This window comes from Apteryx mantelli, chromosome 3 (genome assembly GCF_036417845.1).
Source record: "Apteryx mantelli isolate bAptMan1 chromosome 3, bAptMan1.hap1, whole genome shotgun sequence".
Taxonomy (NCBI): Eukaryota; Metazoa; Chordata; class Aves; order Apterygiformes; family Apterygidae; genus Apteryx; species Apteryx mantelli.
Genome location: NC_089980.1, coordinates 31,260,641 through 31,332,729, shown reverse-complemented (window position 1 = coordinate 31,332,729; position 72,089 = coordinate 31,260,641). Strand labels below are relative to the sequence as shown.

Here is a 72,089-nt window from a genome sequence, read left to right as displayed (position 1 = left end):
TACAGAGGCTTTGTTTTGTTGTACATACACAGCAAACATCTTCCTAGTCTGGGTCTAGTTTAATACACATGCCTGGAAGAAAATAATTAGGTTGTTAAGTGTGAGTCAACTGTCACTTACGTTATGAATAGTGCATGTCTGTGTGATGAAGAAATGCTGACTACATATGAGTTCAGTCTCTTAACTAAATTTTCTGCCAAAATTGCTAGAAGTTATTTAATATGTGCGAACAACATAAACTGTAAACAAACCTAAAGAGGGAAGTTTATTCCCTGAAATACACTCTTTTAGATTCCAGAGATTATTAAATCAGCAAGCTAGCTCTACCATTAGCCTCTCTTGAACAAGAGCAGTCTATTGGTGTCTAAGTATATGTTACTACTAAATAATGTGGAATAATGCCTATTAGAACCTTGGTGGTAAATGATAAACGATTTTGCAGGGTTCCAGGTAACAGTGCAAAGGTAAGGTAGAGGGCATGGTGCTGTTCTTCACCTCCCATCAAGAAACAGCAATCACTTTTAAGAAGGTTTATTTTGTAAACATTGTGCGAGATTTTTAACAAAATGGAGAGAGAAATTAAAATCATAAAGGTGGTACTGAACAAGATGGAATGTATTTTCATTCACAAAACTCTTTATAAACTCCCATAAATCATGTTAATTTATCTTTAGGAATCCAAAATGCACTGTATGTGCCATAATACTTAGTCACTATGACAATGTACAAACTGGGAAACAGGTCATTGTTTAGTAAGAACCTTCCTGAAACCACACCCACACTTCTCTTCCAAATTTTCATCCCAGTTGACATTTCACTGCAAAGTAATTCCTTTTGTTCTCTTTCCTCTTCATGATCTCCCTCCTCCCCTTCATCTTTCTAAAGAGAACCTAAAGAAAATTTCATCTGCAATTACAAGTCTACTTTATGATAATTCCGTTGATGAAGTACTAGCAAGGACCTTTGCAAGCACTTAATCTTGGTTGCCAAGAACATTGTTCTGAGCATCTCAAAACACAGCTCACCACCAGGAGGAGGTAAAAAAAATCCGATTGTAATTAACATACTATCATTATTTTGGTCACATGAATATCCTGTTGCAATGCAGCTTGCTTTATGCCTATCAACCCATTAACTGTCATTACTGTAGCTCCAAGTATATCACTAAAACTCACACAACCCTCTCTTTATATCTCTATAACAGAGAAAATCTGTTATTTTTATGTGCCATAATTTTTGTGCTATATTATGTGCTATATTTTAATGGCACATACAGAAAGAAACTCCCAAAGTCTGGTGTGCTTACAGTCATAAAGGGAAATGTGGCTACTGATGCTTCTGGGATGATTAGAACTGGAAAAACTTTAGTTTGCAAAAATGTCCTTATGAGGGATGTTATACTTTTAAAATATGAGCTTGTTTTCTTTCCTATTCTTACAACTTACAGCCAAAATTCTGGGACGGCAGCATCATGTGAAGCATACTTAGGAATAGCATCCTAGTATACATAATATGTTTGAATCCTGTGAATAGCCAATAAGGTAAAACACACCATCCTTCCAGGCAAAGAAGCTATTTGTGATCCCTATTTGCCACCCCAAATTTCAAGTGAAAAAATAAAGTATGCTCCATATCAAAATGCAGTGACATGCCATAAATATGGATAACACTTCACCATAATCTTTGAAGATCCTGCATGAAACCAGAAATAATTGTAAAAAAGATGTAATCAATAATGTTACCTTTTGATGCCGTTTTGAAATGTCAGATATTTCCAATACAAGCAAAATGGAAAAACATAATTGCATCTAGTGGTGTTAAAGGTAATCATTTTTTTGAACACCATAATCCACATGGCTGAACACTCAGCATTTTCAACATGCCTTCTCTGTTGAAACATTCATGAAATACTTCACAAATATACAATGTAATCATTTATTATCAACATCCGGATATGTTTATGACAGCATTTGCACTGAGGTAATATCTGAAAGTCCCCATCAAAGTCAGACCGCCCACAAGGCAATATTCAAAGAACAGGGAAAAAAATGTTGTCAAGCTAACACAAGATACCATAGAAGCATAAAGAGAATGGTACAGGAAAGATGAGAGCAGTAGTATAAGAACCTGCATTTATGGATTCACTGAATTGTGGGCATTCTATTTTATCCTCTGCTGCTGGATCTTTTCAGTATAAAGCAGTGACATCTTTATTCCGTACTGTTAGTTTTTTGTCACTGTGGCAAAATAAGGCATACAGATGATGCAAAAATTCTGTGGAAGCTTGTATTATGAATCAAAATGATAGAGTACACTTTGAGACAGTCTAAAGAACAATACGAGATTGCCTGACAATCATTTAAGAAACTATTCTTGTGTTTAAATCACTGATTCACTCTTGCATAAATTATTTATTCCATAGAATTATGCCTTCTAAAACCTATTAGAGTGCATACGTATTAAAGTCTTCCAAACATTTACAAAGGATCCATTTGTTCTTTAGTTTCTCCTGTACTCTCTAGCTTTCTTTTATGTGAGTATCATGATTCATTATGTTCCTAAGACAAGACAATTGCCTTTGCACTGTCTTAATAAGACTAATGGATATTTCATGCTTGAAATGTTTTTTTATGTAATTGAAAAGAACTGATGGGGACTGTATTGTTCGGAGCTCATGTAAAATTTCTCCTTGAGGTCACTCCCCAGTTCAGGTCTAGTCCAGGCAGATTCTGACTGATATTTTAAAGCGTAATGCCAACAGAGGGCCTGACATATGATCTTTAAAGGACTGATAATGGCAGTACTCATCACAAATGCAGTGTTTGCTACAAGGGTTCCTGTTACTTCAGGCCATCTATTTATATATATCAGACTCAACTGGCTCAGACCAAGGACACAGGGTGTATCAACACTGCAAGATTTGCTCTCTGACGTGTTCCCCTGCATGGAGTGGGAATGCCTGGAGCTGTTTGAAAAAGTCAGTCAGTCAGCAGTCAGTCAGCCATCCCACTCAGGGCAACATGGTATGATTTTACAGTATCAGAGAGCAAAGCGAATAAATTTTTGCTAATTCTTCCTGTCTATTCAGTACTCTTTAGACTGCACTCTTAGAGTCCTGTGTCTAGTTTTGCCCCCTCCTCCATACAAGAAATACATTGACAAACTGGAGTGAGTCCAATGGAGAGCCATCAAGATGGTTAGACTGGAGCACATGACGTACAAGGAGAAACTGAGCTTGTCACGTTTGTTCAGACTGGAGAAAAGGAGGTTAAGGGGGGATTTAACTGCTGTCTTCCACCCCCTGAAGAAAGAGTGATCATAGAGAAGACAGAGCCAGACTCTTCTCAAGGTGCTCAGCAGAAGGGCAAGAGGCAACAGTCATAGCTTATAGGAAGGAAAATTCTGGCTGGACATTACAAAAAAAAAATTCACAGTGAAGGTAGTGCAGCACTGAAAGAGGTTGCCCAGAAAGGCAGTGGTATTTTCATCCTTGGAGTAATTCAAAATTCAACTGGACAAGGTTCTGAGCAGTCTAATATAATTTTGAATTTAGTCCTCTTTTCAGCAGGACTAGAAGACTGCCAAAGGTTCCTTCCAGCCTACATTATTCTATGGGCCTGTGATAAAACTATTGAAGTTGTAGGTCAACTCCTCCACTGGTGCAAAAGTACACACTTTCACTGTTTTGAGAGGAGTCAGGTCACATTCCACTAGCAGAGGTTTTAGTCTGTAGGGCCTGATTTTTCACAGGGAGTAAACATCAGCGGTTTCCACTGAAGTCCATAACATATGTCAGTTTTTATTATTTCAAGGGAAATAAAGATAGGTCACTAAAGATTGAGGCACCAGATTTTGAAACCTCCTTTGTGGAAGCTGCTGAGCATTGAGGACACTGAGAGACACATCTATTTCATTTAGATAGCCTAAAACTGTTACTATGACTCCATAGAAAATCAAGCCCTCATTCATTGTTTCACACAGGCGTGTCTCCTTTGTTAGTTACACAGGGCAGATTTCTTTTGCTATTCCACAGTGCTATATGTGGTGCTGTGTTTATTTTCCAGGTCAAGTAGTTTCATACACTGGAAATTGAACTTTGAAGAAATAATATAGGAAAAAAAAAAAAAAAAGAAGATAATCTTAAATCTACCAAGTTTAAAGGGAAGAGAAAAAAAATTCAGTTCACATGATTAACTGTCATAAGCACAGTACATACCATCAGAGGTGCCAAAGCCCAACTTGAAAGGTTTTAAATGTTTCAAGCTGTGTAAGCATGCGTTTCTTCAAACAGGCAGAACTGATTATGATGATCACAGGCAAAACCTTAGTTAAACAGAGGATGTGCAATTTTTGTAAATCATTATACAGCGATTACTAACTATTGAAATAAATGGCTTGAATGTTTATTAGTACTGGGCTTTTTTTCCTCTGTATCCGTGTAAAGAATAAGGAATGTTGCAGGTGATGAAGACAAATTTTGTTATCTACAAAGGATAGGCAATGAGTTCTGAGAAAATCAAACCTGATTCTAACCCAATCAAGTGCTCTTTAGATTTCAAAGTTTGCTAAACTTAGGGATACTTTTCATTTCTGAATAACTTTTTTCTAACAGCTGAGTTCAAAACACCACAAAAAAATGCTATATTTGAGATATTTCTTACTCATTTACTATTTGAAATGTATACATTCTGGTAGTACCAAGAGGCTGAAATGAACATCTGCTCCCCATTGTGTCAGGAGCTGTACACACTACTGTACACTCTACAAATTAGATGAATGGATGGAAAAAAAAACACTGAAAAGAAGCACAGGAAATGTTGAAAGTAAGGACAGCATTATGAAGTCCATATTATATTTATAGTCCCTGTTCCTAACTCTAAACAAAACTTTAATCAGCTGAACTGGTTTGTTTTTTTGTTGTTATTGTTAAAATCAACTTATTTAAACTGTTACAGGTCATTGTTTAGATGCTCCTAAATCTTATTTAACTTGTGCAACAGACTGAATTAACAGTAAGAAGATATGAACTAAGCTAAGTATTTAAACAGGGTTGTGTAATGCATCAGTTTTGTCAACCTGAAACATAAGTTAAGCTGGTATCACTAAAGATGTTAATGTGCATATTATTCTAGTATTATTTTAGCTGTGTTGTACTTGTTAAACAGTTAACTGCTCCCAGCCCTCTTCCAAAACATCATCTTCACCATTCATCAGCAGATCAGGCCGGCTGAAAACCTCTGGAGGTGAATGAGGAAAACATCCAGGGTGAAAACTCTTTAGGCATCACAAATGTATGTAGAAGATGATGGGTCATTAACATCTTCAGTTTAGATGAAGGATACACTTCTGAAGGGGCTCCTCCCATCACACAGCCAACTTCATTAGTAGCTCACAGGAATAGAAAGGTCTGCCTGGGCAGACCAGATTGCAGCCTAGGACTTAAACATGTGCTACGTTGTGCATGTCAGAGCCAGAAAATTTAGGAACAACATTGTGAACTCCAACCTGTCAATATGACAAATGATCAACATTCCTTATTTTCCACAGAAAGACAAGAAAATTTTCAAAATGTCCAATTTCAATGTCCAGTCATTTACTCTCCCAAATGGAGATACTTGAAAGGGGCCTGATTTTCAATAAATGGTGAGCACCTCCCCTTGGAACACCATCTTCTTTTTTAAATGTTGCAACTGTTCTTCTTCCAGAATACAAAGTAGCATTCAGGTTGTGATTCACAAAAGTGTCACTTTTTAGGGCAGACCATGCTTAAGTCCCACTGAAATAAGAAGGTGTTCAAACATAATCCTCACTCAGATGTGCTTAATAATTTCCTGGCTTGGGTTCCTAACCAGTCAGATTCAGAGCACCTGGAATAAGCTGAAATTATTTGCTCCATTTTTTTGGAGTAAGAGTACTTTAGATTTGTTCAGGGTGACAAAAAATTCTGACTCCTATGCCTGGCTCTTACTCATAGTTTCTCTTTCCTTCCATTTTATGATTTATTATGTAAAACAAGATCTGTACCCAGCAATAAAAGAGTTAGGTTTTGTTTTTTTTCCTTTAAACTGAGCATCTCATAATGAACTGCTGCACCAGTTTTCCAGCATCTCTCTTCCTTTCTAAATACAGAGACATACACTTCCCTCTATGTCTACTTAGCTATATATTTCTCATGCATGCATAAATATTTGTAGTCTTCATGAATATGTATCAGTTTCTGCCTGCGTTACTCAGAAGGGTAATATATTCAACCTATAGTATATTGAGGTTATCATTCTACAATATCTTTAAATTTGTAATGGAAAAAAAGGAAAAAAAAAAAAACAGATCCAGAGGGAAATCTAAGAGGTTGATTAATACCAGAAAAGGAATAAATAAGACTGGAAACAGAGTGGATGCCTGAAAATCTTACTTGTTTCTACCTAGGGTCACTAATTTAATTTTCTCCTACCGTCCATGTGGTTTTTGTTTTTTAATTTCCAGGAATTCCTGACTGTTTATTCTACAGCAAACCAATGGGATTTTGAGGCCATGGTATGTTGTGGGAAATGTCTCAGTAGTATGTGTTCTTTGTTAAAAGTTGCTGAGGAGCTGTGTTGGTGTAATTGAATAAACACTAACTATCCCACTTTCAAAAGGGAGTATAATCTGCGCATCAATTAAAGCCAAATGTCTGCCTAATGGTTAAGACACTGCTGTGTGTCATCCTCCCAATATTCGGCAAAGAAATGTTCCATAAGTGCCTTGAAATCAAACTGTCAGCGTTAAAAAAAGTCTTCAGAGAGATGTGTGAAGGCAGATGGCTTGTTTGTGTATGATTTTAATAAGAGCAATGTTTTTCTAATAAAATCGTGTGTGATTCATCTAACACGTAAAGCACAACAAAGAAAAACAAGGAGCAGGCTAAACACACACACACATACCAGGTTCTGATTATGTACACTGCTCTGAAGCCGTCCCCATGCCTGACTAGTGCTGCGCTCCCTCCCTCCAACGCTCATGCCTGTGCCGCCTGAATGAGGGTGGGGAGGCTGCACAGAGCCCAGGAGAGAGTAAAGATGTTTGTTATCCTACTTCGTTTTCTTTCTGACACATCCCTCCCCACTTCTAACAAAACCTTGACATTAAATATAGATGCAATCATGAAAGAAGTAAGAGAGGTGCTGCCACTGGCACAGGATAGATGTCTGTCCCTGATCTCCTTCCAACCTCACTTGTCCTTCCTTGCCTCCTCCCATCACTAATGTTCTTCCCAGAACTTCACAGATGTTTTCTTATCATGCTACCGAGTGGTTATTTTTCAAGTGGCTTCTCAGAGCAGATGTTTTACAGGCAAGTGCTCTTTAGTCTTCTGTTGACATTATTTTTCTTTCAAAAAGCACATTGCTGTGCTACTTTAAAAAAGGGAAAAATAAACCCCAGAACTTCAAATAAACAAACAAATCATTGGGTTTTTTTAAATACCTACTGATAATATTATAAAAGCTCCCTGATGAGCTTGAATGCGGTAGTCATTATTGCATACTTCACAGAGCAGGTCTTTCAAAATGCCTCTTGCTCCAAAAGCTCCAGCCCCTACCTTGTTGCAGGACAACTCCATTAATACTTAAAGCTGCACAACAAATAAAATGTTGTGGTGAGCATACACACACCCTTTAGACACACACTTCTTCATTACCATGTTTTGATATTTGCTTTATCAAAAAACCACCCCCAAATAAAACATGCATCATTTGGTTGTATGCCAGCAAGTGAATTAATTCAGTTAGTGAATCTTGCCTCTGCTCCCTCCACAGAGTTTATACATTGGGGCATGGTCTTTGCTGAAGGTGACGTTTGTTCTTTTACTTAGACCTATTATCTTCTATTCCATTTTTAATCCAGTGTTTCATTTGAGTTACTCATGCAGGTATATGCAGTAGCTGCAGTTGTGTTCAGGTTTTCACTTGGCGTTTGGAGGTGCTGCACTTACACCCCGCTGGTTCTTATGTCAACACTTCAAAATTAATGAGAAAGAACTCATTGGAGGCTGGATTTCAAAAAGAAATGTGCAGTAAAGTAGTCATGTGGAAATAAAACTGGGTTGGAGGCACTATCTGGTGGAGAAAATAAACAAATGTAATATGAGTTTGGGAGTTTCAACCAGTGACCAGGTTTCTCAGCTGGTCTAAACTGGAATTGCTCCATGAATTAAAACGTGATTTCATGGGAGCTGTGCCAGTTAAAACCAGCTGAAGAGCTAGGCCACAGCCTTTGGCTTTGAGACACTCTGCACAACCCAGAATATGCCCTTGCTGTGGATGGCCTTCAAGAATGAGTAAAAGAATAGAAAATCTTTACCCAAGTCACCTCATGCCTCTGCTCCAGTTGGTCTTCCTATACAATTAGTTTAATAACCAATATTTAGAGTGTCCGATTCATCCTCATCCTCTTTCACACCAGTCAAATCATTGGATCTGAACCAGTAGAAAACCAGAGCCACATAGGGCTGAATTAGGCCCAAGGATTTTGAAAGGGTTGATTACCTAATGTTTTTTCAGTTCTTGTTAGTATAAAACACCAAGTGCTATTACTACTTGGAGAGACTTCTTAAGCTTCCAGAAACATAGAATTTGGGGTTGGGGGAAAGCTATAGCTTCATAATGATGGGTAATTAGGGAATAATTTTTCAGGACAGCCTGTCCACTGGGTAGCCTTCTGTAACTTTCTCAGACTTCTGCTTCAAAATGCAGTTTCAGTGCTGGACTCAACAGTTTAGGAAAAAGGGATCCAGCATTTTCTGTTTATAGTCTGTCTCCCCTCAGCTTAATATCACTGCTTTCTCACTGTCCTACATACCACCAAAACATCTGGGGTGGTGGCCTGTGCCAGAACTCTCACCAAGATGTCCAACTGGTCAGATGGCCTGAAGGATAGGACATATGCCTCACATCATACGTCTCTCCACCCCACTAATGGCTTTGTTACACCAGGAAAAACTGAGCCCAATGGCTTAAAAAAAAACACCAAAAAACACAAGAATGGAACAGAAGGATATCAGCAGTTTGGAAGCCGAGGTGAAGAGAGAGAGAGGAAAAAAGTAAATACAGCAAATAAGTGTGTGTGTGTGTTTATGTGTGTGTGCTTACACACAGATATTAAAATATATAAGGTATATATATATATAAAATTTATAAAATGGCTAAACAATTTCAAGAGTGAGCACAGAATATTACCAGAAAGAATAAGAGAAATGAAGTAGCTGACTTTGAAAGAAGTGGAAACTACTTTCGAATGGATTTCTACTAACTGTGGGAAAGCTACTAGGGTAAAAATGGGAAATGTTTAAGCAACTGTTGGAAAGAGTGCAATTGAAATTCTTCCCACTTCAATCTAAACAGGGAAAAGTGCAACATAGGCCATTGTGGTTAGGTAAGGAATGAAATGCAAAGAGTTTTACAAGCAGAGAGCTGAAAGCTTTTAAAAAAGATAAACAAATCTAGTGCAGAGGATTTGGAGGCACTGTATGTAAAAATAAGCAGAAGTAAGTTAAAGGATCAAATTAAAGGAGCAAATGGAATTACTGAATGCTAAACTACATAAATATTTCAACTGACAACAATGGGCTCTTTAGATATATTCACATTAAAGAAAAAGGAAAATATAATAGTGGTCTCCTAAAAACGCACAAAAAATGAGAAACAGGGACAAAGGAAATGGTCTAATAATAATATAGAGAAGGAAGGGAAAAAACAAGGATTATATTACCGTTCTTGATTTAGAGCCTGGTCCTACAAGGAATTGAAATGTGTCTCTACTGTTTAGTGACAGATCTTCATCTGTACCAGGTGGAGGCAAAGACAGAAACAGAAGGACTAAGTGTGCCACTTCGACCTTTTCTCCCATTTCAGACTATGGGACTAGTTCAGGCTGCTGTGCACTTTAGAGGAGGCACGAAGCTCCTGTAAACTTCACCTGGCTGCAGTGATCCTGAGGGCATCCCTCTGAATCAGTGGTAGTCAGCTGTTTTCCAATCACTTACTAAATATAACCCTAAGTTGATGCTTGAGAGCAGGGCTGCTATAAAGCCATTATGACAACTTTTTTTCACCTTTTACTTTAGAGAAATCCCAAGGCAGCTCAGCAACACTTACATTAACTTCCTACCCATTTTGTTTAAACCTTGTGTCCCTGAAAGGAAAAATGGATATTTTAAGATAGTATTAAATCTCAGTATAACATAAAAAACTGAGAGACTGACATGAATGAGTCAGATAGTCAGTGACCTAGAATTTTTGGACCTGGAAGACTTATGTGCTTTGCATTGCTCACTTCTGTCATATGGACCTACAAACACAGGTTCTTAGGACTTGCAGAAAAGGATTTACAGAGGGAGTGGGCTAGGAAAGCTATATCCCCCTTTGCTTTACTGTATGTTCATGTTGTTTGATGCAGAGAGGCCTCTGCATTGCACTGCTGTGGATATACTAGCACTGTTCTTTTGAGCTTGCTCTCCCCATCTGGCTCCACACCTGTTATATGTTAAGCTTATTTTCAATGAAGAAGAAAAACATTTAAGATGACCTAATAGATGTGTAGAAAATAATGAAGGAAGTGATAATGATGCACATGCTAAAACATCCTCCTATCCAAGAGGCTCAACAACCATGAAATGTGGCAGAAGCATTCTAAATATAAACATGAATAAAATACAGTAAGAACCTTTTCCACTAAGAAAAATAAGCACCTGGAAAATTTGGTCACACTGGGCAATAAAGAAAATTGCAAGAGTGATTTAAGTATTTTCATACAGCAAATATATACATAAAAAGCTGGAAAGCAGGAACGAGATATATGTAACAACAAAACAGAAAGAAGACACTTGGATGTGTCCAAGTGCAGGCTGCATATGGAATAAAAGTAATTGTAAAAGAGTGGCAAAGTAATTGTAAAAGAGTGGCTGTTTATTGTTATTAGAGTTATCACAAATTTGTGATAATTATGAAAGTCTATGAAGCCAAAGCCATATACCTACAGTGTAATTATAAGTACATACTTGCTTGCAAGGTTCACAAGAACAAATCTTGATTTCTTATTTAGAGCTATCACTGTTCAAGATGTTAGCAGTGACATAATAGGTATGACCACTCATGAAGGATGTTAACCTTTCAGAGTTAAGTCCATTGTTATTAACTCTACTTTTTGACTTGAAAAACACTCCTGGCCTTTCAAACCAATTTGCTCTATTTAAAGTTAGGCCTGAACCTGAACCCCAAATCTAAAACCTTAAAGGTGTGGGACTGTCCCTAAATTTAATACTTGGCTCCTTCTCTGCACCAGATCTTCATTAGCTTTATTGGTGCCACATTAATTTATGCCTGCTGAGTATCTGTTCCTATATGTTTATTTCCTAAAGACTGAGCTGAAAAAATACATACACCCTACACCCATGTACATTTTGACACAGGCTTTGAAAGTAGTGTTAAATCTACCACATTGTTAAAAATACAGAAGTAGAATTCGGTTTCTTCTTCAAGGGCTCTACTTTCTCTCAATCCTGCTAATTTTTGCCCTGAGGCATCATGCTCACATGTTCACATGCTACCCAAACACAATGGATGACAACCCTCCGTTGAAATATAAGACTGCTATCAGCCCAAGTTTCTCTTTTCAGTCCTCACAAGATGTTGTTCTTGCCTGCCTGCATCTTGGTGCAAGAAGCAGCGTGGTTTAGCTATTGCTTTGCTTGGATGATTGTTGATTATCGACCCCTGTGGATGTGGGGCTTTGAGGCATTTAGTCCTGAGTGTGTTGAAGGTCCCACCTCACCTCCCAGAGCCAATCCACCAGAGGACAGGGAGTGCTCTCACTCCCCATTGTCCTCTGCTGCTTTGGGAACCAGCCACCTAGAAGCTGTATCTCATTACCAGCCCCTGGACAGTGTTGAACCATGTTAGCATACAATGATTAATTCAATGAATTTGGCATGCAGGAAAGAAATGTATCAAAATTGCATTATTCCAGGGAAAACACCTGGATACCCTTAGGAAATAAATATAACAACACTATTATTGAGAAAAAGAATTGCTAGGAATTTTAAAAGGGGGGAATAATTTGAAGTCATAGCTTTTATATATCAGAACCAGCTTGGTAAAACAGATCCTTTTGAAGTGTTATCAAATGTTCTGACACATGGATGACACGCAAAGTGCACGTTTCCTGTTCTGCTAAAATATTAGGGCAGGACTTTGTTCATTGAACCAATAGGTTTTGTTTTAAAATTAAAAGCTTTGATAAGTATTTCTTTCTATGCTGCCACAGAATAAAACCATATCAGAAAGAACTATGTCTCATAAAATAGATCAAATCTACAATTTTAATTCACAATAAATAATGTCTATCTCCTCCTTCTTCCCCCAGCTATTCGACAAAAGAAGCAGTTGAAGAATTGGGGCCTCACTCAGTTTTCCTGCTTCTCCTTTAATAAAATATAGTACTATTGGTAGCTTCAGTACAGTCCATAAACCCCATCCTTGTATACCAAAAGATTAAAAGGTACTGGTCAAATTCACAATTCAAGCTGCCTAAACCAATAATTCTTCTACATCATTACCACAAAGGCTCTAATACTAAACCACTTCAGCTGATCCAAAAGTCTCACAGTGGCCTGGATTCTTGGAGCCTTTGTAAAACTGAAGTTCAGAATTGCAAATGGTCTTTTCCACTCTGCAAAGAACCAGCAAAAAGCTTTGCCTTAACAGTCTCATTTAGCATTTCAAATAAACAGGCCTTATAGAATGGTAGTGACCAGGACAGAATGGGGCAGAAAAGAATTTCACCCCAGAATCAATATAGGATTTTGTTTGCTCTTTTAATTAAAAAGAATAAAACTCTGCATTCCTAAGCATTGGCACCAGACACAGAACAATTTCATGTACTTTGAGGTTCTAACCATATATCTCTCAACTCTATTTGAGGACAATACAATGTAAACTCAGCACTTTGAGCTAATCAGATTGGGGGGAAGTGTTTCCAGTACTTTTCTGAGGAAATCTCTCGTCATCTATTCTATTCATAAATATGTAAGATTCCTTTTAAATCTATAATTTCTGCAGTCAGCAGAGCTAAGACCATATATGATCTCCCAGAACAAAAGAAAATAAATGTGAGAATGTGGCAAAGGTATTTATTTTTCATTTCCACTGTCATGAAGTCCTATCTTCCTAGCCTCACTGCTTAAAATACCAGTTTAAAAGAGATACAACAGGATAATTCATAAGCTTTCTGCAACTTTGCCATAGCTTGCAAAATCTTCAATGTAGAATATCAGAACTCAAAACTAATTTTGTCCATTATAGAAAAGGACTATGACAGAAATCTCCTGCCTGATCCTATATTGAACTTTTGCTTAACTTAAACAGAACTTCGATAGTAGCCATTTTTGCTTCCAAAGCATCTCTACTTAATAAATAAGCTGATGTGAAAAAACTTCACCGCAAGTTCCTCTTGATCCTTTTCTTAAAAAAGAGACATATTTTTCTTCCTGACCTCTTTGCTAGCAAAGACAGATAGACTGTGTGCAGAGTTTATTACAAGATCGATCAACATAATTGAGCTATAATTTTCTCAGCTATTTCTGTCATGATTTTTAAAGGCAGAGATGATTATGTTTCTTTTTCACCCATCTGGGAAAATGTGTTCTCATGTAATTTGAACGCTTCAGCAAGGATGTGAGACCATCTTTTTGTATGTAGCTAATAGCTCTGCCATTAGGCCATCCTGAGACTTCATTTTTCTTATTAATAATTGTCAACACTATCTCTTTTTCAGAAACAACCAACCACACCTAAGACTTCCCTTCCTCTGTGCTTGGCACACCACCAGCCACTTTTAAACCTGAAATATGGCTTATGGTTATGAAGCTCCTTAAAGATTCACTTGCTCCTTATGAAAAACTTCATGGATAAGCCTGTTTCTATAGTACATATTTTTAGGAATGATTATTGAACATTTGCATGAAAACAAATCTTATTTTTTTAGGCCACCTCAAAATTAAACTCCAAGTCCCATATCTTTGCTGGAGTGACCATACACAAAGTCTTCTTCTCATTTATGTCAATTTTCCAATGCTGTAATTTCAGTGAATTGCTCTTAATTGCACCTAACATTTCAGAAGAACAAGATCCTGACTGTCTGCTTTGTTACTTTTCATTCTGTCCTTTTTTTCCCTCTGCTCTACTCTATTTTGGAAACCGTGATACTGGTTACCATAAGAAGCATCCTTGTTCTGAAATACAGTTCCTTTGATCCAATATTAGATAATTTTCTGGATCTGTGATGATGATTCTCTGTGCTACTGTGATCACTTATATTTTAATCTATTTTAACCACAAGTTTTCTTCCCAGGAGTTTGTAACAGTCACCTCCAGTCCCTAACACTTGAAAAGATTAAGATTTCAAGACAAAGTTTTGGGCTCTTCTTAATATTGTTAAAACCAAGACACCAAAAAGGTTAACAATATATGCATGAGTGCATATTATTGTGTATATAGTGTGTATTAGTGGTTTGAACCCTGACTTTGTTATTTTTCTGTAACTGGCAGGGATAAAACATTCCTACTGGATATAAAATCAGTGATTTCCAAGTGTTTGTGACACAAGCATATCTAAGCTTCAGGCAGGGATAATTCACATTAAACGTTATTTGCATTGAATATATATACAGTACATTTGATGTGCCTTGTACACCAAATCCAGTTATTTTATAAACATCATCAAATATAGCTGCTTGCTATGCATTTGACTTAGAAAAATAATAATAAAATTATACTGCTTGAACTTACTTTGACTAAAGATTCTTTTTCTACTACCAAAATAAAGCATTTGAACTAAATCGCTTCAAGAAAATAGTTACAAAACTTAAAAATAAAATCAAATTAAAAAGTAAGCTTTGAAAATTTGGATCATAACAGTGTTTTTTAGTTAGTTAGCAGGATTTTTTTCAGGCCTGTCAAAGTCTCTTTTAAAATGAACTGTAAATTATTCACTATTTGGAAAGTTCAAAGCACTCAACATTTTACCCAAGAGTTTGTCTGATCTGATTGGCAGCAAAATAAATATGATGGGTGGTCTGTTTAAGGCACCTGTCCAAGTCCAATCACATTACATTTTTATAGTATCAACATTTGAAAACACTATAGTTGTTGCATCAACAAAAGTGCATGGGAATATCTCCAAAGCAGATGGCAACTAGCACATCACAGAAACATGCAGATTCATGAGCCAATTTCTATAGCTAAACAGCATCTACCACTGAGCAAAGGAAAGAATAATTAGCATATTCAAACTTTCAGAACTTCCCAACATCACATGGTTTACGCTAGGGACTGTGAAAAGTAATTGCTCTCATATAACCCTGGTTTTCATTTCTACATGATCAATTTATAGGAGGGTTTATTCAGCTAAGTAATTCACTTTGAATCTGAAAGAATAAACAATTTATTTGAAAATATTGGCTAAATTTAGTGTAACAGAAAGCATACAAATCCAGGCAAAGATCTTCTTAACCCAAACACTTAGGTATTTTGTTCTCTGATTTTTTTTACAATGATGTGGATCTAATGTCATTAACTTATCAAGTTTTATTGTAATTCACAGATTTCTAATAAAAGCCACATTTCAAGACAACAGTGAGCAATTTGCACCTAAATAATATATAATTCTTCATGCAGGATTTGTTCACAGAGAGCATACCTAGGTCTTTTTGCAACTGTTTCTGAGAGCACTGATTACATTTTACTAATGTAACTTTTGCGTTGCACGTTGTCTGAAAACCTAATTCTTTAATTCTGTACATAATTCTCTCTGTGTTAACTGACCCGGAATGGAGTCACCCCTTTATCCACAGGTGGCCTGATTTTGCAGTTTTCACATGAGTGAGACTTTATTTAGACATGTAATGGAAAAACTGCTCTACAAGTAGCCTCAGAGCAGATCCAACACCCCGGTGGTAACCTTTCTACAGTGACGTGTTCACGTTCTTCATAGTCTGATTCCACAGCTCCTCCACTGCGGGAAACAAAACAAGTCCTTGTTATTCCTGGGTTGATGGCGCTGATTCTAAAGATGTAGGTGCATTTCAGATAGGGCAGAACTGGGAAATAACAACTTTGTTGTCACACAGCCATCAGATGCCAGCTGCGAGAGTTTAGAGATCCAGACTGCATTTGAATTAGGCTGCTGAAAGACACCATTTTCAGTGATCTGCTAATAATGGTATGGCCATGACCTGGAACAACAACACCACCACAAAACCAGGGTAGAAACTTAGGGTATGATTAATCTCACCTAACTTTAGACATCAAGACTTCAGACGGGTATAACTGAGCTAATCTCATAGACACCCTCTACAGTCCATAGAGAAGAATCACTGACTGTATTGACTGTACAGAAGGCCAGTGTTACTGACTCAGAAATAGATATCTACAACCATAAAGTTCAATTAAACAAATCAGTAAAGAACAACCACAGATTTTATTATCCTTAACACTTAGAAAAAAACAGTACCTCCAGAACTTATTATTGCAAAATACAGAACTACTCTTATGGCATATAATCCTTTTAAGAAAAATAAATAAAACATAACAAATATATACACGATACTCACTCTGCATATTGGCTTTATATATAGACATGAATTTTTATGTAGAAAGAAATGCATGGTATGTCCTCACACCATATCTCATCTGTGATGAAAAAGATACACCACAGTGTTTTATTTTAAGACATCACAAGTCTTATCTTAAAAGCTTGGAGTATGGTATTGCACCATTCAACTCAGGTCAATATTAAAATACATACATATATATACACATGTATTGAACACTCTTGGTTGGAAGAATTTTCTCTACTAACATTAAAATAATTTTAAATAAAACACATTCCATTTAAAGAAATGGTGTTTCCATTAGCCCACTGTCTAAAAGCAGTATTATATATCTTTAGAACACCTTGAGATTACCAGCATTCCAAAGGTCATGGTAGCTGATCTTGTGAAATAATCACAAAATTGCCTGGAAATGTGAATGAGACACTCATTCTCCCAAAAGAAATGCTGTAAATTTAGACTGATATAAACTTGTCAGAATTATGCTTCTATAAGTTTCGCACCAGGGTGTGGTCTTCACGACTGAGCAGCTGAGCTAGTAAGTGTTGAAAAATGAAAAATACTGCTTTATGGCATCATGTAAATTGGCACTCAAAAAATGCTTACATCTACGCCCCCAATTTTGAGAAATAAATGCCAAAATGTGGAAGCCATGAGAATATAGTCCCAGTGGTACGAAAGCAGGAACAAAGCAACAAAAAGGCCTATGAGGGAATTACAGGTTTCCTCCTGTGTTGATACAAATTTGTACATCTTACCTGCTCAGGCTCTGAATGGGCAAATTTAACAAAACACTGTCAGCAAACAATGAAAATGTGAACACAACACTTTCCACTTACAGACTAAAAATGTGATTTCTGTCATTACAGTGTTCTGTAATGTGATTATAGAGTAGTGAGTCCAAAAGACTTGCCTTGGTTTCACCTGTGTTTGGGTAAACTAGAGGGAGTTATTCCAGATTGATAGTAATGTAGCCGAAACCAGACTTTAGCATAAGAAAGCAAATTTTGATTTTGTTGTGACTTTATAAAGTCTTGCCAATATATTTATATGAGCAAAGCCCTCTTTTGGACATCCAGTTTATACTGGCAAAAGAACTCCACATTGACATGAGATACTTTGACTGGATAGATTGTATTTCTATGGAGAAACTGAGACAGCTTGTTAGCATAGCTATATTATCTGAGACTGATATGTTTAACAATCCCAGCTCAAATACACATACTTGCAGAACTGGGCAGCACAGATCTGGGCATACTCATTTATTAACTTCAGTAACCTCACTAAACTGCTCCTGTTATTCTCCAGAATTCCTAATTCACAAATCAGAACTAAAAAACAGTAGGTCAAAATTGTAAGAATTTAAAAATAAGAAATTGGTGGTGGGGGGGGCTACTGTATTTTTGGATTTTAAGGTTCATGTTTTCAAAGTTTTTTCCTCAGTTCAAGAGTGCTTATGTCCTTATAAAGTAATGAGAGACAGAGATTCTTACTTAGTAACATATATGCTAGAACACAAGTTCTCAAGAAAAACACCAAAGCAAACAACAAAATTACAAGGCATAACAAACTTGCCAGATACACAGTTTAAACTAAAAGGAAGATCCTTCATTCTGCAACATGAACTTTTGCTGAAGATTCAAGTAATATTGTGGTTCCAGTACCAACATCCTCCCATAGGTGAAGCACTACTGGAGCCAGACCCTCACACGGCACTTCACCCTTCCTCAAGAGGTACTGAGCCCACATTTCCTGACTCCAGGGTGGGTTCACCACCCAGGATCAGTATTTTTGAACTACTGCCTGATATATAAAGCAGCTCTGCTAGCAACTGTCAAGTCAGCACAAAACCAGTCATACAGTTGGCAGCCATAGCTCCAATCACGAACATCTTAAATAAAAGGCAGACAACACCAATCCACATATCAATAGAAAACAGCTTCAATATTTGCTGAGAGTACTGCTAATGTGCTTTTGGTAAGCCCTGAGCATGTCAGATTCCTTAGGGAATTTTGGTTGAGGAACATCCCTTCAGGCTTGAGCAGGCTATACGCCGAACAACATGGGCCAAGGAGTTTGCCTGGGAGATAACTGCAGATGCAGCAGCTGAATGGAGGTCCAAATGACTCAGAAGCAGCAAACCAGCTGCAGAGAACAAGCGGGAGAAACACTCAGGCACCAGTAATGTAGCCAAGCCTGGATTACTTTTGGCTGGGTGTTGGCTCGCTGCAGACTCAGATTTCTAAAGAAGGGAACTGCCTCCTGGTGTCCCTGGGACCCTGCCCTCATTTGTTTTCAAACAAATGGGATGGCATCCAGTAAGTATCTGGCTTCCACTCGCACAATTATCTCACAAGACCCTACATAGTGACTATCACTTGGGCCAAAAAGAACAGGATTTGTGTGTTTATTATTTGTTTACTTTGGTGTGGTAACCAGAAATATTGGGTAAAGATCCCACTGTGACAAACAGTATTCAGATGCAGAACACAATTTGCTTTCCTCTTTGAGGACTGATTTTCCTAACCAAACTGCACGCTAAATTGTATCTGTGATGCACGATCTGAGGGATGTAGCCTAGTCATGGAATTGGCTTTCTAGTAAGGAGCAGAAGTAGGCACCAGAATATACTTCTCACAGGACACAAAGACCAGCTTTTCAAAATCTACGTATTTCAAACACTATTAGCTAAAAACTCAAACGTTTTAATAAAAAGTATCAGTGCAAATACATTTTTTCGTTTGGCTTGGTTAGCTCATGAATAGTGTGATACATGGGCCACTAGACTGTGCCCTTGATTAGCCACCACTACAGCACTTCCTACCTGCACTGCTGCAGTTCGGCAGAGAACTGTCTAGAAGGACTTTCTAAAATAAACTTGGCCTAGATGGAAACTGAAAAAGGAAACCAGAAATGAAAATGTCCCATGTAAATTGTGTGTCAAAGCAGTGCCATTGACTTCCTATGAATGAAACCACCTGTGAACCTCTTCTGAGGACAGTTGCCTATGGAATGTAGGAAAGAGTCAAAGAAATTCAGTGTTTAATTTTAATGCCTTCTATAATGAAGAAAGCGAGTATAAAGTATATGGTAACTATTATTCAAGCAATAAAGACTAGATATTAATGATGTGATCTTCTGATAACGGTGATGATGATGTCATGATACTGAGGAAGAAATAAAGAGGGTGTGTGGAAAGATCCAAACACTTGCTTTTTTTGTTTCCATACCAAAACACCTGCTTCTATCAAAACCACCTAAATGTAAATACAATCAATTAGAAATTAGATATGGTTCTTTATAATAACCTATGAAGCATCTGTGCACTTACTCACCTATTAAAAAGAAACTTTTAAATGAACAAAAATAACTAAAAACTGTATTTTTCAATGTGGGGTGCAAGGGCCTTAGTTCTGCATATCAGTGTTTCTGTTATATATGTACATAAACCTGGACATAAAAATTTCCCTGCCACATACTGTTTTGAGCTAAAGTTATTTTAAAGTGCAAAGCCATTTTAAGTGACAAAAATATCAGAACAGTTGCAAGCAAATTAAACTTTTCTGCTTTCTTCTGAATGGAGAGAAAACAGAGTCAGAATAGAGAGCAGTACGAGCAACAACTTATGCAAGGAACAAAACGGGGCTCACAGTTCATATTTACTTTCCTCAGAAAACTTAGACGTGGCCACACATTTACATTTCAATATTTATTTTGCATTTAAGTCAAAACTTAATCCATTTTTTTCATTAAGCCCAGTAAATTTTTTTTTAAAAAAGAAGCAATTGCAACAGAATATGTGATTTTAATGGTGTGGGAAAACATTTTATTGACACTGTGAAATATAATAAATTCCTTTTGGAGATGTTACATGTTACCAGTGAAAGACTTGTAAAAAACCATAAGCATCAAAATTTAAGCATATGTTAGTTTAACAAAATTTGCAAGCTATTTTCACATTGCCTATAATTTCCTAGAGTTATTAACATTCTGTTAACTCATTCAGGACAGTCTTTTCAACCAGTAAGGCGAGGTTTCTGCAGCAGATGTGATTTTTGTGAGTTTCATGGGTTACTTTCGTCTTAATATAACAGGCGTCATAGGTCTGGCACAGGGGAATAGTTACTAGTTCTTACTCCTAGCAGGCTCCCTCCTTCGCCTCCCTCTTAGGGTAGAAGGCAAAACTGTCAAGGGAGGGGGCTCTATTTTATTTCTAACAAGAGAAAACTCACAGAAATGAAAGAATCATCTCATGGACATTTCTGAGCACTCGATTCAGTCCTGTTACAGTTAGAGGTTTTTCTTATTATCATCATTAAAAGAAAAAAAAAATGAAAAGATTTTCTCTGGTATAAATAACAAATTAAAGTGAATTTCTTGTCAGTGGAACTATAACTCAGCTCTTTTCCATTTATTTTTGTTCACTACAGAGCCCCTGTTCTCTCATGAGTTTCTATGCAGTTGGTTCTTTTGTTTTTAATTTTTGAAAAAAATTGGCCTTCCCCCTGAAGCCCTGTAGTCCTTTCCATTCAGTGAAAGATAAAGATAACACTTTGCTTGTTTTCTAATGGAAAGGAAAGAATAAATCTTATGCCTTGGCTGTTTCTCTTTAAAAACAACAACACACAAAATCCCCCAAACAAAGAGTACTATTTTTGCATCGTCTGATTGTTTTGCTCCGGCATCAAGCTTTATTTGTTGGCACAAATAAATTTTGTACCTCCATGCTTGAAATTCAGAGAGGCAGGGAATGGCAAACCATGGCCTGATGGTGGCTTGTTGCCATAACTGTGTAGAAGAGTTTGTCCAAAACCGCACAGCAGTGTTGAACCGTTGTTCAGTCATCCTTCACATAAAATAGTTCTCACAAAATTAAAGTGCTCGTAAAAGACAGCAAGATAAATTAAATTATTACAAATAAGTATGATTAAATGAGTGACTGTCCTATAATCAGGATTAAACTGTCCAGCTAAACTGATTTTTAAAAAAGAGCCTTGATGTCTCACATGCCACAATCATTTCTCTAGACTGAAAGTCAAACAAAAAGTAAGGTGCTTCTCAGGTACTATGTACTGGCAATACTGACTTGTGCATGCACTACTTTGCTGAGATTTTGTGTTCTTCAACTGGGCAACTGGAATCATAAAAAGTTTAGAATGTATCCTTCATTTCTCCCCACCATGCAATTTTCTCATTTTCCATGACTATCAGACTTTTTTTTCTTGCATTTTCTTGATGGATCAGCTGCAGAATGCTTCTAGGTATATCATAAAGACAGCTGCATACCTTTTGAAGAGGTAACATAACATGCTGTTTTGTCATTCTAAGTTTAGCTGGTGCCCTAAGATTTGATAGCCTAAATATATAGGAAAATAGTAGTCAGGACAGTAATTTAAACAGAAATACAAGCACAGCATGCTCTTCATATTACACACATGCTGATGTTTCATCTACTTAACACACAAGCCATTCTTAAGGTAATAACATGATACCTCAACAGGCTAAAGTTTCATTACATTTTTAAGGACTAACAGGTGTGTCCCTATGGCTTGCCAAAATAGTTCATGACAAACTGCAAAACTAATCTGTAAACTTGTTATTCACCTCCTGGATCACACCGCACCTGGCTAGCAAAATGGCAATAATGGAGTTTATGCTTGGTCATCCTTATTCAAATGTTGCAGACCTCAAACCACCAGGGCAGGTGATTAATCTATACATCATGAGACAGAAGTCTTATGACCTTGATGAACGTGTTTATGTCACACAAAAATGAAAAAGAAAACTCCTACTCCTTATCCCTCTATAGCAGTTCAGTAAAAACTACCACAAATATCAAAACAGTTGCACTCAGAAATGGATTAAGGTCAGACAAACTTTCAAATGTCTATTGGACATTTTTTAGTTTGCTCTATCTAGGCCTTTCACTTTCTGAAATGCCTTAAAGGTGCCATCAAAGAGTCCTTTACCACCTGCCTCCCCTTAGTTCATTTGCCAACTGGGCCTTTATTCTTGAAAATATGCACCTGGCGATACTGCAGCCTAATTGCATTTCCAAACCTACACAGCTACATGAAAGGGAAAATTCCCTTTTACTGTTTGCTCCTTAGTTTGCCTACCACATGGCATTTCTAAATATAGGGTCTAAAGATGTACAGCATTTTCTATAAATAGATCATACTAACAGAGGTATGGAATTAAAAGTGAAAACTTCTGACCAGTTGTAACTAGGAAAACCTGGCAAGAGTTTCACTCATTCTAGCAAAAAAAGGCAGATTTATAGAAATTTAATTCTAAATCTAAGATATAATACTGTTTGATAGGTTAAAGAAATAACAAAGAAGATGCAAAACAGTGGTAATAAACCAGTAACAGCTCTTCTGGGGAGGGAGGAGGAGAGATTTTTCTTTCTTTCTTGCTCATCTTTGTTCCAAATCAACAGCAGAGGTGACTGTATTCGTCTTTGTGACCTGTTACATAATAGGGAACTTATTATTTAGTATGAGTTTGGGAAATGTCCCAAAGAGTTGGTATTCAGGAGAGTGACAGTAGCAAAGCACGATTTGGATTTATTTTTAAGGAAGCGTGAAAGATGCAGTGGTGCTTCTTGGGGTTTAGGGAGCCTCCTCCCACTTCTCGGCTGTCAGAAGTGGCTTCTAGTGGTCTAGGAAGGATAAATAGCTGCTCTTCACCATCAAAGCACTTCACAAAACAAAATAGCGTGGCATGCTCTCTCCTCAGAAAGATGGTGAGCTACTGTTTGGATAGCAAATGCTGCTCGGGCAGCTGAGCGCCTCCTCCTGCGCCCGTGCAGAGCCCCCATGGGAGACGTGGTGAAGGTTTTGCCTCCTCGTGGGCTTGTGCACAACCCGGCAGAACTGGGAGCTCTTGTTGCTGCTGCGGTGAGGCCAAAGCAAACTAAAATGGGAAAAATCTCTAACAAAAATATCTTTTTTTTCAACATGAAGCCCTTAGCCTTCTCAGGTCCAGCTATAATCACAGAGCCATACGACAGCTATTACTGTAAAGTCTAGATGTTGCTGAAAAGTGAGAAAAGTTGATTTCAGATATTAAACCCTGCACCTGCCATTGTGGCGTTAGCCCATACTTTACTCCTTTTAAAATACGGGTTATGAGGAGTCTCTGTTCTCTCCTGAAACATGTATGTGTATGTATTGCGTTTATTTTTCCTCACGCAACTCTAGTGGCACGCGCGGGTCGCAGCATGCGCCTGCCCTAAACTCCAGCTTCCCGGGAAGTCACAAAACCCCTTTTTTCCATGCAGGGGCCCGCACGCCCTCGGCCCCTTTCTTTCCAGGTTGCGGGCCGAGGCCGGAGCGGGCCCCTCGTCGCGGAGCAGCGCTCCGCCCGGGGGGGAAGCGGGGCCGGGCCCGGCTTCCAGCGCGGCGGAGCGGAGCGAGGCCTCCTCTTCCCGGCCCCGCGGCGGCGCCGGAGCGAGGCCTCCCCTTCCCGGCCCCGCGGCGGCGGCAGGGCGCTGGAGCGCGGCGAGCGGCGGGGCCGCCTCTGCTCTGCGCCGCGCCGGCGCCGTGGGCCGCGGCGGGGCGGAGCGGAGGAGAGCGGCGGGCATGGCGGCGCCCGCGGCTCTGCAGAGGAGCGTGGTGGCCCCCGCGGGCCGCCACACCGCCTCCGTCGTCTTTCTGCACGGCTCAGGTGCGCGCTGCCGCGCTTCCTTCCCTGCTGCCGCGGGAGCGGGGGGCGGGCCGGGGCGGAGGTGTCGGGAAGGGGCTTGGCCGCCGCCGCCTCCCCCCCGGGGCTGCTGCCCTCCCGACAGCGGGGCGGAGGTGACGAGGGCCGCCTCGCCTCGGCACGGTGGCGGGGCGCTGGGGTGACCCCCCCGGCGGCGGCCGGCGCAGCTCCCTCAGGCCGCCGCGATCCGGTCCAGACTGGTCCGAACCGGCCGAGGCGCGGCGCGCTGCACCGGGACCCCCGCGGCGCGGCCCTGAGGGCAGTTTGTGCCTGTCTCTGTGCGCCCTGGCCTTTTCAAGAAAAAAAAAGGGGGGGGGGGCGGAAATCCAGTGTGGGCAAAGTGGTGTGTGTGTAGGTTGACGTTAGTGTTCGGGCTCTTTCTGTGCGTGAAGTTGGTCAGTTGAGTGTGTTTTGAAGATGATATCTTGCACCAGCTGAACTTCTTCGCCAGGAGAACTAACGTGTCCCGAAACATTACCTTTTAATTCAGCTTTTTTTTAAGGGTAGTCACATGCAGAGGATGATTTCCATACATAAAATGGCAGGTTTAAGTCAGAATTTCTAGAATCAGATTGTGATTACTATTTTCTTGAAGAAAAAAAAAAAGTATTAAGACTGTCTTCTTTGTATTAGGTAACAGTTTTAAAAGATCCCAGCTCTTGTCCAAGTTTTATGGTCACCATATGCAAAAGGTAGTTAATCGCATCAGTGAGCAGTCTGAGGGGAGAGGGGGATTTTTTTCCTTAGAGGTTATTTTTAACCAGATAAACAACAAAGTCTATCTGACCTTAAAAAACAACAACAACAACAAAACCAAACAAATAAACTGAGACCCCACATAGGTCTTTATTAGATCCGGGCCTTGGAAATCTGTTCTGTTTAGCTGTGTATATGCATATGTTGATGTGCTTCACTCCTTTGGTATTTTCTCTTAGTTATATTTGTAGCCGATGCTTCTATTTAACAAATAAATATGTGGTTATTAAAATAATTTAATTTTGGTAATCTAGTTTAACTTTGATTTTCCGCAGTTTTATAAGTTAGAAGAGAATAAAAATGAAGGAGAATTGATGAGATGTGTTGAGTTAATGCTAATGCTTTAATGCTTGAGGAAATAATTTTCTCTCAAGTTGGAGGAGTGAGGGAAGATTATGGTTAGAGGTTGATTCCACATGTGGTTTAAGTACTCTACAATTTTTCATTTTTGATACGATTTTACTCAGTATTTGCAGTGGTGAAGTAGGAGGGTGCTTTTATTTGGTTTTGTTTAGCAATTCCACAAAATAGAATTTAAAGCAGAAGTAGCCACAGTTCTGCTGCTGTGGCCTGGCGTATAAAACTGAATTGGTACCTTCTACACACTAGTTGTGATGGAAAGTGGCAGTCAAATGGCATGAATCCATTTAGTTCATTATGCTTGCCTCAGATAAATTATAACAAGTGGAGAATGTAAATGCAAAATGGAATAGGAAAATAATAGAGAATTCTCAGTGCTGTACATCTAGTTTTAGATAAAGGCTCCATGTGGTAGCTCAGCAAGGAAGGCAAATGGTCCTAAGTCAAGCCTTAAATCTATAATAATTTTATAGACTAGTTTACAGCTTTGCATGTATGCATGGAAAATACAGAAAGAAAATTTGGAAATTCAACTAATATTTGAAAGGAACATTAAAGTTCATATTTTACTTGAGAAGAAAAAAAGGCAACAGTGCTGCTATCAGTTTATTTCAGGTTTGGACGCAGACTCAATATAGAATTGACTGTGCTTTGTTTGCCTTTTTTAGTATCATTCAGAAGAACAGAGAATGCTAAAATCTAAGAACAGACTGAAAGGCAAGCCTTTCTGAAGGCATTTGAGTTTTGTTTGGTGTCACTGTCTCCTCTCTTCCAAATTCTGTACTTACCAAATAGGAATTCATTATCTATGCATGCACGTATGGGCAGGGATTGTAAAGCATTTGTTCCAAGGGGACACTTGGCACACGGGAGATCAAAGTCACATTTTCTCATACTTAATGAGCGTTCTGTAAATTGTTCATTGACAAAGTAGGTTCATGAACCGTAGGTGCTTCTGCTGATATTGGTAAAGCTTAAGAAATATTGGAATACCCCCTCCCCAATGTCTCCTGAAACATAAGGAGTTTGTAAAGACTCGAGTCTTCATCCCACAAACATTTAGAGAGTTGACCTACTGAAGGGCCAGACCTGTGCAAGTATTTGCAAGGCCTAGACTTTTGCTTTCTAGTCAAAAAAAAGGATCGTATAGAGAAAAATGTATATTCAAGCCTCCTTAAGATATGTTGTTAATATATTAGTTGACAGCAACCCTGATCCATGCATTTCAACGGTGTTTGCTAAGAATCAGAGATACATTTTGATTTCAGACCATGTTACTACTTAAGCAAAGTGTATGTAGGAATGTGGCCAAAACGTGTTCTGAAGCATACAATTACATCTTTAACTTTGGTTTAACTGTCTAACATAGCACAGAATAAGAAGCATGCCAGTTTTGGGACCCTATTGCTTATTTGTCACTTGAAGTATTTAGGTCAAACAGAGAACTTCATGGTTATGCCATCTGTGCTCAAAAGGAAAAATATGCTGATTTTGCATCCCTTTTGCTTTTTGTTTGTTATTCTGAAGACGCATTAATTAATTGTACATGTAAATAAAACATCTGAATTTTCTTTGAATACTAAAGCAAGAAAAAGCCTCCTCTGGTTGAGGAATTACCATCACTCTAACAATAAATTAATATGTTTATGTGTCTTTGTTCAGATTAACCCAGGTAATATGACAGTAAGCCTGGGTTAGGACAGTAACATGACTTGTGGTATGGCCAATTTATTAGAATAAAGTGAATTCTTAAGTCAAAATGACCAATTTGAGATACAATAATATTGAAGACTATTAACTCAAATAGGCAGTTTGAGTTGAGAATATAACGGAGCCTTGACTTTGAACAAAACTAAAGTCCTATAGCACAAGTGGTAGTAGTAAAATTCCAGTTTGCTGAATCCCTGTGGAATCTGTAGGTTGAACATCTCTGCAGATTGTACTGCTGCCTGTGATAAACTGTATTCCTTGATGGTCCAGCTTACTTAATCCTACAGCACTGTTTAACTCTTACAAGGGACTTCTGTGTGGATGGTGGTTGGACAGATGACTGTGAAGTTATATTTGAAGGTACCAGTGAAGCAAAGACAAGCTCAAAGGGTTAGACAAATGTCTGATGCATGTATGTATGTTTATCTATAAGCATCTGCATAAGAAGTCATTCTATATATCTGTCCATAGCACTGAAGTTGGTAGGATTTTTGGCTACAGGCTGAGTTGATAGGACAGAAAAAAATACATTCCCAGTCAGATCTCAACTAGTTTCCAAGCGTAATTTTAAAGAATTAAGGTTTTTGAGGAGGCTGCTAGATACTTGAATCCAAATACGTCTTGAATGCTTTTACAAGAACTTTGGGGTGTTTGAATGATACTTTGCTTGAAGCCCATGTATAATAATAGCATAATTAAATGTGAAGATTCTTCTTATTGCTCTTGACTGAATTTTGAGGTCAGTTAATATAAAGTGCTGTAGTAAAAAGTAATTATCTTAAGAGGAGCAGCATTTTTTTAACTCGCTTTTGAAGTATTCTCCCCTATTTTTTATCACTGTTATGAGCAAATAAGGTAAGTTGCAAGAGGTGAGGCTTTGTGCTTGATTAGGAGGTACTTCAGCCATTTGATGTAGTAAAGTATTAATTAAACTTACACTGTGGAGCATCTTAAGGAGTCTGTTCCTGGGAAGCTTTGAGTGCATCTTCATTGGAAAGGGAATTGAGGTTATTCTTGAGAGGATTTATTTTAGTGTTTTGCAGGATTAACTTTGTGGTTTATAAATAAAGTCAGTCTAGTATAAATATCTTTGACATTTTAAAGTCTTCCTTCTAAATGCACAGAATAACTCTTGCTGTACTCTTCTGTGTGATGCAGGTGATACTGGCCAAGGAGCAAGAACATGGATAAAACAAATTTTGAATCAAGACATGGCTTTCCAACATATAAAAGTAATTTACCCCACAGCTCCTGCCAGGTATTGTTTACTATATTTTAGCAGTAAGATTATGTTACTTTTTTCCAGTACTGTAAAATACACATGTGAATATTGGCGTAGATCATCATGACACTTCCTTGTTCTTTCTCAGTGTATACGCTTTTTGGCAAAACTGGAGCTCAGCAGTGCTTTGCTGCCCAGGACTATGATTCTAAGTGGATAAGATTTCCTATAAGTCACAGTTTCTAATTCACATTCAAAGATTGTCCTCATACACTCTCTCCATCTGCTTATTGTAAATAGAAGAAAATATGCCTAGGTGTGTTGTAACAGTATTATAAAGCCATATTCTGGATCACCATTTCATCTGTAATAACTTCTATAAATTAACCAATTAAATATTTTGTTGTATTTAATGCCAGGCTTCAGTTCTGATAGGTGGTCAGTCTTTGTGACAGGGAGGATGTGAACCACAAGAAAGGTCTTCAACTGTTGGAGAAAGGACTGGGAATTAAAATTACACATTTCTTTTTCTTTTAGTTTGAATCCTGACCCAGCTGTTCCAAAGAAACTTAAGCTCGACATTCTCATCCCAGGAGGCTGTAGGCACAGATCTCGTTATTAAGTGACACTGTCTGTTCAATGGTATACTGGAAATAGAGATAAAAATATTTACCCCTGGGAATTTGAAAGTGTATGAGGTCAAATCACACAAAGGCAAAATTTGGACACCTACCTCCAAATATGGCTATCTAAAGACACGGCCTTATATTTCATAGATGTTTAATTTTTCTTAATAACAGGTAATTTTTTGAGGTGTCTGTGGTTCCACGTTAGGAAAAGGTTTCTTTTAAAGGTAGTAGGACTTTAGTTTCCTTCTGAATTTGTGCCTAAGTATGAATGTAAGAATAGGGCTGAAAAGAAAAGGAAGTGGTGGCATTCTACATAGACTTTAGAGGTACAGAGGTTTGAAAGTCAGAAAAAAAATTCTTGGAGGGTATAAACAAGTGTAATAGCAGATTTTGTCTGGCAGTCACTTATATGTGAAAAAAACTTTCCTTGACTCTGTATTTTTATGATCTACTTAAGCAGGAAAAGCAGTTGAGAGATTGCAGTGTGAATGTACTCACTGTGTTGCAGAAAAATCATGCCTATGAGTAGAAGTCTTTGAAGAAGTTGTGTTGGGTTAGTAAGCAGTGAATGTGATTTTTCTGTAAATAACATGCTCCTTACTTCATTGATGATGGGCTAAAGCAATGGCTAGAATTATCAGTAGCACATCACAGATCTGCAGGGCCCCATTTCTTGCCTATCAGAAGTAGATACTGGAGAAATGTAGAAAGTTTTGCTTCCCTTTGGAACGATCTTTCTTAACATGTTATTAGCAGCCAAAGCACCTCAAATAGCATCTGCTAGGCTAGTGCTTCACTTTTCCATTACACTGGACTTCTGGGGTCCATTCTCGTTTGCTTGGCCTTTTCTTGTTTTCTTGTTGGGTTTTTTTTGTTTGTTTGTTTGCTTTTTTAGATTATTATAGATATAAACTATGTGTAGATGATTAACCAGCAAGATCTTCTGAGTAAAACAGGTGGTGGTTGTGGGAAATTTGTTTTTAACTTAAGGCTGTGGATTTCAGTTCTTCAGTAAACAAATGTGAAGCACCATACTGTTGCAATTAAAAGGTGTGAATAAACAGTTGACATTCCCGCTTTCTTTAAGTGGAGGTTGTTATCGTTCTTTTCGAGAGCAAATTGAGGTCATGCATGATTTAATTCACAAGTGGCTTTTAGCAAGGCTCGGTGAAAAGCTGAGCATTGGAAGAATAAAAAATACCTACATTGTCTTTGACTGGCAATGGGAAGTACACTTAGGAATATTAGTGTACAGCCCTCTTGCTGACAAGTGACAATAGCTGACATAGTGAAATAAAACAGATGCTGTGAAGTACAATAATGTTTGTCATTGTTTGCAGCAATGCAGAAGCAAAGTCTGTGATGATAGGTATTATTGGTTGACATATAAATAGCAGAAACCTCTGCGACCAGTGTTATTTTGGTATTCAAGCCCAAAACATACTGTGCTCTTTGAAATGTTTGTAATGGTTTCTCTCCTTTCTTTGTCAGAAAAGAAAAACAAGGCCTAGAACATCCAAACTTGAATAGCATTAAAATAATAATTAGATACTTGAATACACGGTCTGATTTTTTTTTTCAAGAATCCCACATGCTTCTTGCACCAACAGAGGAATTCAGCGTCCTCAAAAATGGGACCTGTGGGTAGAGAGTTGTGGGTGTGCAGATATGCTCAAGAAGGTTCTGATCCAGTCTTTGATCATGGGGATACAGAGGGATATGCCAGTGAAAAGCTGCACTCACGAGTGAGGTTCTCTGTAGATGGCACAACCTGCCACTGTGTTGTCAACTATGGGAGCAGAGTGCAGAGCTTGCCAGGAGGTTTTGACGTTGATGATGAAATCAAAGAAAAGCTTGAAGCTGGACAAGGCCATACTCGAATTGCTTGGCTTATGTGCTCTTCTGGCAAAATGCTGCTAATATAGATGTAGCTCATACTCTACAAACTCCTGTCTTTTCCAGCATAGCTTACCACATACACGTTAAACACTCTCAGTAAAAGTAGTTATGCCAGTAAAAGCAAATTTGATGATACAGCTGCAAAACTAGAGGCTTTTGCAGGATAAACTGCAGGTCAGGAATTATAGCTCTTCACAGGTTTGACTGATATGATTCTGCTGGTAGTTTGATTGGCCTTACGCAGTTGAGTGGCCTTATACTTTCACTGACTCTACTAATAAGAGTTCTGAAAAGCACTGGAATTTATATTTTTCAACAAAACATAAACATTTCTGTTCTTTGTGCTGGCTGGGTGGATTTTGTGTTTGGGTTTTGTTTTCTAAATTTTATTCCAGGCACTGAAATATACGTATTTTTCATTTACTGTAACAATATGATTTGATTCAAAAGTCAATACATTTGAGAATTATTTGGGAAAATCAGTCCAACATGTATCTAGAAGAATTCTAAAACATGTTTTCTGCTTGGCTAGTACTGATTTCAGCAAGTACTAGAGAGAACACTTTCATTATATGAGTAAAAGCAATAGAATATTACTGAATTAAATTGGTTTGGACTGTTCTCTATAGGTCTCTCTTAAATGTTACAGACAATTCTTTAAAAAAAGAAAAAAAATTTTAATCACTTTTGTAATGTGCAGGGTCTGTGTAGAGAATGAACACCAGCTGTCCCTGAACAGGTAAAGTATTTGCAGCATATTGTCATGCTCCCTTTTAAGTGTTTCCAGAGCCCTAAGAGTCTCAAGTTTGCCTGTTTTCTCACTAGAAATAACACAACGCAGTTAGAAATTACACTTTTTTTTTAATATGGTCAATGACACTAAGTAAAATTTTTATGATAAGAAGGATGCTTGAATAGAAAAGGGAGAAATTTATGAAGTCTCAACATGATGCAGTTGGGGCCAAATCTCGCCCAAGTGAGTTTCTTTGAAAACTTAAATTTTTAGATTTCTCTTCTCAGAGAGGATTTGTTCTTTCTCTGGCAACTGGGATACGGAAAATAAGCAGAGAAGTTGTTTTATTCTAACAGGTTGTTCTTTTAAGTTTACCTAGTTTTCTTTCAAGATCAATGATACTGTACATAGATTTAAGTTGATAAATACAACTAAACTTGTATTTCCTCCCCCTCGTAATTTTAATATGTATGTTCTAATTAAAAAGGAGAAATTCAAATTGTTGTGCTAGTAGCTGATGCAATCCTTAAAGCCACGTCTACAGTAACAGTTTTGAAAAAAAGGATTTCCTTTTTTTTCTTTTATTTGGGTCAGGATGGCTACAGCTTTAAATACTGTTTCAGCTGCTACAACTGTGTCTTAAGCGTTCGGTTTCTATTGAGTTTCTAAATCAGAACTGAATACCACCCAATATAGACTTTTTTAATAGAAAGTGATAGTTTAAATTGGCATTGCAGGAGCTAACGTGGTAAAGTAAAAACATTTAGGCTTGTTTTAATAAGTATACCTTACCTTTTATAATTCCCTTAAAAATCTAGGTCAAAGATCCTTTGCATTGTCTAGCATTCCATTCTGATAGTCTTTCTCTTCTGCAAGTCAGAAAGTAAGCTAAAAATACTACTTGGGCTATTTTGTGGATCTTTTTGACTTTCACTCAACATACCTTTCTATGGCCAGTCGGTCTCGCTGCAGAGTTGGTTGCCTATTTTTTCAGTATATTCTAACTTTTCATAGTCTATAGTATATATGGCTGGTAAGGACTGTTCAGCATTATGTGCACTGGTACTCTATCCTTTCATCTAAGTTCACATCGTTGCTTTGCTCCTGGGTGGAAATGAGTTTTATCTCATTGTAGTCCCCATTTGGCCATATCACAAAACCACCAGACAGTTTGGCACCGTTCAGCTGCATTGGCAGTTTCTACTCATGAGAGGCCCAGAATTGGAAAAGCAGCAGGGGTACTGCAGGTCAGACTTGAGATGGATTGGGAGAGCTGTGTAGGGGAGCGTGCATAGTGCCTATCATACTATGTTTGGCTCAAGCAAATGTTATTAATCCTTCACTTTTGTGAGCCCTAACCTCATTCATAAATTTAACACAAAGAAGGCTTTTTAGAAGAGGAATTTTGAGGGATAAATGGAAAGGGGTTTAGTTGGTATAATGGGGTTGTTCTTTAGTCTACTCCTGCTAGTAGAAATATACCATATTCTGCATAAAAATGGTGAAAGCATGTTTGGAGGAACTTTCTATTTTCTTTTTTATTTCTTTTCTTGCTCTAAGTAAGGAATGTATATATTCAAGCAAACATGTAATGCTTACATTATATACTAAATATCATGCAGAATGCACTAAGCATGTGGCAGAGATGCTTGACATTTGCTAAGACATGCTTGGGGGAGACAAGTTAGAATATAATGGCAATGATCTTGGACTACTAATCCCTTTAACTACATCCCACTCTTAGATATCCTTCCTCTCAGCCACTTTTTAATGCAGAATTGGAAACAGTATTTTTTGTATGGCCCCTCCAGCAAGCAGTTGTGGGGTTCTGAGTTATGTTTCATCCCGTGCCCATGCTTTACATTCTTCTGTTGTGTGTGGGTTGGAAGTGTCTGAATTTTCAGTTTTGCTGTGCTTAGCCAGTGTAGTTCATCCATCCTCAACGCTGTTTGTCACCAGCTTGTAAAAGATACCACTCTGAATCCCAGAGTGCCTTTCAGACCCCGTAATGGAATACTAATTCAATTTGACCCCTGGTTTGCTACTTGCTGTTTTCTTTCACTGAATTTATGAAGCAGCCACTAATAGCTGGTTGCTAAGAACTTGGCAGTGTGTGGAAAAGGTCATTTGCAGTCCACACAACCATAGCATTATTGCTGTTTCTCTGCTTAATAAAACAATCCCTATAACTGACCTCCCCCCTCCAAAGAAACAAAAAACAAAACCAGAAACAAACCCTGACATAAAGCTCAGTAGGTCAAATTCCGCTTTTATCACAGCTTCCTTTATCTTGAGATGAATAAGAATTCTCCCAGGTAACAAAAGCCATAGACGTATTATTTCTTCAAGTGACTATTCTGTATTGGTTCCATTAGGTCTCATTTCAGGTGGTATGAATCCAGAACAACTTCACTGAAATCATTTATGTTTAAACTGATGTGGCTGAATGAACAGGCCCAGTATGGAACAGCTGCAATTACTCCTCACAGAAATGACTATTCCCTTCCTTTTGTTTTTTTAAGTATACTTTCAAGTTTAACTTCTTTGAATTTCTGATAGATCTTATACTGTCTGTGTGTTACCGTACTGCAAAGCTGCATAGTTAACCTGTGTTGAACCTCAGTTTTAGTGTAAGATATACTTTGGACTATAGAATTTTGAATTATGCTTCTGATTTGAAAAGGTGAATTCTCTCCCCCTTCTTTATTTTTTCAAATTCACTTTCTGTTTCAAGTAGATGATGGGAATTGAAAAGCAGAATTATGGACCAGCTTTTCTGTTATGATGGACTAGTGTCGGCAATGAGATTATGATAGCATAGAATTTGAGACTAGTGAGTAAATTTGCTTTCTTCGGAAAAACTGCCATCAGCTTTAATACAGTCAAGACTTGATTCTAGAGCTTGAGTCATCTTCTGGCAGTGTACATTGTAGATTTTCTCAAAGGGATGCACAGACCTGCAAAAGGCAACATTAGAATGTCTTATTTAACTTTATGCCTTTTATTTGAAAGGAGATGGATATGGGAAGGAAGCAAAAGCGAGGATTTCACAAATTTGGAAGTATCTTTCTCTATTTAAATCCTGAAGTCTGGCTTCACTGCAAATTCTTCGTTCTATCTGACATCTCAAGAAGATCTCACTGGAACTCCAAGAAAGCTGTAAGCCAGCACCTGGGCTGGGTTTTATTCAACTTTATCAGCAGAGTGATTATAGTGCTGAGTGTAAAGGCAGTGATATAACTTGTGTACCAGGAGGAAGAGTGGGGGAAGAATATTTGCTATGTATCAAAGTACTGTCTGCTACTCTGATGTTTCTTTTTTAAAGCAGCTATTATTACTGGCCCATCTTTTGAGGTCTTCTTTCAAGTTAAATGTTGGAAAGGGACAGTGATTTATTGGCTAACCAACAAAACACCTGTAGTTTTAAATGAATTGCTATACTAATAAAATCATTTTAGAAATGGAATTTTGCATGTTTTTTAGATCTGAATTTGAACCTTACATGGCATCATTCAGATGCTCTCCACTTATGTTAGCTTAAGGTCATTTCAAACTGTTTAGCACAATTCTAAACATGTATAAGAAGGTCTAGAGTGTATAATCCATGCTTCAGGAAGGTGGAAAAAGATGTTGGCATTGCTGCCATGCTTTCAGTATATTTTTGGTGCTAGTATATAACTACTTTTATTAGCAGGGGCTAACCTGTCTTTATTCTGTTAAAATGTGAATGCTATGTCATACTTTGGAACGTTGCTGTGAAATCTACAGAGAAAATTGCCTTTTGTATTTGAATACAAGTGTGAAAGATGGAAGGGATGACACATGCTTACAAAGATTTTACATGATATGTTATTTTTTAAGACATTCAGGTATTGAGCTCTGTTGGATCTTTCTGAGACTGTGGCCTCATATGCTCAGTCCTTGAAGAAGTATTTGTATGAGGAAACTATTACAGATCAATACACACCCTTAAAAAACAAGATCTATAAAGTAATCAGAAAAAATTATCTGGAGTGATGTTGAGGATGTTGGGAAGCTTTTTAAAGGTTCTATCCATTAGGGCGCCTGGAGTTTCTCCATGATGTTAGGTATTAGCTGTGACTCCTACCCTCCCTTCTTTTCTCTTTATTTTTACATGTTTAGAGTTAGTTCAACTTGCAGGAAGTTGCATTTCACATATCTTAAAAGTGAATGCAAGTTTGGAAGGTGATATACCTGGAGGGAGGATTCTTGTTCTCTTGTATGAGTTTGAGTCTTTCATGTGCTAGAGGCTTAAAAAACAAACAAACAAAAAAAACCCCCTCCTTCCCCTTTTTGGTTTGGCTATATATTTCTATTCAGAGTTTCAAAAGCACAGGTTTTAGACATGGAACCACCATTAAAAAAAAGAATAAGGGAAGTGAACCACACAAAAAATTCATTGGGACTATCGTTAGACTTTTATTTTTTTTAACTTAGGAAAGCAAGAAATCCAAACTTAAGGCAGACAATTTGGTCTGACACTGGCCTTAACTGACCATGCTAAGCTTACTGAAAGGAGTTTTCACTCCACTCTGTGTTCCTTTGCTTTTGTGCATTTCAGCCCAGCCCTTCATGTCATTGTAACATAGGGATTTTTTTTTCTTTTGTGGTTTAATTGTATGAAAAAATTTTGTGCTGTATTCTTGGAATTGTACAGATGATTCCATGCCAAACATATTTGTTTACCATGGTAATGTCTGAGTTGTAGTATGCCAGCTAATAAAGGGATTTATTTAAGGAACAAGGTGAATGACTAAAACAGATGTGCCAGTTGGGTGAACCATTAAAAGAATCTTATTTCTCAACTTTATGTAAAAGTTATTTTTAATGCATTTCTGAGAAATCAAATGTGGTTGCAAGGATGTTTTTGAGACAGCTGAAAGCATCTTGTCTATTTGCTTGAGGGTCTTTTTCTTTGAGCTTAAAACACATTAGTGTTTCATCTGTCTCACTGGAGAATTTGCAAAGACAGCAGGTATAAGTCCTGATTTTTGACATCTAATGAAGTATTACAATCTCATCAGGGATTTTGTCCTTATTCTGAATTGTACATTTTAGTTCTATCATTCTGTTGTGAGGAAATCTGTTTTAATATTTCTTTAATGTCTTGTGTTCATTTCACACAAATGTGGGTCTTCAGTCCATGGAAATACTGGGTCAACCTGCTGTAATAATACTGAAAGCCCATGTATCTTTTCTCAAATGAACGTACATTACTCTATTGTTACTAGAAAATAAAGCATTCTGGCTGCTAAGTATTTTTACAGGGAGATTGATGTAAAGGTATTTGAGAAAGACAAATAACATTTAATTAAAAGTTTTAGTTTCTAAGTGCTTAGTCTGTTGTACATTCTATCACCCAAGTGATTTCTAGAGACTCCATTGGTTCCACCGTTGTTGGGATTTTTTGCCTGGAATGTCTCCTTTTACAAATTGAAAAACTTTTGTGTATTAGAGATTCGTAATCTTGTTCATTAGGTGTTGATCATTTCATTTAGGAAGAATCCTGGAGAGATTGGTAGCACTAAAGAGAGGGGGAAAAAAAATTTTTATAATGTTTTCTTAAACTTAGCTTCAGCCTGTTGGGTGTATGAAATATTGCCACTGAATTTCCTTTAATTTAGTAGTTATCTTTTAATAGACAAGTAAAGGCTAATTTGGAAAAAAAAAAGTGTTACTCTTAATTCTGCTGCTTAAGTACATGTTAGTTTTGAATTAAGCAAATGAGGGAAAATGGTAGTGCATTGTGTACCTTAAGTTGACCGCATACTTATATGCTGTTTTGAGTAATAGTAGATTGTTTTGGTTTTACATACTCTTTCCTGAAACAGTGCCCAAATAGATGGAAAAGTGTAATTCATCTGTGTATCTTTCTGTTGCCATTTGTTGTCTCTTTGTTTATACTTGGTTTATCAGCTTCTAAGTCATGGGCCATATTTATTTCACATTCATAGCACCTAGCAGAAGAAAATCTGTGTTCTGTCATTTTCAACTTGTGTGAGTAAATGCAAATAGTATACTGCCTATTGTACCCTCCTAGTAATGGCAGTATTTCTAGTTTAGAAATAGAGCTTTACATATGTGAAACCTCTCTGGTATCAATAAAGGCAGAATTTGGTACTTCATTTAGAGTAATTGCAATAGTGGCTTTCTTATTTTAATAAGAATTATTAATCTTATTTTTTAGCTGCATTTTTGTTTAATTCTAGTAGTGAAAAAATTCAGAGAGAGAACAGAAGTCAGTGTTTGCATTTTTCACTGGGTTCCCATCCAGACAAATTTATCAAAGGCTGTCTCTTTGTAGGCAACGATTGTAATCTGATCTGAACTCATCTGAGCTTAAGTAAAAATGAAAAATGTGCCCCATGATTAAAAAGAGCAATTAAGGATTTTAGGAAGCTGGGTTTTGAGAGGAAGCATTGATCTCAAAGCAATACATTTGGTATTGAATTGTGTAACCATTGCAAGGCAGTTAGATCACCTTTCTTAGGATTTCAGGGCTCTATTCATCTTCTTTATTTTTTTAAAAAAAAGCTGCTTTGAATTGTAGTTTCTTTGTTTATTTGAGGTTTGGGCAGCATATTAAGGCACTTAAGATACTAATCTGACAACACAGTATTGTGGGGAAAAAAGTATCGTTATATCTCTAATTTAGTGTCTGTGTGCCAACCTAATAAGCACATAGCATTTCTTTCAGCTATTTTTGAGATACACGCCTCATTAAGGTGAGGATTGCTGTATTTATTAAAAAAAAGAAAAAGAAAAGATTGACAGAAGGCAGACATTTTATAAATACTCAGAGGTTCACAATACGCAATTCCTGTCTGTTTCAACAAGAATAAGACAACTAAATCCCCTGGAGCTAGCTCCTGGAAAGCCTTATTTAGCAGTTACTTCAGTTTGCCCTATTACCAGGTGAATTTCAACCCTGACTTTTGTTTAGGATTAAGAATCTCTTGGCAGGGTTGGGATTTAAAATGTTTAGATGTTGAAGTGACTGAACTGACTGAAACTTGCATTTTATCTAGCTTCCAAATGCTGTTCCCATTCTTGAAGGACAATCTTTGGAAAGCAAGAAAACGTGGTTGGAGGTGAATTGAATGAGAATTGATGGAGGTCGGTCTCTCCTTGACTGGACAGTTACTGCATTGTGTTTATTTATCGTAGTCATGCCAAAGGCTTTTGATCTTATGCTTGGTTAATCATTTGGGTTTTTTCCTTCTATCACCCCAGGCCGTATACACCTATGAAAGGAGCCCTTTCCACTGTGTGGTTTGACAGATACAAGATCTCCAATGACTGTCCAGAACACATTGAAACCATTGATTCTATGTGCCGTGGACTTACAGACTTGATCAATGATGAGATTAAAAATGGCATCGCAAAGAATAGGATACTAGTAGGTGAGAAGGACGTTTTGGTTTGTTTATTTTGATGTTTCTAATCAATCAGAGATCATCTGCTTTGAATTTATTCCACCCTGAAAGAGTATGAGCAACTCCTGCAGCTGTTGAGCAGTCCCTTCACCAACTGATCCTCAAAAATATTGAATCCTTGTTAAAACCTTTGTCCAGTGGGGAATGTGGCAACCTGCAAGCAGTATTCTCAAAAATGTAGTTTAAAATTGCTTTTGTTGTGAACTGGTCATTTGTAATTGTGTTTTGAAATATATGATGAGTCATGTTTTACTTAAAATGTGGTTTTTTTGCTGATTGCTTTTAGCCTTTTTGAAGGATGGGAAAGCGTGCATGCCCAAAACTATTTGTATCTTTGAAAATGCATATGTAGCATATAAGTAATCATGGGCTTTTCCTTTCTGCTATAATACTTTGGGATAAATTAATTCATGGAGAAACAACGATATGTGTTAAACATCACTACAGATTAGCACTTGGTAATAAATGACCTGTTAGCCATCATATTTTATATGCATCTGTCTTCCTATCCATCTTAAATTTTCACAATTTCCAGCGACTTTCACAGTACTTCTGTGAAATAAATAGCGGGAAATTGAGGCACAGAGGTTGAGGCCAAAGGAGTAGCCTGTGTTAGAGAGGAGTCCTTGGCTCCCTGTCCCATTCCCAGACCGCAAAGTATTTCAGGTTTGGGGAAAAAACTTTTAATGTGGGAACTTTCGAATTTATGGCCAACTGAGTCATGTCATCAAGCTCCTAAGTGGTGGAGCCACTACCATTCAGCCAGGGTGTTTTCTTGGTCCAGCCCCATGTTGGTCTTTGAAGGCCTCTGTTTACTTTCCCTTTCTGGCTTACTGCCCTGTCTGCAGAACGCATTGTGTTGGATGGCTGTCAGCATAGTCTCTTTGATGTGACTTGCCTGTGTTATACCTGCTGGCTTGGAAACAGCTGAAGAAGAGCAGGTGCTTTCTGTAGGATTAGCTGGGAGATACTCTGTTTACAGATACACTCTGCTACTAGGATTTTTTATTTTTTTTTGTCTTTTCCCTGCAGCCTTCAAAATTAAAAGTAGTGAGACTGCAGACTGTGGAAGTTGCTTTACAAACTGTAAACAGAGTAAGGGAATTGATTTACACCAGTTGTTTCAGTCCCTGAATCATTTGGAAGTATCGATCTCTGTATCTAAATTCCTCACCTGTAAACTGGGAATAGTGATACTTATTTTGTCCCTCTTAAGAGCTTTAGTTTCAGGTTGCTTGAGAAGGGTGCTGTTTCTTTGCTTCTGTGATAGGTGCTACGCGTATACAGATCGCATCCTCACAGTTGAATCTAATATTAATGTAACAAAAATTAGGCAACTGAATTAGCTCCATCCAAAGTACAGAAAAGATCTGGATGCATGAGAAATCTGCTAGAGGAAATCTGTGTGTCATCTATGTCTACACAAAACAAAGTGTTCTTCTATGAGGACTTTGTGCTTTCTCTGCACTAGTTTTGATGATTAACCAGGATAAAATGCAATGGAGAATGAAGCTCAGAGATTCTGTGAGGTTTCTGTGTGTAAAGATTGGTTTTAATATCAATCTGAGTCAGCATAATGTGACATTCTTAGTTATTGTAGATGGGACTTTGTGCAAATACTTGCCCCTCTATTGGCATTGTTTTGTATAGAAAATAAGAAGTTATGTAAAGGCACCTCACAGCTTTATAACTTTTTTGACTGAACAAGTAACATGAGGTTGAGGTTTGGTTATTAAGATCTATGCAGTCTTTCTGCACCAAACTGTAAAGTCCGCTGGAAGAGGAGAAATGGGTGGCCTAGGATTTTTCTGAGTTTGTTGAAGACTGGTGTGCTGGAGGTAATGCAAATCCTGTCAGATCTTGTTAGATTTCTCTTTAAAAAGTCCGGAACATCTATCTGGTACAAGAAGAGTATTGAGGTAATCAGGTAGGGAACAGACAGCGGATTTGTGGATGCTGGTACAATAAAGCTGGAGGAGGCAGCCTTTTGGAGACGAGGGGAAAAATAAGATAATTACAGCAGAGGAAGTCACAGTGGAGTGGTGCTCTGAATGTTTCCCCAGTGCATTTGGTGATGTTGAGTAGTGTTGGCGATCAGTATTCCGAATACATGTCTTATTGTACATGTCTACATAATAGGTACATATCTTAATGTGGAAAAAAAGAACCAAAAGAGTTGAGAAAAGAGATTGGAAATCTTAGAAGTCTGTGAAGGACAGCGGGAGGCCTTTTTGGATAAGTCATAAAAGCTGAGAGGGCAGTTGCATGAATGAGAATTTACAGGGAATGAGATGGGTTGGTAAAGGGTTAAGGAGAACTGCATTGTGGGACTATCTGTTTTGCAATGAGTGGGAGTTTTAACGAGTGGAAAAAAACAAAATGAGGGTAACAAGATTGAAGGTTATGGTTTTATATGGAATACTTGACTAGAAATTACAGACTGAGGATGAGTGTCAGATACTGTTAGATGAAGGAAAGCTAGGTGTTAAGCAGGAACGTGGGTAGCTGCTGACAGCTCTGAGGTGTGGGATAGGAAGTAAAGATCTGAGGGAGCACTGTGCAAAAGAGAGTGAGCGGGAAGGAAGGGGAAGCAGGAGTAGGCACTCAAGCATTGGAAAATAAGAAGCCCAGTACCTGGTGGGGGATGATTCTCTCCGTTCAAACTTTCCACCCAGCTGAGGACTGTGGGTACAGTAAGATCATCTGTTCTAAGAGACACTGCAGCCTGTGCTATTTGCTTCGGTAGCATAATTAGCTCTGAAATGCAAAAGCGGCTGTTTATAGAACAGAACTCTAAATTTGTGGAGGAGGTCTAGGTTGTGTGATGCCACCACTTTTCTGTATCAGAAAAAATACTGGAGAAAGTTCGTTTTTAAGAGCTGCTCTATGAATCTACCTTTAAAGAACAAAATATTTTAATTCACTGGAGGTAAACAAAGTCCATCATTAAAACTTCCCTATGAATTCTGCGCCCCAGCATACAGTAGTACACAGCTCATCTACCCATTCCTGTTTCTTGATAGTTCTCATGGGTGGCTTTCCTAATAAAACAGAAGTCCTTCAAAGGGAGCTGCCTTCTGCTTCATTAAGGTTTTTTTCCCCTAACCTTAAAGGGGAAAGAAAAGAGACTGTGACTTAAATATATAATTATTCAAAAATAATTATATCATCCTCAGAATTTGATAATGGAAGTCAATTTCTTGCCAAACATTCCTGTAGAGTTACTCTTACTGGTCTTCCTGGCTAATGCACTTCTTGCAAATAAGCCTGTAAGTAGGTTTATATTGACTTTGGAGATAAAAGAGAATGATGAAATCAGTCAAATTCTGATGCTTGGAGCTTTGATAGTACATTTTCTTAAAAACTGGTTGTATTCCTTCTTTATAAGGATTCATTGGTCTGGATTCATTGCTAAATTAGTTAAACAAGCAAATAATCACATTTTGAAAGCTGGGAGAGTCATATCTTTTTCTGTGTAAAGCTGAGTTGTTTTTTGGTTGGTGGGTTTTTTTACTGCTTCTGTAGTGATAGTATACTATAAAATAACTTCACTTACATTGGAATTATCAGAGATTTAAACAATCTTAACCTTGAATAATTCAGAAGCTCTTGACAGAAATGGCCACTTCACATCTGAAGCATTCTAATAGTGCTCACTTTTGTCAGCTGCAGTTTAATGAAAGGCTGTCTTGTTATTCTCTTTTTTTGGTCTTGATTTAGTGCTTCTTTCCTACTTTTACAGGTCACTTTCTGTATAGCACAGAAATGCTGATCCAAGCATGTTGGTCTCTGCCACCTGTAGTCACTTGTGTAAGCAGCCAGGGAAAATAAGCTTTCAATAACAGTCCTGTAGATTTGACTGTATGCCAGAAAACACATGCTTGATTCCTGACCCCTTGTACTACAACAATAACACAAGACACACAACCACTTTTGTTTATTGCTGGACTTCTTACATAGCTACTGAACCATGGTGGAAGTAACATGAAAGTTCTGTGCTTTTTGTAAATATTAGCATTTTCATCTCTCTCAGTATGTGTGAAAATGGGATGGGGAGGAAATATCTTGACTTTGACATCCCAGAGAAAGAAGGTTCTGTAAATATGGGAAGATGAAAAATCAACAATAAATCAAAAAAAATTGGGCAAATTGCACCTAAAATCTTGTTACTTTTATGTCTTTGGCCTCTAAGCCTTTTGCTATCACTTATATCATCTTGTAACTGTTGTATTTATTAGGAAAATGTTGTCTTTCGTTTAGAAGGACTTGCTGTCTTGCTTTCACAGGGCATATTCAGGGGTTTATGTTGCCATTTGTCACTGCAAGTATAATTCAAATGAGGTTTCTCTTTCTGTACCATCCATTATGTGGCTTCGTGGTTTATCTAAATTATACTTATGAAATGCTTGACTCAAACCAGTACTATTAGTCCATCTTCCCCATAATACCAGCAAACATTTACTAATTTTCAGTGCTTCAATGTAAATTTGCATTTCATTTCTACTTTGAGAGGAATGTTCTCTCTGCTTGTTTGTTTGCACATGAACTGGTCATTTAGTTTTCTTTCAGTTCTCTACTCTTCTTTTAACTTCCTGATGTGCAAGCAGAAAACATAACAAGTGATGCTTCTGTTTCATTCATTAATCATTCAGTAGGAGTTACAAATGGCTAATAGCTTTAATCAGAGGATAGGTTCCACCACTCGTCACTTTGTTTCACAACGCTTTGTGTTAGGACACACTTATACCTCAAATGTGGTGGTTGTCTTTTCCTGTCTTTCCCTTTTTGTTGATTATTGTGTGCCCTCTGCCCTTCCCCCTCCTCCTTTTATTTTTTGCTGCCCTCAAAGGTAAACTTAAGTCAGGTCTTCACATTCTGAGAACAAAGTTTTTTGTTTAGTAATATCTCCTGATGTCACGCGTCTTTCTCATTCCTGTTGGTGTAGGTTAAGTGCCAAGAATAAGGAGAAGAGGTATTCATGTCTGAGAGCACAGTGCCATAAAAATGCAAATGAAGGGATCAGCACGTGTAGATATTTCAGAAATAATCCTCAGTATTAAGAGACTAAGCTGATTGTAAAAATGACTGTAAAAATGCTGCAGTGTTGCAGCAGGACTGTGCTGTCATCCTCAGAAACAAACCAAGAAAACATAAAGGTAAGTAAAGCCATAGCTGTGAATAGGGTAATATCTGAATGAAAGTTAATTTGATGCTCTTCATGGATTTTATTTTCCTGCTTAGTGATAAAAATTATGATGCCTTAGGTACCCATGTTGGGTCCCCCATTACCACCCATATCAGTTGAAAATAAAGAAAGCATAACTGTTTTGTACTGTGAGATGATACATTAGAAAATATTGTGTACTTGTTTTTACAACAAAACAGTAAAACTTGTGCCACTTAAATATATATTTTTAAATGTTGTGTTTCAGCTGATGAGAAAGTTGGACAGCAAATTTATTCATGTTCCCAGTATGTAAGAAGAGGCAGTGTCTGAGCCAGTCAATGGAAGTTCTCTTTGTTCTTGTAAAGGCACTAAGAAGTTACTGACTAGCAAATAGAATAAAAAGACTGTCAGGGGTTGAAACCATTCATTTCAGTTTTGCTAGGATGTAAGGTTAGTGTTTGATGAAGTTTTGCAAATAGATTAAAAGGGCAAAATTGTTGCTCTGAGGAAATTCACTCGAGATAAAGTACATGTTGCAGCACTTACACAGGAGCAGTGTTCTGAGAATTCTGTAGGGAAGGGAATTTGCTGTTCAACTTACATTTGTACTCTTCTCTGATACTCATATATGAGCACTGATAATATATTTAATACTTCCATTCATGTATGAAAAAGGAAGGCCTAAACAGAAAGTCAGCTTATTTGCAGATGATGTGTAGAACAAGGTTTTGCTGTTACCATTAATAGAAGGTAAATCACAGAAAGTCCCTAGGGAGAGCAGAAAGTAAACTGAAATTTAGTTTAGGGGAAAAAATCACAATAATAAAACTGATAAAAATAACTCTTAAGTTGAAATATCAAAAAGAAGGGATAAATTAAGAATGAAAAATGCTGCGAGAATGGCAAGAAAATTAAAGTAGTTGATGTATTGTGACAGAAAGGGCAAAGGCAGTTTCTAACTGTGCTGGTGCAGCCTCATGGAATGGGAGGGTAATTGTCTCTCTACTTGCATTGTGCTGGCACAGATACCCAGGCACTATAACATTCATCTCTTGCCACTTTGTTACCAAAGCTGTACTGATGAATTTGAGGAAATGCAGGGAAGATGAAGAACACTTACTAAGGAGAATCTAAGGAAAAAATATTGCTTAAAAGAAACACCCTAAAACCCATCCCTACTCCCAAATATGAATCCTTATCTCCTAAATGCCTGGGGCTTAGCTTCTCCACTTCACCTTTTAAAGCTGTGCCGTCGTGAAGCAGCTCCTGGCTCTCACGCTCTTACCTGTGTGAGAAGAGCTAAAATTCTGTCTCTGCAAGTAGCATAAAATCTGTATTCAATGCAGGTTGCAGAATTCATGTGCTAAATGTGATTAATACTTAAGATTGTTTCCAGCCAGTGTGATTTCTAGTGTGAAACATAGCTTTGATCACTTAAATATACTGGAACGACCTAAGAAGTGACCTGGTTCATTGTTTTGTAAATCCGTAATCATTATTTACAGCAAATTGATTAAGGCATTTTACAGTCAGGTTTGCATGACTCAGGAAGCAAGCAGCAATGTAGAAAGCATGTTTGTCAGAGAGGTGTTTTTTCAATGAAGAAGAATGAAAACCTAAAGGGCATTCTGAAGTCAGGTGTGGGTCATTGCAAGCCCTTACGTGGAGCATGGAGGAGAAAGGGAGAGTTGTTAGCATTCTGTCATATAGGCAGGACACTTCTGAGAGAGAGAAGTTAAATAAAGAAGCCTTTGTTTTAGATAATAACGTTAGTCATTTTCTTAGATACAAACCCGAACATTGTTAGACAAAATACAAAGAGATGAATAAAGCTGAAGTTTGACAGTAGGTAAATATTTGGTTTCCTGAACTTAAAATAATGTTGAAGTATTATCAGGGACCTGATTGTCATTTCATATGGATATAAATTAGGAGCAAATTAATAGAAATCAAGATATGTAGGGGAAATGAGCTTAAGGTTTTATACAAACATTTTTATTTTTTTAAGGCTCCTAAGGCCATTTGTAAGCTGGAGAAGGAAGCTTTTGTTTTTATCACTGACACATGACAACTGTGATGTTCTGTCTTCTTCAAGCAGGAATAAATTACACACGAGAAACTCGCACATCACTGTGTGGCTGGGTTACCTTAACATATTTATGTATGATATTCCAGCAAAGAATGTTTTGTTTTTAGTAAGATATCACATGGGAATTCCCTTCTGATTCAGATTTTTTATTCTGAAAGTGAGGATCCTGTGATTGCAGCAGATCTTTTCAACTAGTAAAGCAAGTTACAAGCAGCTTTCTTCCCACTAGTCCTCAATGTGTATGGTCTGTGTAGTATCATTATCATCTTCACTACCCCCATTATCAAAGGGTCTTGCATGAAGTTTCTCTTAGGCTAAAAGAGAAGTGCTTTGCTGAATTGAGTATATTTTATATGTGCTTACCTTTTAGCCTGTCCATAAACATCCTTTGCAAGGCAGGAAAGCTAAAGTTAATGTAAATGGTTAAATGTTTTTCTGAAGCAGGGTCCATAAGGAATAATACTGTAATTCAATCACTGCTCCTGAGCATTACAAAGCCAACATTTTTTTTTAACTGTTTCTAAGCATTAGGATCTCCTTAGATACAGGTATAAGGAGAATACATGGGAAAAAAAAGCATGCTAGCAGATACTGTGTGTGTGAAAACAATTTGCAAGTTCTGAACTTTCATGCACGGTTTTTGTACCCTTCAGGAATACATTGGTCTCTAGCAAAGGGCTGGCTACGTACCCATCTAAGGTTGAAATGTTGTAGTGTCATTTTTGATGTTGATTAGCAGTCATGACACAGTCTGCTTAGCTGTGCTGTAAAGCTTACATATTCTTTATGCCGAGATCATTGGTGTATATAAGCATACCTGTACTTTTGTTTTGCTTACATCCTGTCTGTTGTATCACTTCCGACATTTATTTTGTGTAATATCTGTGCATTCCTCTTATTTTTCCTTAATCTGAATATTAAATTCTTTTAAAAAAAAATTTGATTGAACATGTGTTTTATATGTTATGTCTAATCCAGACTTAAACTTAAATGCTATCTTTTGTAACTGAAAAATTTTGCCTCAAACTATACATGCTTATTCCAGTTATTGTCTGTGAAGCCTTTACTATATGATATATACTGAGAGATTATTGTGGTATCAAGTGATAAACTGCAGGTTTTCCCCTGGAAAACCAAATTCAAAGAACTAGTCATTTGTATTACATTCTCTCATAGTAGCATGAGCCACATGAAAGAACCATTACCTAATATTCTTCTAAACAGAAGGTGACTGCATTGTCAAAGACTGCTGGTGAGTAATTGCAGATAGTGTTGCCAGATTGTGACTAAACGGGTACAAAATTTTAGATTAAATCATTTACAAACTAGTAATGAGTTTTCAAAGCAAACTTTTTTCTGTATTCTGAAACACTTTAAATAGGCTTCATTTTATATGTGCACAAAGTATATCTGAATTTGTTTGTAAGCAAATGCAAAATGGTCTTTGTAAGTATATATAAGTGTAAATGCTATTTGGGGGACTTTGGGATGACTGCATCATTCAGAATAGTCACAAGGAAGTGATGGAAGTAAATGATCAGATTCCACAGGAGAGAATAAAGAAAACTTGAGCACAAGACACATTGTTGTTTATGTAAGAACCTTGGGTAACTGTTGTATTTTATGTACTTTCTCAGATGGCTATTTCTTTCTCTCTCCATGAATGTAGGATCAGTGTTGTTGAATTTTTTGTGGTTTCTTTGTGAGTCTTGAGCAGTGTTATTTGCTTTATAGAATTGACCTGCATGTGACAGAGAGCACGTCTGGTAGGAAATGTTGATACAGGTGAAAGGCTTGTAGTAGTATTTTCATTATTTTTATTTCTATGAAGGCAGATTTCTTCAAAATTTCAGGTGATGCAGACTGTGAGAATTTCTAAGCTGTGCTCTGAGTTCATTCTTTCACATTCATTTATGCTTTTCCTTAACTGCCTGTATTTCTGAGCTGCCATGGGGCACCGACACATACTGCTTTTGGCTTGAAACAGGTGAAGATTGATGCATAGGGTAATACCGGGTCCCAGCTTTATTTACCAAAGGTAAATATCCGGGTATTATCAGACCCGGGTACATAGCTGCAGGACCGAAGGTGTATCCCCTAGTTTGAGGACACAGCTTTCCTAATTCAGTTAAGGATTGTGTTAGCAAAGGAAGGAAAGACTTCAGTCTTCCAACTTGTATATTCTTGTTCCTTCACCCCAAGATTCAAGTTCTGTGACTCAGGAATCTGCAGTTTACTGCATTTGGCCATATCCATCTCTTAAGACTACAAGGTGACAATAAGTAGAAAGAGGAATCAGAAATACAGTATAAGTTCTGATCAGAAATTGATCAAAAATCAAGAAACACTGTTGTGAGGGAGGAAGAAGGAAAGCTCTTCGAGTCTGGATTAGTCTAGTGTTTTCAGGAAAATTTACTACCCAAATCCAGCCAAATCTTCCAGTCATAGCATAGCAAGGAGTGTGGGCTAAAAAGGCCTCAAACCTGGCAGGACCTGCAGTTAAACATGCTGGAGAGGATTCCTCATTAGGGACAGCCTCACCATGGCCAAACTAATATATGCAAAGTGCAGCATTCTCTGCTTCTGAATTTACGTGCCCTAGGGATTTACTGTGTGATTCCAGGATCCAGTCAAGTACCGAAGTTACGCAGTTTGTGTTAAGCTTGGGTTCAGTGGTGGATACACACTGCTTCATGGCCGACCTCTGTTCAGCAGCTGTGTGAAGCTTCTGTCTAGCACAACTGAGTCAGCCCTGAGGGCTCACATAATCCTTGCAGAAGAGCCATTCTGAATTTTGGAGTCTTTGTTTTAATCACTTCAGAAAGATACCAAGCTGAATTGGTTTGGTCTTTCACCTATTATTTTTGTATTTCTCCTTCAATCTGTAATTGGTGTCTTTTGTGTAAGATGGTCTGTGCTCAGAATTTCACACCTAATTAACGCTGGTTAACTACCTGGCACAAGGCAATTGTATCACCATTACCCTGTATGCTAATGCTGTTCTGAGTTGAGCTGCAGTCAAAACCTTTCTCGGTTTTCATCTCTGTGCTAGGAGAGATTTCAGCAGGCCAGTTATTCCTCATGCTGATCATTATCTGGATGCAGCCAATATAATAGCCTATGTGCTGTATCCTTATAAAGTAATACTGTGGTCTGGATTTCTTACCTAATGAATAAGCATCTGTCATGTAAAAATCATACCTGAGGAATTATCTCATTTAAGGAATTAGTGTAGCTTAAGAGATGGATGGAACACCAAGTCATTAATTCAGCGACCCTGTTAGAACTCAGATGGGGTATGTTCTACTATTTATTACCTATCCTAAGGAGCAACGACAACCAAAAGACCTCAACCTGAGTGTGGTAGTGTAATGTGATGAATGTTCATTATTTAGGCACAACAGTTTACACAGATCTTGCATGCATGAATGGTACTATCTTAAGGGAAAAACAAGTTGCATAAAGAACAAGGAGAATTCTCTGTTTGTGGAATTTTGTTTTATTACTGTCAGAGAACATATAGCAACAGTGTTCAAGTACTTGGTAGGGACTGTACATGAATAGATTATACAGTCATGGCTTTTTTGGTTGATTTTTTTCTTTCTCTCCCAGGAATGAATCTTCAGCAGTTCTTTAGCTACCCAGCTTCTCAATTGAATCATAGTTTGTTTTAAGATCATTGTAACGTTTATGTTATTCAAGATGGTTTTGGGGTGCATTGTGTATAAAAGAAAAAAGTCTGAAGATAAAAATAATCAAAATGTATGCTGGATTACAAAGACATAGCAAAATCCAATCTTTTTTTATTTTGTTGCATCCCAGGAGGCTTTTCGATGGGAGGCGGAATGGCAATGCATTTAGCATATAGGTTTCATCGAGATGTGGCAGGAGTCTTTGCGCTTTCTAGTTTTCTCAATAAAGAATCTGCTGTTTACCGGGTGAGTATGTGGTAGGCTTTACAGAAATACTGCTTAGCTAAAAGATTAAAATTAAATCTGGCATGTTTCTTCATTTGGGGCAATTGATTAATATTCTAAACATAAGACATTTCCTGAAAATTGATAAGAAGAGTATTAGGAAAAAGAGTTTTTAAAACTATCCCTACATGATGTTTCATTGCTTTTTGCACAGACAGTACAATTATTTTGTTCAAAGTAAGTCAGTGCAGAAGGCAGATTAACAAATGAAATGCTGTGTAAGTTGTCATTAGTTATCAGAGATTCCATCTAACTGTAACTATTCTTTGAAAATTTGTAGTGAATTATAATACTCATGGGCTCCATCTGCTGTCATGATTTTTTTTTATTTTTTATTTGGAGAAGGACATAGCCCTAAATTTAAACCTTACCATTTGTCAGAGTTAGCACATTAGAAGAATTTGAAGTGCAGGGTTTTTTTCCCAGTGATGTTTCATTGTTTGCTTTTGTACAGGCAGTACAATATGCCCACTAAAAGGCAGATTAGTAAATGAAATGCTATGTAAATTGTCATTGCTTTGTTATAGAGTCACCATGTAACTAACTGTTCTTTGAAAATTTCCAATGATTTGTCTGACAGTGTTTCTTTTCCATCCAGGCTTTGAACAGAAAAGAAGGTGTCCTTCCGGAATTATTTCAGTGTCATGGAACAGCTGATGAACTAGTTCTTTGCTCTTGGGGTGAAGAGACCAACAAGATGTTAAAGTCACTGGGAGTGTCAACGTCACTCCGCATTTTTCCAAACCTTAATCATGAGTTAAGCAGAACTGAAATAGAAGAGCTAAAAAGCTGGATTGTAAAGAAATTGCCCATTGAAGTAGCAAAGACAAATGAATAAAAGATACAGCTTTCATGTACTTTCTGTTTTTTGATTTTTTTTTTAAGGTCATGCATGACAAATGGGTGTCCCATACACATTATATAAACAAAGCTTCAGGTAGACACTGTTATATTCCACACAGTTCACTCAGGTTGTGGCATGATGGTGCTATTAATACACATTTTATTGTATGAGTTTCTTTCTCTGCTCTCTTGTCCAGTTGTTAAATACACATCCATGTCAATCTATGGAAAATAATGACTGATGATATTAAAACGATTCTTAAATAATCAGAACAGTATTTGGGAAGAATTTCTCTGAGTTTTTCAAATCCATTTTCCTTTGTGTTCTAAGATGGAAAAATATACAGTAGCATGATTGTCTTTCTAATGGGGTTACGGCTGACAAAAGGCAAGTTACTCTCAAAATTAAAATGATGGGGCTTTACCTGTGGAACTAAATGTTCAAGTTAGTTCACTGAGAGTAGCCCTGTTGGCTTCAGTAGGATTTTCAGCTTGTGGAAATGAATCTGCATCAAAGCAGAGTTGTATGTCACTTCAAAAAAATAACTGAGGTCTGTGTTGTATTTAAAGAAGTCCTAAGTAGGTGTGTCTGGCTATACCACTGATGCTGGTTGTTACCTACTGTCACTGTGGTGTTACTAGAGATGTTGTTCTGTGTGAGCTGCTTGAGCCCTATGTGGCTTATAAGTGTAGGTTAAAAAAAAAAAAGAAGTGCCATGATGATTGTTAAGGTATATCCTGTTTTTGAAAAAATCATTCTTTGGGCACTGTTCCTGTAGAAACTTATTTTTGCCAGCAGTTTTATTTTTGCCTGCAAGATCACATTTTAAACTAAAAGATGGGAATACTTGAATTCTCTCTGAACGTTTAAAGGGGTTGTAAATAATGATTGTGATATAAAGAAACCTTGTGTCCCGTTGTTTTAATGGTGGATGATTCATCTCTGTCAGCTTGATAAATTAACTCAGCGTATAAATATCTATTCTTATGTAATTTTTATACTACTTTTATTTTTCCCCCTTTGCCCCATTTTCTCTCCTCAGATTCAGTAATTTTTTAGCATGACAAGGTATTCAGCCTTTTGCCAAAGTCAATACATCCAAGTCTATTGCTTAATCTTCTCCTTCCCCCTTTACCACAGAGTGGATCTAGGACACTGTTGTTTGCTCTGTCACAGCAAATTGTTGCCAGTATTGGCTATTACTCCAGAAGTGTCAGCCAACTCCAGGGGACTAAGTTTTGTTCGTATCCTCATGCACTGTAAGCCAGCTTTTACCTATCTTGAAGAATTAGCAAAGGGGAAAAAATGTCACTGTTCAAGTGCAAGGCATGGAATTGGCAGTAGCAAGTAACAACTTCCTGCTACTAAAAATATTTTGCTTTATTTCATTTTGCTAGCATTAGCAAGTCAGCAGTCTGTTCTGAAAAACAGGATTTTAAATGGCACATGAAAACTCTACTATTTGAAACAGTAACTGAAAAGTATTTTTTCCTGGTGCCCTAGGCTTCCTAATTATTACAAATTAAATTGAAACAGGTGTGTTCAGAGGCAGCTGAGCTAACATTGCCTTAGCCCAACTCTAATAACAATCTGTGACAAGTAGAGTTTTAACGTTGTAGTGATGCTACATCATTTTGAGTTTTGCATCATTTTCTACTCTTGCTACAGTTGCTATTTGGAGGCTTTCTGAAGCACTAATGCGAGATGGTAATTCATTTTGGTGACAAGTGCAATGGGATGGGAAAATGACAGGCTCTTGGCAAGGTGACTTAACAATGTCAGAGAATAGCTTAAAACAATTGAAATAAAGATCATGGTGGGAATAGAAATTATTACCAAGTCAAACCCAGTTCTTTTGACTATTCTTTGCAATCTCAACAATTGTAAATACAGTGGATGCAGTTTTGTTTTGTTCTCTTTATATAAACTGGGAAACAATTATGAAAGTCTGTATTTTACCACATTCTTATAAAACAGTCAAGTCCTTAACTTGTCTGATTTCTTCAGTCTTCCTCAGCTTGCGAGTGGAACACCGGCTAATCAGGAGATACATCATGACATAAAATAGGTATATGCTGTAAAGGGATCCCAAGTCATCCAATGACCTTAAAACTCTTGAGAACCTTTTGGGAAGTTAGAAAGCTTCTAGATAATGTTTTCCTTCAGTCTGCAGATACTTACAGTGCGGATAGTATGACTTTCCTAGCGCATTTGCTGAGGATGGTGTGGTTCCATATCCTAGCCGGTGCCTAGCTCAGGTTGGACAAACAGATTGAGGCTTAGCCCAGAAAAAGTTGGACTGCTGGTTGGTATTGAAAAGCAGCCAGAAGCAATATTAGTCCTTGAAGACAGTGGTTCTGCTGTTAAATCTCTAGTCAGATGAAAACTTTAATAGCCAAAGTTAGCCTAGCTGGTTGATAGCATATGACAGAAGTAATCCAGATAGGTTTTTGACTTTCTGGGCTTTCCTTTTTGACCTGGACCTCTTTCACTGCACTTAAAAATTATTTTTAAATTGATACTGGAGCACAGTGCAGTGGTTCATTTGCCCAAAAGGGCATCTCAGCAAAGCTTATGGCACTACTTTTCTGGGATCTACCTGTTGATTTTTGGGCGGAGTTTGAAGTACTTCATAAAATGTTTAATGATTAAAAACAGTTCCCGTTTGAATAGCTAGTTGCATATTGCTGAGATGGAGTTACAATATGAAGTGCTAGGGCATACAGAACCCTAAGCTGGTGTGTCTTATCAATTATATGTAGATTTAGATAAGGAGAATGTAGGGGCGTTTACATCTGAAAATGTTAGGGAGATACAAGCCAAGTACTTTGAGGAGGACCAAACTCAGGGCCCAGTCTCTTTTTTCTTTACATGAGCTTTCTCCTTTTTCTTTTTTTCAGAGTGAAAGAGAAAATCATGATTAAAGATACACTCCTGTACATCATTTTAAAGAATAAAATGCAAATTTCAGTTCCAAGTGTGCATCTATGTCACCTGAGCTACTGAAGATACAACATTAACTGGAAAGAAGAAGGCTCTGTGCTGATCTGGAGAAGGCAGAAGCAATTAGTTGGCATACTATTTATGTTCTTAGTAATTCTTCTAAGACCTTTGTTATTATTTTTCAAACCTAGAATAGAGTTTGGCATTTAAATACAGACTTTAATACCACTTAAAAATATAGCTGAAGTAATTGAGTGAGTAAAACCATTCAGACTGACGTTACTTTGTTGAAGCTTGGTACTGTTTGGGGGAAAAACATAATTCAGTGAGCAAAAGAAAACAAGTTTAATTTAAACTTTAACTCTCTTGGGCTCAGTAAGTGTGTTCTGTACTGCTTCAGAAACAAAGCACTAGTGTGTGGACTGTTTTTGGTTTTTAATCTTCTGACATTACACATTTGTATTTCAGACATTTGAAATTAGTGACTAGATCAGTGCTGTGAACTCGGGTGCTTTCTATGTAATTTATGTGGTAGTACAGACATGTAGAGCCAGAGAGCAAATGTGAATAGGGCAGAAATCAGCTAATCAATATGGGAAGCCAAAAATCATTGGTAACATAATTTTGACATTAAAGTAAGAAGTTCTCTACTTAAATTAATCTCTTCTCCTGTTAAATCTTTACACTCTAGTTTTTTTAGTAAATCATCTTTAAAGCCATTTAACAAGTCTCTACAGATGAAGTGAGCCAAGTGGGTGAATGTAACTTGTATTTATAAAGATGAGATCCAGATGGCAAAATATGGAAATGGGAACCTAGTGGAGTATGTTAGAATGAAATTTGTTAAGACATAGATGGAGGAAAGCATTAGGAGTTTACTTTCCAGTTGATGCATATTCTAAGACAGTCAAGAAGTTTATTTGGGAGATCTTCAAAGAAAAACCTTTTCTGTGACTTTTTCAACTTGAGTCAGCCTTCATTTGTGATACAGCTGGTTAAAGGTGCTTCAGAGAAAGGAAATAACACAAGTGCCAATTCATGCAGTTTCCTACCTTTTTTTTTTTTTTTTTCTCCATTGGGCATACGCAATATCACTACTCAGAAGAAACGGCTGTCCATTCTATTTTCAGTATCAGATTGCCTGCTCAAATGTTTCCTTATATGCTGCCATGGGACTTTACTACATCCTGTTCGTGTTCTTACTTGCAGACTGATCAGTAGCACTCGCCCAGAATGTGCGAGACAATTGCTTTTCCTGTATGAAGCTGTGAGTGAGAATATTTGTCTTTGCAAATGAGAGTCAGAAGAAAAAGGCAGTGGTACCTCTACCCCCATTTTGTACTTCAGTGCTTAGAGTGTTAGCTTAAGACATGAGACACCTGGATTTAATTCCTCTGCCCATCTGAGCATGTTCACTGGTGTTCCAGGCCTTGCTCCATTACTTAAATAGTCAATTTATCAAATGTCTTTTAACTATAGACCATATAATCATTTGCTAGAGCAGAGATGGTATTCCAGATTTAACCTTGCTTAGGTGAGTACCTGGGAAAGAGTTAAGTTTGTTCTCTATCTCTCTCTTAATGATTATTTAATTATTACAGTTGGAGTAGAGAAGACAGAGCAGCTCCTCCTGCATCAGTCTGCTGATTGCTGGTTAGAGTAATCTGAGAATGTGGGATACTGACTTGCCTCCTCTCAGGCAGAGGAGGAAAATGAGTTTATGTTCCCTATGTCTCGGGTGAGTACTGTGTTCACTGAATGTTTGGTAAAAAAAAAAAAAAAAAAAAAAAGTGCCAATGGTGTGGATCTAGTAAGGCCTCTTATTCCCTAGGCACAGCCTGGCTCTGTTAGGTTACCTGCTGTGATTGAGATGGCTTTTGTGAGTTTGATTTGAAGTACAGAAATCTCCACTCGTTTTGTTAAGCGTGTGAGGGCTGTAGATGCTGCTTTGGTGATGAAAACAGCACCTGAAATCTTGTGTGGGTTTATTGTGTAATAAACTCCTTGATATTTATTAATTTTTTTTTCAAAAAATGCCTGTATAATGACCATTAAACATTATTCTTTGATCGTGTGACATTCTTTGATCAGGGACAAGGAAGTTAGATTCCTGAGAATAAAGCCTATGAGATTTTGTAAACTGAGCCTTAAAACATAGTGAAGACGGTCAAAATAGGTCACAGAGAGTATGCTTCTGACTTTTCCACTACTTTATGTGGTTGGTATTTTGTGATTCAAGGATATGATGCGTAGGGTTCTTTAAAGTGCTTATTGCTTTAAATTAAATACAGTACTGAGGAGTAATAATCTAATACTCTGATGCACAGAATAAAACCACAGAAGAATTAATTGTTTGCTTGTGCGCTCTGCGTAGGTGAAGGAGTTTGTTAGAACATGTACTGGTAGACATAAAGCACATCAGACTGTAGTTTGAATACACAAGTGATCAAGAGATATAACTATCATGTATACAGTAGAGAATTAATAGAATGACTTCTGCTGGTTCTTGGCCTTTGAAGTATGCAGAACTACAAAACAGTAAATCAAACTGCAAGACTTACCTATGGTAATAGTTGATCTTGGTGTAAAGAAATCCTCTCTAGGGCGCATTTCAGCCAAATACTGATGCTCAAGCATGTGACCAACTCCTACTGACTTAGATCCCATAGTTCCCACTGATGGATCTATGTAGAAAGTCTGGCTTCAAAGTTGGAGTTTGTTTTATTTTAGTTTGAAGGGTTTGGGGTGAAATTCCTAATGTAGCCAAGGTCTTTCGGGGGGCAGCCAAAATAATTATGAACCCTGGTCACAGTAGTATGCCAAAAATGCAAAAATGGTGATTTAATACTTCCAGAGTAATAAGAATTGTTGAATGTTCTACCATCCTTCCCTTTTCATGGCTGTGATTTGTAATTGATAATCTTTAGCCTCGTTAAGATATGCCTGTATCTGACGAAAGTTGCTCTTTTATGTTTAGTTTTTCATGAAGTTTTAGTTAAAATCATCTGCTAGTTAATGTGATACGCCATTCTAGCAGCAAACTTCATTTATACTTAAAGCAAAATGGAGCTTCCCTTCTTTCTGTTTGCATTGCAGAAATACTAATGAATAATTGGTAACTTTCTGACCAAGAACTATTGCATTGCCCTCAGTAGAAATTTTCCAGATATGCAGTCATTCAAATCAGGCCTCTAATGTTCAGATTTTGGGTGGTCCCATTTGACTTAAGCCTTGACCTTCCACCTTTCAGAGAAATTAATGTTTTTCAGTGTTTCTTCTGAACAAGTTACGGTCTAAATCAGCTGAATAAATGCCCAATGAGGATCTCATGTGTTTGAAAATGGGAAGAATCCTTTCTTTGTTATGCATTAGGGTATTTTCCAGTCAGTAGGATTTACGGGTGCCTCTCTGTCACTTTTCCTTCCCCCCCGCCTGGTTTGGGAAGGGAGAGGAAGGTTGTTTAGAAGTAGATTCCCTCTGCTATTAAGCAGTCAGTCTGTGGAAAAACTTAGGATCCCCTGACACAATTTACACTTAGGAACCATGCTAATTTTGTTTTGTAGGAAGAGGTTTTTGTATTTTTATTATTGTCACCTGCAGCAGGTACAAAGGTGATGTGGAGTACTGTGTGCTCATTTAAAATAATTTCCTCAGTAATGTACCGGATCAAAAATGAAGGATGGTGCTGCATGTATTTTTAATAGTATGTTGACATATTTTTTGGAAACAGTGTAGTCCCTGCTTCATTTGTATTTATAATTTAGCATGACTCATAACCAGAAGTCAGAACTGTCCTGATGAAAAGAGAAGACTGTGATACTAAGATTACAAGAGCCAAGGCAGATTTTGTATATCGAAAGCTGACAAAAAAGACAATTTGCAGAAGTTTCAGTAAGTGCATCATTAAATCATCCTTGGCTCCTTTTCAAATTTTTTTTTTTTAAATGATGCTTCTCTAAGCAAAAATATAAACATCTGAAACACTGAAGGTGACTTTCTTGGAAGAACTATTTTTTTCCCCACTAAGGAAATATATTTTTTTCTGAAGATGTCCAACTGATTAATGCCAGACCACATGGAATTATTAAATGAAATCCTCAAGATGTTCTATTGTTTTTATAGCACAATTCAGTCGCCAGTTTTTTTCTGTATGTGGAAATATTTGGCAGCTTTGTTGACCAGATAGGCAATGGTATGTGAATTTTACATTTTGTATAAGGGCCCTTGTTTCACATTGAAAATTTAGGGGTTAAATGTTCAGTGACTAAGTGAGTGCCTTCATAATTTCTGTAGAGTGTCATGAGAAATAAGAGTCTTTCATCATCCTCCACTCTACAAGAACTGGACAGGCATGTTGCTTTTCTTAAAAGCATTTTCAGACACAGCAAGCTCTCAAGTTTGGAATTATCTGTGGTCCTGCTGGCCTCAAGAACTCGCTGTGTTGCCAATATGGAGATTAGGTATGCTCTCCCTGAATTATAAGAAAGTTCCATCTTCTTAGCGGAACCCCTTACTACATTTGGCACAAGCAGTATTGAGAAACATACGTATTGTATAAATTCCCTTTTTGAAGCACTACCAGTACTTTGGTTAAGCCACTGTAAAACTACTGGTATGCATTTGTTCATAGTTTGGAAAATACTGTTTTCATTACAGTAAACCAATATAAACATCAGCAATATTCCTATGAAATAAATTAGTTCTCATGTGAAATGTATGGTAAGTAAATTTGTTGCGTAGCTGAATACAGTATTATTTAATGGAACTTGATTTGGTGCCAACCAAACATATGGATCTTTAAATGCATTCCCCTTGTGGCTGTGTTGAAATCATCCACCAATAACATGTGCTGAATTACATTCCAGACTTGCAGGCTGGCTGCCCTTATTGTACGAAGTTTTGAAATAAAACAAATAGTGTTGGTGGAAAAAAATTAATCAAAATAATTTTTCAGTGCAACAGTTTCTGTTTTGTTAAAATTATTTTTCAAAGAATTTTTATTTGACTAAAGTTTTTCTTCCCTCGTCTCTCCCCTTCCGCCTGGAAAAGAGTTTTATCTTCAAAAACCACAGATGCTTTTTTGTTCCTTTGAGGTTTTTGTCTCCATTTCTCTCTTCTACTTCTTTCCTTTTTTTTCATTTTACCAGTGAAATTGATAAAAGAAAGGGAGAATGGGGAGATAAAGAGAAGGCAGGGAAGGACTGGGAAATACTTTTCCTGCCTTTTTCCAGTATTAAAATTTACTACTCTGGGGTTAAATAATATTTCTGAAAAATTAATTTTTCAGAAATGCTGTCCATTTTTTTCATTTAGTTATGACAATCTATGTTCTTTGGCAGGAGGCAATGTTGGGCAAATTGCTTCAGCCATTGTATTTTTAACTACAGAATTTTAATGGAATAATGTAATAGGTTACATTACACATGCAGCAGAAATAATAACATAGGTCTGTGTCTTCCAAGCACTGCTTATATTTACTGTTGTGTATAGCTGTATTTGAAATCAGTGTCATTCACTTGTAGTGAAACAGGCAAGTGTCAGAAAATTTAACATGGTATTCCTCTGTATCAATCTGCTTTAAAGTGGGCTTTAAAAATGACTATACTGTAATTATCTTAAGTCATTTAAATTTAATTTATCTTGCTGCAATTTTTTAAAAACTTTCTCTTCATACTTAATCAAATATTAATGTTTGAAGTATTGCTAAGAATGATGGGCCTCATTTTACTCTGTCAAATTCCCTCCAGTGCTATAACCACAAGTGAATATGTTATAATGATTTACATATATAACATCTGTGTGTGCTAATGTCTCTTGTAGACAGAATTGTGTTTTGGCTTACAAAGATAATTAAATGGCACAATTTATGTCCCCAAATTCTTGCCCAACATCATATTCAGAATTTTGAATGAGATTAACTTCTGATTGGCTGGCTGAATTTGGTAAGATTGTGGCACACAAAACTTACTAACATTCAAAAATAGCTTAACATCCAGATCCAGGCACTGGTTTGAGACCACCTTGGAAGAACTTGGCTTTCGAGCGCAGCAGGAAAATAAAAAGTTCTTTCAATAAATATTAGGAGGACCTGTTAATGCTATACAGAGTAGAACAGAGTTATCTGTGCCAGTTCCTTCTGTAAATTGGTGTAGCTCCATTGGGACCAGTAGAACCATGCCAATATACATCAGCTGAGGACCTGACATTAGTGGAGTTACCATGGATTGGACCCTGTGCCAGCTGATTCTCCTGGATAGTACATCAAGTAGCAGAGGATGTTGAAGAGTCAATTCAGCAATGTAATTTTAAAGCCTTGAGAAAATGTAGGTGAAATGGTAGCAAGCTGCTGACAGCTTGGGAGGAGTGACCTGTGTTGCAATTAATACAGCAACCAATGGCAAACTAAAAGATGTTCTTATTCTCTTATAAACAAAATTAGGGGCTAATTATAGAACCCCTGATGTAACAGGAACATCCTGACCCACCACTATTGTCATATTCATAGTTGTAAGTCTGGTAAATTAAAAGGTCTGTTTTCCTTGCTTTCTGCATACAAATTCCATTTCATAATATTTTGAGCTATTTCAGGGAGGTTACTGCAGTCCTTACATGATTAAACTTACTCAGGCATCGATTTCTTGACTGGTAACCCAGGGACTGTCTATAATAGTATTGCTTCATTTAGTTATTTCTCTTGAAAATTTCTTAATTTAAGGTAAGGTGTGGTCTAGAGAACCTCAAGTACCCAGTAGGGCTCTATGCAGCTAAAACAATCTCCTGTGTATTTTGTTAAAATCTGGGGGGAATGAGGAGAAGCAGCAGTCTGTGGGCATTTGAGTCTTGGATGTCGTATTTTTACAGTGCAATATGGAGCAGTACTTAGGTAGCACATACTGTTTATTTACGAAAACAATGTGCTCTGTGGGGCACCATCCAGAGCAGTAACAAGAACAGGGAAATCATGCTGCAGGAAGCCTGTGCAGGGGTGAGAAAACACAAATGCACTGGCAGAAAGCCCTGTTGTGGAGGAGTTTGAAGCCACTTTGTAGGTCGTGCACTCCAGGTGATGATGCAGCGCAGCAGCGTGGTTACTTCTGACCCCTGTAGCACCAGCAGGCAGTATCTACAGTATGTATTTCTCTGTGTGGTTCAGTGACTTCACTGTGTAGATCCAAGCTCACTCATGTTGCTGACACACAAATTCTGCGTACATCTTGACAGATTAGTGCACTTTGTCTGCAAGCTTTTACTGAGGCCTGTGTTTCTAAGTCGTTTCTACATGTCTCAAGCTGTCTCCACATGTCTCAAGCCGTCTCTCTAATTGACAACTGACCTGTTCCAAGGCAAAATCAAACTTTTTGTGTAGTCTTATGTTAGAGATCGTTTAAGCTGATTTGGTTGACTTTGATCTGTTGTGGATTTGGGATGCTCACCCTGAGCTGTTTGGTCTTATTTGGGAAGAGATGTCTAGTCCATTTCTGAAATTGTTTTCAGATCAGAGCCCAGCTCCTCTCCATCCATGTCCGCTTGGTGAGAAAGGGGGATTCGTCTCTCAGTAGAAGTGTAGAAGTAGGAGAAGCCTAGTGATCAATTAATGTTTATTGTGCGCTAGTGTATTTGGCATGTGGATGGCTAAGGTATCACATCTCAAGTCAGCATCAGATTAATGTGAATCTGTCAGTAGGCTGCTGGTATGGTTGAGTGTGAGTAGGTAATGATCTTGCCTGTTCAGTCAGTAATAAGCTGGGTTTAACTTGCACAAGCCAATGTGGAAATATAATTATCTGGGTTTCAAATCCATTTGGATCCAGAGTTGCAACTAGAGGTGTACTGAGTGAGATAATATTATACTTGGGAAACATGGCCTCGGAGGATTTAATCTCTTTGGAAGAAAAATGGCAATATCCTTGGTTTCATATCATTAATGAACTTGCAGTACTTTTTTTTTTTTTTTTTTGTGAGAATCAACAGCAGTAAATGAAACTGTGAGCCAGATGATAGTGTTTGAACTGACAGCCAGTATGTGGGAAGCAGATATCACAGGGATAAACTTGATGCAATTTGATGAGACATGGCTGGAGAGGGTGAAGGGAAACAGCACAGTCTGTGCATAAGCAGCAGAGGAAAGATCCTGGGGCCTGTAACCTAAGTCCAGTGAAGACTTAATATTTATAGGTGCCAAAGGGGGAGCAGAAGATGTCAGGAGCCTTTGAGAGGGGCAGAAGGTAATGGTATTTTCCTCCAGCACCACTTGGAGGTAAGCCTGTTTTTATGAAAGAATCAGCAATACCTTATTTTATGCACATTGCAAATTTTAAATGCTGTATCAGCTGATCCCTCTGTCAAATACAAAACCTACTCTGAAGCTTTTCAAAGCATCATAATCTTTTAAATTATAAGTCAGTGTTTTTGCACTGTATTGAGATTACCATAAACCCCAAGCCTTTATGATAAGCTACTGCAGAAATGGCTAGAGGCCAATATTTTTTGCTAATAATCTCAGAAGAAATTTCTAATTCTTCCCCAAAAGATTGGAAAATTGTTTCCTAAATTCTGTTCAAACCAGTGTAGATTATTCTGGCAGTAATCTATTTGGTTGTATAGGGAACAATTCTTTAGGTAAAGGTTAGAATATTGCTAGTTAAAAGACACTTGAAATTATATTAGTTTAGCATAACAAAGTAAAACAAATGTCACACTGAAAAAGAGAATTTGTTCTCTCTAGTTTCTCTATCCTGAATAAAATGTGGAAAATAAACCTATTGCATAATGGGATAAGTGCAGTGTTACAAATTTACCGTTTTGTTGTGAGTTTCATGATTTTTTCATGTATTTCTTAAAGCTGTAGCTCCTATACAGTCATGTGAGAGTTTTTTGGCGTATTTTATAAAACAAGTTTTTAGTCCATATGGTTGCAAGAAAAGTTTGAAAATGTGCTCTAAAAACTCTAGAAGTACAGATTTAAAAAAACCACCCAAACTCTGAACATTTTTCAGTAAAAATAAAGTGATCTTTAAGTTGGTCTCAAGATTTGGGGGCAATTAGGAATATCTGGTTCAATTTCTTTAAGCACATGAGATAGACAATGCTGGAATTATATACTGCATATTCAAAGTCCTTTCTTTTTTTTTTTTTAATAAACCTGAAGTGGCCCAGGTTCCAGTACTCTATATCAAGCGAGGTTCTGTTGCTGAGTGGTCCCACTGACTTTAGTGGGCCTGCTACAGATAAAGGTATTGGGTGAGGATATTGGCATCTGCCAATAGTAGCAAGAGGGGTAACAGTAAAATTTAAAGCATGACAAAAAAGTTAAAGTTAATATTGTCCATCCTCTTTATATTTGAGTGCTGAGTTTCACCACTAGCTTCAAAATAGATTATCCAACCTCAGCATAAAAGTAGCATGACCAGATGGACCCAAAATTCGGATTAAGCTGATGAGACTTCATGCATGAGAAACTCTTACTGATGTACTTGGAAAATGTTTGGGCCAAATGCCCTATCTTTATGCAGAAAGAATTAGAAGCCAGGTTTGATTAGCATTTACATAAGTATTTTAGATGTGCTGGAGTGTGAAGCTGGAAGGAGTTTGGTGTCATCATACAAGTAGACAAACAAGGGGTTTAGAGAAAGAACTGAGAAGAGAAGGAAGGATTCTAGTAGCACTTTAAAGACTTTTTGGAGCTAGACTCGTAACAAGCATCAGTTACTCTGTGCTTTTGTGATACTCGGGTATTACAAACCTGCTGTAAACAGAAAGTTCAGCATTTACTAGCATGATGCCCTGCAGGTGGAATTAATAGGGAATACAGCACCTGATTTTTCAGCTTCTTTTTGTATTTTTGTTTGCAAGAGTAAAAAGCACTTTTGGGGCACTATGAAGGATCATTTCTTCTGTTCCTGCTATGCTGTTGTTTAACCTGTTATTGATCAATTCACTACATGACTTCACTGCCATGTATTTAGAAAAAAAAGAACTTTACAGACATGTAACCTGAAACACTTTCCTTGCAAGTAAACTAATTCTTTCTTATTCTGTTTCAAGTGAACCTGGAAATCATCTGATCACTATCCTCTTTATAATATATTTTTGCATATTGGGAGACTGTTGCCATTTATCCCTTACTGTTCTGTTTCTAGATAATATTAAGTTCTTCAGTCTTTCCTCATATGTCATGTTTTGTAGATCTGTAACAATTTTATTGTTCTTCTGTGGCTTTACTCCTCCTAAAATGTGATGGTCAAGTTGGGCAGAGTATTCTAGATGAGGCCTTGCCATTGCAAAATTGCACAGAATAACTGCTGCCTGTCTCTTAGGAATGATGCTCAAATTTTTAACACAGACCGAAAAGACCTTTGCTGTCTTGCAGTGCAATAATTTTAAGGTGTGTTTGGTTTGTCATCCGCTTTAACCCCAGACCTTTCTAAATTAACCTACATTTTGTGTTTAGACAGAACATGACAAAAAAGTTTCTTTTTTTTTTTTTTTAATTGAACTGGCTTAAAAAATAAGCAAATTCGGTTTAACTCTCTTTGTAAAAAATGGGGGCATAGAGAATTAGTTTTTGGGTGGAGAACTTTTATTTCTAGTTTCATCCCAAAGCAAAGTTTTATGGCCAAGTTATAAACCCCTGAAAATTGCAGTTCATAATGGAAACATTGGCAGACCCTGAACGGCGCTGCTGTAAAGTAGTATGAAGCTTTAAGTTTTTCCACTTTTAGACCTGGAATAAAACTAAATTACAACACTTTCTGTACAGGCATTTAATTTTCCCCCCAGTAATTTTTGCTGGATCCATCCACAGTGTTTCCTGACTTCCTATGTTGCCATTGGACTTTTTCCTATTGACTAGGCAGTTAGTTTCATTCAGTCGATAGATTTACCAATGGAGATACTCAAACGAAGTGTTGTTTACTGGGGCAGAGGGTGTTAGGAAATGTAATGCTGGCTTGAGAAAAGTTACAGTGTTGCTGTATGGAAGAAATTTACAGAAGATGGGGCTGGAACGCACATTATGGGACTCACAAAACATGGGAAATGATAAGGGACTGTACAGTGTTGTTCTGCAGAATGTAAATTTTCTTCCAGGCTCCATCCAAACCCACTGACAAAGCGGATGCAAGAGCACTCTAAGAAGAGAATGTAAAGATTGTTTTCCTTTCCCAAGGCAGGAAAAACAGAGCAGTAATGTAATTTTTTCATAGCATTGCAATATGCTAGGATATTCCAACCAGGAGCAATTTTATCTGAAAGTGGATGTGAAAGCAAAAGGCAGAATGGAAGTCAGCAAGTGGACAGGGCTTTTTTCTGAAATTATTCCTGGAGTCGTTTCTTGCACTGGCACAGGCTGCAGGAAGCCAAAGATCAACATGTGGGTTATTCATAGCCATTCTGTAAATGGCTTCAGTGCAAATGATCTGTTTAGCTGCTTCACTCCCTAGGGCAAGAGTTGCATTGCCACTCATTCTTATTTGGCCCTCATGGTGTTCCTCTTAAAGACTGTGGAACGAAATCGAGAGAGTATCCTGCCTTTGTCTTCTGGGTCCCTCCTTGAAGATGAAAATCTTTATTATTGTTGTTAGCGTATCCCCACACATCTGTGTTGATTCCTGGTCTGAATAACAGAGGGCTATGATATATTCCTAATATGTTTTGTACTTAACTGCCTTGTCCAAACAATCTTGTCTGCAGCCCTGTGACAACTCCCCAGGCTGTCAAGACAGCTGGGATTTTGGCATACTGATGTGCTCACTGGCCAGCAGGTGAATTTTCTCAGACTGTAATGGGAATGATTCTAGCACAAGATATGGGAGACAGGTGCCTAAAAATTAGACTTTGGGCCATAAACAAAAGTGATGTGTACATCCCCTAAATGACTGAGTATCATTTCTGAGTACTGAATTAACCTAGCTTGGATTAACATTCCCACTGAAAGCTTTATCCATGTCCACACTGTTCCTGTATTTGCTCTTGCCTGGAAGTAGAGACAAAGCCTTAAGTCCTTTGTAGCAAAAAGCTCAACTGTTCTTTTCCAGTCAACTGGAAAGCTTTATATGTCTTTCCAGGGGAACTATGGTAATGACAGTGAGCAGCTAGGAAACCTGGTAATTCTGCTTTTCCTCATTGCAAAATAAGTGGATTTCAGCATAAAACATCTCCAAACCAGACCCATCTAAAAGGAGTTCAGACTTAGACAGTAGGCAAAAAACTCTTCCAGATGTTGCTGAAGTTTTTAGTTGTCATTTGCCAGGAGTTATGGTACCTCTAGCTCTTACCGGATGGAAGCATGTGAAATCTCCGTAATCCGCTGTAGGCAAAGTTAGTTTACAGCTTTCACTGATGAGCTATTCCAATTGACATTGCCTGTAGCAGGTTAATTCATGTAGCTGTATCTGGCATATTGTGTCTAGTGTAGAGACCTTGGTGAAGATAGTGATAAACTGGAGTGAGCCCAGAGGAAAGCCACCAAGATGGTTAGGAAGCTAGACATATGCCATGTGAGGAGCTGCTGAGGGAACTGGATTTACTTAGCCTGGAAGAGGCTAAGGACAGATGGGGGAGCCAGTTGCTGTCTTCCACTATCCAAAGGGAGGTTATAGAGAAGATGGAATGAGACTCTCCTAACAAGAGCACTGCAAAAAGACAAGAAGTGATGATCACAAGTTGCAACAAGGGAAATTTTTTTGGACATGAGGAAAATATTCTTCATCATGAGAGCAGCTAAGCACTAGAAAAAGTCCATCTGTGGAGTTTTTCAAACCTCAACTGGGTAAGATCTCAAACAACCTGATCTAACTTTGAAGGTGGCACTGCTTTGAGGGGGTTAGACCAGGTGATCTCATGAGGTCTCTTTCAACCTAAATTTTTCTATGAATCTAAATTCATTTTTCCAGAATTACAATCTACATGTAAAAAAAAAAAAAAAAAAAAGTACCAGAAATGAGTATTCAAGTTGTTGGGAACAGAGAAACAAGTGTCTATGTGACCAACTGAGAAACAGATTTCCAGCTATTCACTTCTAGTGGTTTAATTTTCCTTCAGAAAATAAAATCAGCAATAGTCCATTGAGTCTAAAAGTAAGAAATCCAGATACAATCAGAAAAGTTTAATATTTTTAGTTCATTTTTTTTCAGAAGCATCATTAGTAAAGAGTATATTTCCATTGCAAAGCAGAAAACATGACTGAAATGTTTCTTAATGTGCATCTAAAAGTCATGTTTCAAATGCATTTGTGCACATGTATGTATATATTTATATTGTTTTGATTCATATATTTTCAATCATTTGATGTACATGACTTTGCATTTAAAAAATCAAGTGCTTGGAGTTGCATGTATAATGTATGTTTTTAAAAAGCAGTGTATAACATTAGGAAAAGCGAAGGTGCTTTACACTTTTTACTGAGTATTTTGTTTCCTTCGGCTAAAGCACAATTGCAGAAGGTAAGAAATATGAAAAACTGCTCCCTGGCTAATATATCGCCTGTATACCAGTCAAAGTCTGGTCACATTGTATTAGCTTTACTATAATGCTTACCTTTTGGTAAAGATCACCTGCCCTGTGAAACTTAAAGTCTAACTAGACCAGATGAATAAACAACCAGAGACAGAATAATCCATGTTCCAAGGCACAGAATGGCACATTAAAGAACCTCGGTCATGCAGAAAGCCCGGAGGCAGATTTGGGATTGGAAACCGGATCTTCTGTGTTCTGGGCTAGGACAGCTCACTTTTCCCTATCTTACTCAGTGCATTTGTTGTTAATTCAAGAACCAAAAACAACCAAATTCAGATAGTCCTGTGTAATAGGATCTTGATTGTTTTCAAACACTGATAAGGGCACTTTGTAAGATCAGCTCTTGATTTGTAACTGTTTACGTTTGGAAGAGACTAACTGAGAGATGCTAATGCCTCTTCTGACATTTGTAGCTATTTTGCTTTTTGAAGCTTTGTGGGCTTTACATGGCATAAGATTGAGCAATAACAAAACTGTGATAGACAGGAGTGCTGTTAAGGTACAGAATCTGTCTTTCAGCTCAAAGCATGTTGCTTACATTGCAAGTCTGCTTACTCCAATGGCTCCTTTTGCATTAAGGGTCATCACTTCAGGTGTAAGATTCTGAAAAAAACCTATACATTTGGGTTGGGTCTGCAAGTAGATGAAAGAGGCGTTTATAGTTGGGATTTCTTTTCTGCTCAGGTAGATTTTCTCCTGTGCCATAGATGTCCTCACAAGATAAGCAAGCGTATTCTTTGTTATTAAGTCAAAAGGAGCAGATAAATCTGACAAGTTTTGTTTTTCTGTTGTTTTTCTTTTCTTGGTTTATAAAAGGTCACAGTGTGAACCACTTCAATGGCTTCCACTGTTTTCTTTTACATTTTATAGTGCTTTCATGATCTCAGTGAGGGAGCATATTTATTATGCATGCCATTCAATTTAGATTCAACTGCAACACATGATTACAGCAACTTAGAGGAAAAAAACTGGAAAATAAGTCCCTGATGTAAAACTGGTAACTGAGCCAAAACAGTAGTGCCAGTTATTTCAATGCCTTACATAGTGATTTACGAATTCACTGCAAAAACATTTAATGATTTATTGGGACAACTGTGTATATTAACCAGTTCTCCCAAAACCTTGGATGCAAAGTTCTTTTGATGATATTTTTCCTTTAATATTTTAAGGAGAGGCATTAGAAGGTGACAGTAGGGAAAGCTTGTGTTTGCGTCATACATTTCAGGGCCACACATGAATATATCCCTTCAGCCTTCTCTGTATTATTTTATTTGGGAAAATATATGCAATGTCTCATCTCATGGAAGAATGAATGCCTATAGGACTGAACTGAATCCTGTACATATTTAGTAAGCTCACATGTAACCCATTTTTTCACACACACATATTGCACACACATGTGCCTATGTGCCTTTTTTGGGCTGCTAAGAGTTTGAGAAGCCATTTGTACCTGCCATCACTGGCTGTCTTCCAGCTTTTGCATGTTCTTTCCAATTTGCACAGGTTCAACCTGTTTTGACTTATGAGGAAGGAACATGGCTGAGTGGAGGATAGCAAGCAAGGACAAAATGAGTTTTAGGAAATGTCTGCCAACTTCCTGACCTTATCACTAGCTCACGCCCAGATAGGTCCCTTTTATTTTAGAATGGCATGTACTTAGCTTTATAATATTTTTATCGCTAGCCTCTTGTCCAACAGAGATGTATCCAAATCATGCTTGTGTGCATGGTCAATCCAGAAGCTTTGACAACCCTTCCAGACAGAGTCTCAGACACCAAAGTATCTCTTTACGAGATAATATTACAGCCTTCATCCTCTTGCTAAACCTGCAGTGAGTAATGACCAAACACTGCATATGAAAAGTTTTAGAGGTAAATGAAAGTAATGAAAGCTTTAGGTTCTTTCTGCTCAGTTTAGAGGCTAAGAGAGGAGATAGATCAGATGTTTTGATTCAATAAGGTCGCATCTCACAGCCTTATGTAACTTCTATATGGTGGTAAGGGAACACAGAGGAAAGTGCCGGCAATATACAGATAGTAAACACTGTTTAAGGATTGTAGCAGCAGGTTGGAAGATTTGTTTTTCACTCAGAGTGAAAGCATGATCTTCGTCATCCCATTTCACTGGTTACTTGCAAATAAAGTAGATACGATTATACATACTTCAAAAGTTATTCTCATTTTTTAAAGTGTTCAGTGAGTCTTGGGTGGTAACCACAGTAGAAAAGATTGCTTTAGTGTTGCTGCATACTGCCCATATACATGGCTCAAGTATTTCAATTCTGTTGCATATCTATTTTTAAAAACTATATTTTGGTAGCTTACATATAGCATGTCCAGTGAACATTTATGTGCTACAATGAGGTCATTTTCTGGATAATTGGGAAAGTTAAGTAATTGCCTGAAAAAAGTAAACATTACTTTTTAACATCTATAAGGCAAGACTTAGAGCTGTTTGATACCTACACTGCTGAAATTAAACAGTGGTTTACATCATCATGAAATCCATCTTGAACTATCCTCTGATGTCATGTGGAACTGCCAAGGCATATATTTTGATGCAGGCTACTTCAATACCCTTCATTCATGATGGGGAGCCTCATTGTGATTTCACTTTTCCTTTAGACAGCAAAAGTAAATATATAAAATGTTGCATCCATGTGATTTGTGTGTATTTGTAGCATACCTGTTGACAGCTTAAGACACCAGTGGGACAGACTGGGTTTCCCAAGGGACTGGTAAATTGAGGGTTCTTTCTATCTTCCTATTGCCTTTATGCTCAAAGCATGATCTTGTGCCTTCAAAACAGTTTACCTGTTGGCACAACCATGTGGCAGCATTTTCAAACAACCCCCTTTTTTGTTGTGATTTTTATGTTTATTTGGCACCAAACACATAATGATCTTGGTCTGTGTCTAGGCTTCCTATCCTCCATGTTTTATAGTCATATTTTTACCATTCCAGCCCTGCTGGTGATTCCAGCTTCTATGCTGATATGCACAGCTTTCTCTGAGGCACTTCAATACCTTCTTCAGTATAGTTTCCCGTAAAAGTCTCCTAATTCATCATAGTCTTCAGAATGGGTTTAACCATAAGATTAAGATTTGCCTTGGCACTTCAGAAACATTGACTCTGTGATTACTGCTTCTAATGGTAGCAACACAGTTTAATCACCACTTTGCTTCTACCTACTCACTGTAGTTTTTTACCACTTTACATCCTTTGCCAAACTCACTCGAGCTCCTTGGGACGAGACTTGCCTTTTCTTATCTCACATTGTACCATGACCCAAGGTCTGAGTGGGGTGTCAATTAATTATTTGCACTGTGGTTATTCCCAGTAAATAATAGTTTTAAGTCGCTGAGACAGGAAAGGATTGGCGAAGCAAAAAGTCAGATGACAGATTGTCAAGAAAAGGGCAAAGTTTATGATCCAAAGGTAGAAAGAAAGTAACAGATTTTAAGTATGCTGAAAGGTGCACTAGGTAGGAGAAGGAGAAATAATCTGGTCTCAGAGGTTGTGATGGTTCTACATGATGGAATAGACCATGGAGCCCTCAGTTATGCCATAGAGACTAAAGAGTAGTTTGAAAACAAAAATTAAGACTTTTTTTTTTCCCACAGTGTTGATTAGAATCTGATGATAAGAAATCCAGAATGAGTTCCTGCAAAGACCAGCTGTGAAGGTACAAAGGGGAACCATGGCAGTTGAGGATGAGTAGAGGACATTCTTGAAAATAGGGAAAAGAAAGCAAGAGGAGAAACAAAAAGCAAGTGCCAGAAGTGTATCCTCAGCATAAAAGGTGAGCAGCAGTCACTGCTAGACTCAGCCCTCCCATGGGTGGTTAGATATCCTGTAATACTCTGTGGGATGTTGAAATGCTCCTCTGCTCCTTAACCTATTTTGATTAGTTCTGAATACTTCTTTGGTTGATATTTGGAAGCTTTGACTACATTTGAATTCAGCTTGCAAAGCCTGGATGTAATAGATAGTTCTAGATTTGTATACTTGATGCAGCCTCAATTACTTTCTCTGGGGTAATCAGAGCATCCCAGGATTTCAACAAGTCTGGGTGGATCTGTCTACTGGTAATAGAAATCAGTCATCTTCATTTTTTTTTTCAGAAATATCAGAAATATCTGCTATAGACTAAATAAACTTGTGTTGTGTTGCCCTTGTAACTAGCTGATTGCACACATCGCTTTCCAACCTGTGCATAGATTTATCTTGCAAACCCACACATTCCTTCAAAAACATTAATTATATTTGCCACTATTCCTTACCATGCTTCTGTGTAACTATTTGGTATAGCACAGAAATAGTTTCTAGTTCATTGCCTCAGGAAATGAGTGCATAATAAGCTCACAGCTGTTAAACTATGCCCTGCTTCTTCTGACACTTAGTGGCACATTCAGCATTATTATGAATTAGAATGGG

The 72,089-nt window shown here is 37.6% G+C and overlaps 1 protein-coding gene across 1 annotated transcript; it reads left to right on the top strand.

Moving 5' to 3' along the window:
• Window positions 1-24,186: 24,186 nt before the first annotated feature.
• Window positions 24,187-51,208, top strand: LYPLAL1 (lysophospholipase like 1). The gene is made up of 5 exons (XM_067293053.1): window positions 24,187-24,316; window positions 28,337-28,436; window positions 38,916-39,085; window positions 50,197-50,312; window positions 50,950-51,208. Exons 1-5 carry the CDS (start codon window positions 24,232-24,234, stop codon window positions 51,187-51,189), a joined length of 711 nt encoding a protein of 236 aa, XP_067149154.1. The 5' UTR covers window positions 24,187-24,231; the 3' UTR covers window positions 51,190-51,208.
• Window positions 51,209-72,089: the final 20,881 nt, after the last annotated feature.

Coding starts and splice junctions, on each gene's coding strand:
- LYPLAL1 (XM_067293053.1), top strand. CDS start 24,232: ATGGCGGCGCCCGCGGCTCTGCAGAGGAGCGTGGTGGCCCCCGCGGGC. Junction 28,437..38,915: donor TACCCCACAGCTCCTGCCAG/GTATTGTTTACT, acceptor CTATCACCCCAG/GCCGTATACACCTATGAAAG. Junction 50,313..50,949: donor AAGAATCTGCTGTTTACCGG/GTGAGTATGTGG, acceptor TTTTCCATCCAG/GCTTTGAACAGAAAAGAAGG.